Genomic DNA, 72,089 nt, shown 5'->3' with positions numbered 1-72,089 from the left:
AAGAGGGCACACACCACGTAATGAGGCTTCCACTTTTCCATGATGTGCATAGTATTGTAAGAGGGAACACAAAGAAAGAAAGTTATGAGATTGAAGGAAGGTCTTTAGACACTTTATTTACAGAAGAAGCTGAAAGATGAGTGATATCAGGCAAAGTGCTACTTCACTAGATGAAAGGCAGACACAGCATATTACAGTAGAACCTCAGAGTCATGGACATCTCAGGAAGGGAGGTTGTTGGTAACTCTAAAATGTTCGTAACTCTGAACAAAGTGCAGTTCGGGCTCTAGATCCAGCAGCTGACACTCCAGGCCAGACTCCAGCAGAAGCTGACTCCTTCCTCAGGGCTGGCAGCTTCCTTACAGGCAGCTTTTTTCCCTGGGTTGGACCGAGTTTGGAAGCTTGTCCCCGTCCCAGCCGGGGGGGAGAGGGGGAGAGATGAAAACAGCGCATCCCCCACCCGGCCGGAGGGAAGGAGGGGTGAAAGTGGCGCAAATCCCAGTTCTGCTCTTGCTCTGCTGGCTCCGGCTGCCTTGGGCTGGCAGACCCAGTGTCTTCACTTCCTAGCTGTAAGTGACTGCACCATGTATGGGCGTGGGGGTGGGGTGGGGACAGGCAGCCCAGATGCAGTACAGGCACAGTGCAGTATTTGCTTCCCCCTCCCCCCCCACCCCCCCCCCCTGCTGCTGCCTGATTGGTTACTTCCTGTTTCACAGGATGTCCAGTTGACCAGTCAATCCGTATCTCTGGTGTTCATTATCTTTGAGGTTCTACTGTACTTGGCATCTTTTAATAACACTATTCTCTCGGACAACATGGGTCACCTTGCCAAAGTTAAGTAAGTTTGTTGGCAATCGGTTACACCCCACTCCCAAATTATTCCTCTGAAGCCAGAATCAGTGCTGCCTACGGTTTTACAGCTAACAGATTGCCTTCTGGAAAACTCAGAGTTAAATCTCCCTCAGAGAAGTGTTTACAACAGTTACCAAGGAGATGTACTGCAAAAGATACTACGTTAATATTTCTCTTGATAATAAGGAACAGAGCACTGTAAATAATTGAGCAACAGGACATCACGGTGGCAAATGAAATTCGGTGTACAGAATAATTAATAAAAAGAATCTAGCTCTTATATACTATTTTGTATCTTCTGCAAAGTCCACATGCCGAACTGCCCTAAAAAAGGTATTAGAACTAATAGTTATAGACTACCTTGTTCACTTAAAACAGTGTGTGAATATTTTGCATGAACTCTTAACAAATTTACCTAATTTCAAAAATGAAATGTTGAACAACACTGTGATAAGAATTTTAACATATAGGCTTTCACACAAGGCATCAGGCATATGCAGAATCTGCAGCACAGTTAAATCATTTAATAATCAAATCTTTAATAGGACACCTTATTAGCCCTTCCCTTATGGGAATTGCCGGTTAAGCATTTTAAATATACTATATCATTTTAGATAAATATGTAATAAGAGTGGAGAGTTATTAATGTATCATAAAAAAGGCCATTACAGCAAGATCCGTTACCTTATTAGGCAGGAATATCAGTCTTGACGTTGCAGTTATTTATATGATTTTCATTTAGTTCCAATTTTAAATAAAAGTTAAAATATAATTCGATTTAATTCACCCAGAGGGTGAAATGGTTCATTTAACAAAGGACATTCTGGCTTTATTAAATGATAACGAAGGAAGCTAGGAATCGCTGGTATTTTACAATACTATTCCAAGTCCCAGGAGATTTAAGTCAAATATGTTACATACATTTAAAGGAGTCAGTTCTAGAACCCCAGTAAATGAAACCATAAATTACACTTTAATACCTGGAAGTGCTGCCTTACTCAAATGGAATTTGTCACTCTCAAGATCAAGACAGAGAAAGTGATACTAAAGGGGCTTTATGGACAGCAATTCACAAGATTGCATCATTATATTATGCTTTAATCTGTCACATTGGCATCACTATTTAAAATAAAGAGCTACACAATGTATTTCAGTCGAAGTGAAGTCTAGATATAAATAATTCGCTACACGTTAATCCTCAAATTCAGGGAAAATAATGTCAACTAAACTTGTCAAATACACGTGGAAAAGAAGCATCTACAAAAATTATTGAAACATTGAACACTCAGTGTTCAATGCACATAAAAATCAAAATGAATATTCCTTTTTATCATGATTCTACAGAAAAGATGTTTTAAAAGGCCTGCTCTCTAAGAACATTAGAAAAGTGAAACTGCTCTCAAGTAATGCCCAAATACCATAAACCAGTGGGTTGACTGGATAAATCACAAATAAAAGACGGTACCTGACAGCTCTCCATTTAACTACATAGGCAGCGAAAGCAGAGAGCCATGAAGAGTCTATTCTTATAAGTGTTGGGCTTTTGATAAGTGTTCCCTTATCTGGACTCCAGACATAAGTGCTTTACTTCAAAGTCATTTCACTCCAGTCCTTCTGTAGGGACTGAGGTGGCTTGCTAATATCCTTATGCTGAAGCACTGAAAGGTTAAAAGACCTGCAGCATAGGCCCACATACATTAGGTATAAAACTGATCTATTATATTGTACAGCCAAGTATTGCTGATACATCTATACTATTTTAAACATGAATTTTCATGACTTTTAAAAATAAAGGCTGCTAATATACTTGTACTAATATATGTGGGGCCTAGTTTTTAGAACTGGCCCCCAATTTTGTGCCTGAACTTCATTGTGGGCAGAAGAAATCTTAATGTAAATTCTAACACTGGAGTGTTTAGGGTGAGATTTTCAAAAGCACTCAGCAGCATTGGCCTAACTCTGCTCCCCTGACTTCAAATAACTACCCAGTTGTACCCACAAATCAGGTAATTAGATTATGTAATTTGTGCGTACAATTAATTTTGCCCATTTCCTCCCACAACCACATGGAATGTGTAAGGGTATTGTTTCTGACATTCCATAACTTGTTCACCCAAATACATTCATCTTTAATAAGGACAGAATTTCGAAGTGTATAGTTTGTGTCACATAGAAATGAAGGCAGCTTTGGCCAATGTAAAATCTGTCACTGAAAAATAAAATAAGGGGTGCTTTAATTCAAAATGTTTCCCTCCCTTTTTCCTAGTTGTCCTTTGATACTGTAAGACAGTAAACCTCCTTTAAAACATTGTTACAGTACCTATGGCTGACATCACTGTTCTGCTAGGTATGTTTCCATGGAAGAGGCATCCACAATTATTTATGTGCATTGAGTATAGTGTTTTAAATGGACTTGATTTTCAAGTGAGAATTGATTTTCAAGGGAAGGGGATTGGTTTGCTGGTTTCACTATGAAAACCTGGACAGAAGCAAGAGTGCTGGTAAACAGTCCTATCACGTGTCAAAATATTTGTTTATAACGTGATGGTTTCTCTTTTGGCCCTGGTGATTGTACTAGAACTGGCACGAGAAAAGCTATATTTTGTATCTTTAAAAAAACCCTGAGCTTTCCTTGTGCTTTTTCAGCCCCCGTAATCTTCAACTTGTTTGGTGTTAAATCAACAATCGAAGAGGTTATTAATCTCATGATCAGTCAATATTCTGAGCACTTCTGTCCATCCATCTCAAGGTGGTATCCTTCTATTCACCTTGTAAGCTGGTACATTACTACTAGCATGTCATTTTTCAATGCAACAGTTAACCTATATTTACAAAATAGTACATTTCAATTTGCGGTAGGATCAGAGAATGAAAATTCCTCATTATAAATAGATGCAAGTGGACAAGGTTTGAGTTGCTATGGGAAACATAAAGCTTAGCTCACTGACTTTTGAATTTAAAAGTCTTCTATGTACATCACTGCAGTTAAAATGGGTTTCCTTGTCTCCCACCACTCCAAGCCATGCACAGAGGAGACTTGCCATGCATGCATTTCACCTGGACTGCACAGAAATGAGGGGTGGAAAGGTATGTAAGTCACCTTCATGGTACTATTGTCCACAGAGGGACACTCCACGGGGGAACAAAAAGCTTCCCTGCATCAAAACAAGAAATTTATAGTGGGTTTTCTGAAGCAAGGGATTATTTCCCCATCCCCCACTAGTTTTTTACTTTATATTTCAAGCCTGTAATGATATCTATCCAGGTACTTATAAAGTCCTCATCATGTTCATATATGAGCGAGTATATTAGTAAGTACATTTTTCCTGAGAACAAGTGAAAACATGAAATAAAAGACCTCTGTGCTATGGAAGTGTCAGTTTCTGGAAAATACTGATTCCACATCCCCAAGTTTAGACACTCTTAATACCTTAGTAATTGGGGGAAATATCTGGTACTAGAGAGTCTATAGTTAGCAGACAATAAAAAAACCAATCTGGATCAGCATAAAATAAGGGCTGCTATACGCACTGAAGTACACCATCCTTGGGAAGCTATTCTTGGGAATTAAAAGTAGACACAAGTCAGGCTTGTGGGCAGCCAGCATCTCCATAAATCAGTTTCCAGGTATCTAAATCTGGGTACACAAAATTAGAGGCCACTTTTGAACCTATGAACCTTGGTGGAAAATCATGCCCCTGCACATAAGTAACAAGCATTTATAACAGTTTATTTCTAAGCCAACACTTCTTCACATATGTCAAAAGCACTTGTCCTCAGCAAGGACAAAATTCATGGGCTAGTCAGAGCTTTCACATTATGTTAAATGCAAAACCTAAACAAGAAGTGTCAGAACAATTTGTTGTTGCATTGAAAAAATACTTATATGCTAAGAGAACTCAAACAGGACTTCATCAAAAACTTCATCTTTGGCCCAGAAACAAGAAAGAAGAGCTTCAGTTTAATTGATATTTTCCTCCAGAAATGTTGAGCATCTGAAAGCGGGGCCTAGAGTGTTGGCTCAAGAATGAATTTCATTGTAACTGAAAGCTAGAGTCCAAAAGCCTTAACAAAACACTTCATTTTGATTTTTTTCTCCCTGAAAAGAAACTGACTTGTTCCCAACTGAACATCTTGATTGCCACAAATTTTCAATGGAGTTTTTTTTAAAACATGACTTTTTTTTCAGATCTAATTTTTATTTCCTGTCTCTCCATTGCCTTTATCCAGTTAATTCCCTTTTCCATTACAGCTAAGTGTCATTTTTTCCCTTTCATTTACTTTTCATTAGCTGATGTTCCACATCCACATAGCCTCTAAAAAACTAGCTTCTCCTTCAGAGTTAGCTTTCAAGCTGCCTTCCACTTTCTTCTGACCCCTACTCTAAAATGCACTTTTATAAATTATGAATATAGTCATCTCCCTGAGGAGTTAGCACTTGTCTCTTCTATACTGTCTGCCTGTCATGGGCTATTACTGAGTTACATCAGCTGGACAGCAGCTGCTAGTAATCAAAACTTGTCCATTCTTTGCCTTTGGTTTCTGCATCGCACAACACACACAAGCTGATATATTTTACAAGTTTTATTCCCTTGCCTGTGCTGAGGTTAAGACTGGATTGACTATTTATCAATTCAGTCCTGGTATGAAAGGCAAGCAATGAAAATTAGATAGCTTCTTCTGCTGATTGTAAGGGCTTGGATGGACGAATGCACATACCAAAACCAAAATCCCTCCCAGACAAAGACCTTAATAGCTTCATAGCTAACCATAACTATGATACTTCATGTCATGTAGACATTAATACATTCTCTTAGCTCAGCTGGGTTTTATTCAAACAGCATTCTAGGCAAGCCAAAATATTGTAGCCTCTTAAGCCCTACAATAAAAATAAAGTAATAGTGGGGTATAAATATTTATCTAATACCATTGATAAACCCTGGTTTTCATTTCTTAGGTCACCCATCCCTAGTCCTCTACTCCCCAGTGGCAGGTGTAGCAGAACAGATGATTATGGGAGAAGAAGATTCCATTTGTGGATTTTTGCTTTTTTACATTTGTAAATATCCTTCAAGATGTCAGCACAGTTAAGCATTTCTCACAAAAGGCATTATGGTTAAAACTTCTAACACTACTGAACAACAGTGAAATCTAAGCACAGTGTAATGCTTTTCATGTTTGATGCCTCTAAATTACATTTCCTTTTATATGTTAGGTTTTTTGTTTGTATATTTTATCTCCCAAAATTTATAAAAAAACAAGCTACAAGTAAATCTAAAATTGATTGGAAATATGTTTTTTTTTAAAAACCTCAAAACAAAACATACAATATTTTCATGAAATGTTTCCTCCAATTTTAAACTAGCTCTGTCCATAACACTTTCCTGTCCCCTCCCTCCACAGAATAACATTTTCTTAGTTAGCATGGAACATTGAAACAATTGTTTGTAGGTACGTTTTTTTTTTCATATTGAAGAGAAATGTGTGGAGAATCCAAACCTACTGTACTTTATTTTAAAATTTGCTGTACACCACAACAAAAAAGAAAAATTGTGGGATCTAATTGTGATAATTCCTTCTTGGTCATCAGTTACCTGGCACATGATTTTGTGAGAAATCTGCATGATTTTAAAATACAAAGTTCTGGGGAATATGTGGTACTGTTGCTCAATATACCAAGTATCACCCCTTTGGAGATGTGGTTTCAAATCCTGGACGGAAGTCACATATGAAAGCGAGACCTAATTTAGTTCATACGTGACCCAATGGCTCTCATAAACAATAACCTTTTCTTGAGTGGTTGAGCAGTGGGAGTGGGCAGAGCCAAGAGTGCCAGCTTGCATCGCATATTGCATGAATTTAGACATAAGCCCACACCATGAAGCTCAGCTTAGCTGTTCCCCCTCATAATCATTACAAACTAAATTCACCAACAATTTTTAAAACACTTCCTATTTTCCGCATCTAGTTTATTGTTCGCAGCTACAAGTTCTTTGGACTTATGTAAGAGTATAAATACTGTATTCCGCTGCTGAGTTCAGGGAAGTGGGGTGTAACATGGCCAGCTACAACCATAACAGGGAAAGACTGTGTGGTCTCTCTCCGTAGCAGAGGGATCAAACATTTGTGAATGAAACAAAGCAGGTGCAGGGCCTTAGAAAACCAGATGCAGATTCTCCTTACAACCCTCCTCCAGCGCACATGCTGCTTGGTGTCCTTTTGAAGACAGAGAACCCTTTCTCTTCACCCTGACTTTGTAGGGGGTACGCACACCTCAGCACAAACTCTGAAAAGTCTATCAAAGTTACAACGCCTGTAGAATTGATCATAAATCTTGTTTTTTAAAAGTCCACAGAGTGAGACATTCACTGAGCTGCAGTCATTGGGCACCAAGCTGTCACACTTGGTCAGTGTCGGGGGGGAAATAAATGTTGGTCTGAAAAATGTGTGATTTCAAGAAATGTAAAAATGCATTAGCATACCTTGCTGATGACACTGGCTAGATTTGTTTGCTGCAAGCAATTCTCACTGAATATGTGAAGAGTGCTGCTGTTAGTTAATTCCTAATTATGTCATTTCAAATCAAAATATAGCTCCTAAACTATGGAAGTGTGGATCACTTTATCTAAAGTACCTCACATGGAAAGAAAATGGAGCACTGCACCAGGACAAGGGTAGGGGAGAGAAGGCTGCAAAATCCCATGTGAGGTGAGATTTTTGCTGCACCTCAAAGGTGTGTCTACGTTGCACCAGTGAGCAAATCCACCAGCCTGGGTAGACAACTTGTGCTAGCAGGGCTCACACTAGCATGCTAAAAATAGCTCTGTGGACGTTGTGGCACCGTCAAAGACTCAGGCTAGTGTGGGTCCGTGCTCAGGTGTCTAGACCAAGCCTTCATCAGTGCTGAAATGTCCGCACAGATATTTTGAGCACTGCCAACTCAAGTCCATGTACCTAGGCTGGAAGGCTCCCTCCCAGCTGCAGTGTACACACACCTTAAGTGGCACAGGGCAAGGAGAGGTGGTGCTTAGTAGGCTTTGAGACACTGTTGCTTAATCCTGATTCTGGGATGCTGCTTGGGCCAGCGCAGACCCTGGAATAATTTAGATACCCCTGAAAGGTTAGTTAGGGTTTCCTGACCACAGCAGTTTATGGACAGAAATACTGCCCTAAATCCCAGCAGTCCTATGCATGGCAGCCCCTCTCCAGTTGAGTCCTGAAATGTCCCTCCCACTCCACCCTGACATGCCCCCTATGCAGGGCCCCAAGCTGATCTGTGTAGGTGGACGCCTGCACTGATAGGAAGCCCCAGAGAGATCAGTGGGGCTCCATGTGGGATGCTGGTCCGGCTGTGCAGGTCCTGTATTGTGTACGTACACACATACACACACACACGAGCCAATTGTTCCTGTTGGTATCGACAGGTTCTATGCTGGACAAAGCTGTGTACATTGATTTCTATAATTATATCTAAAGTTTTGGAGACTGTATGGATTGTTTACAAAAAATTAAATGATTTTATTTTCTGTATTGCAGATGGCCCGTTTTATCATGATGCTAAGACACAAATTTAGCTCTTAAAGGCCGTTTTGATTTTGAACCTGGGCTTTAAAAGCTCAGCACTGGCTTAGGTTATTGTTTCTTTGGTTAAAAAGTTTATAGACTCCTTTTGTATTCATGGACTCAGGCTTTAACCATTAAGGAGTCATTAGTTGCCAAGTGGAAGAAGCTATTATGGACAAAATCTTTTCCCCAGATGATTAACAAAATTAACATTGAGAAAATATTACCAATGATTACTGTTGTGAATACTTTGGCCTTATAATTTTGCCCTCCTAGTAACTAGACACACTCTCCTTAGTACTTGGGAAGCCAAACTAATGTCTGTTCCAACCGGTGTAGTTTTCTTTGGCATGCAGCATAAATGTAATGATACTGTACTTATTCTGAAATGTCAAGGTGTCCTGCAAAGGGAGGGGAGGAAAATGAGGTTGTGCTCATTTCTGCTTCAAGTGTTATAAAGAAAGCCTGTGGTTTTTTAAACAATAATAATACATTCTGCTTGCTTTTAGTGTTCATATTGTGTCTACCTGATTCCCCCCGCCCCAAACACACCCCACCTGGGAAGACACTCTGGATGATTGGAGAACTGGAAGGAATACGACATTAGAGCCAATGTGACTACTCACGTGAGACAAGCTAAGTACATGCACAAGAGTTTGCAGGATCAAGGCTTAAAGAGAAACCTCACATATTTTTATTTTTTAAAAGTGGTATTTCAATTTGGGTGGTTTACTTGCCATTTTTGCACATATTAGCTTGGGAAAATATTTTCTTGTTATTTTTGTCTTCTTATTCAAATTATTTGTTAAATAGACCCCAGGCCACTATGACTTCTTATCTTATGGTCAACAGCATCAATCAATAGAGATTTTCCAGATCTTCATTAGCGTACCTAAGGACAGACTTTGGCCCATAGCTTTTAGAATAAGGCTTGTTAACTGCTATGCTTTGTCTGTGGCATGGATACCTCTACCAGCCTGCAGCAAAATGTTTAGGGGTTAATGCTTCACACATAGGCCTTTGGGCCCCAATCCTACAATGCGTTGCACAAGGGCTGACTCCTGTGCCCACACTGAGCCCTCTTGATGTCAATGGAGCCCAGCATGGACTAAGAGGTTCACACATGCACAACACTTTATAGGAAAAGGGGACTTATTTTTATTTTTTTTAAAATCTCAGCAGGAGAATCATTAGTTTTCTTTAAGCCAACCTTATTAATAAAAAAAGCTCATACTCACCACTTACATTGCATCTTGAGATCATTTTACAATCAATCCATATAGCACTTCCATGCACCTCATACCTAATACAGTGGGTATTACTGTGCCTAGGTTACAGATAGGAAAGCCAAGGCAGAGTAGTTAAGGGACCTGCCTAAGATTACAAGGAAGCTAGTGTCAAAGCTGGCAGTAGTTCCTGACAGTCAGCTCTGTGGTCAGACTGTGAGACCCAACAGTTTATCAAAGGCACTTTTTACCATCACAGAGTGTATCCTGAACCTCCAGCAGGTGAGGTGATTTTGCCTTCCCTCATTTCAGTGGCCTCCACCTTTTCCCTCAAAGTTATAAATACATGCAGTCTCATAAACTGGTTCTTGGGCACCTCCTGCAGGGATCTGGACAGTGAAAGATGTGGCCCAGAGGTTGGATTTGAATTTCTCCAAAATTTGGAGCTGTTTAGATAGCAGATGTTAGTAATAACTTAGATATAGCCACCCATAAGGATCATCTTCTGTTTGTAGTCAGAGCAAAACATAATAAATATTATTTTTACAGTGCCCTCCATTCCGGATCTCAGAGTGCTTTAAATTCAGTGAAGACTCAAGCCTCACAATGTCCACACGAAGTCTGAAAGTATTTCTTAAAAACAACCCCTGCCCCCCATGTAAAGAGGGAAAATGGCACAAGGAATTTGAGTTTCCAAGAGTTACAGAAGAAGACTTTGATAGAGCTAGGAACAAAATCCAGATTTTCTGAATAAGTCCTGTGCTGAATCTCAAGATTTCCATTCCTCTCTACCATAGTCCCTATGAGACCTCGATTACACAGTACTTGAAACTAAAGGAATTATACTCTTCCTCCCGTAACTTCAAAATATTAAGCAGAAGATTGTGCTAACAGTATCATTACAGAAGTTGGTCCAATAAATATCTTACCTCACCCACCTTGTCTCTATCATGAATAACAATTACATTTTTAAAGGAAAGTTATAACAATGTTATGAAGTTTAGCATAAAAAAAATCACACACTTTAAGATTATCCTTTAATTATTAGCGTAGGATTTAAAATGTCAAGCCTCAAAAGCAGAGCAGTAATTATAATGTTAAAGACACTTTTAAACTGAAATAGTTTAGTCAGAAATCGTTTTCAAATATTTATCCTTATTTAAGGTTGATCCTATCTCAGCCCCATCTAGTAGTCTTACCTGATCCTGCAATGAAGCCATAAAGCGGAATTTGTTATACCACATTTATTTCCATAGGAAACACTGACCTCAAACACAACTGTCTGTTTTTCTCCTATCAATGTCTTTGTGCCTTTCCACACACCTCGCCCTCTGCACAGACAGCCCTCCCTGACCTGCTTGACCAGGCCATTAGCCTTTCTTGTCATGTTTTGAAATAGGATAAGGGACAACTTTAAGCTGATTTCGAATATTGAAAAAAGGTCTTAAAACTTAGAGCCAATGGAATTTAAAAGGAAAGCAGCAGCAGCACACATTGAGGAATGCTGTCCTGTAACATCATGAATATATGCTTCTTATATTCTTTATTTGGATCAATGTATTGGAAACCTAGAGAATTATAATCAGTACCAATAGTACACCACAGTTACCTGGCCACGGAAAGTATTGCAAAGAGAGACGCAGCCATAGGAAATACCTACGTGTAACTCAGCTGCTGAAGCGCCATGCACATTTATACAGCTATATAATGACATTTTCCCCTCCTGTTCTTGCGACTTTACTGCTTGTATTGAAAATGCTGTTTAATATGTAGTAACATATTACATGAATAAGCAGAAGTAGCAGATACAGAGAGGAGTTTGCATAGAAGGATACAGGGCTGGGGGAAGGAAGAATAAAGGAAAGGCAATGCATTTATGAGGAAAAGGGAATCCTTTAAAATGAAATACAGCATCTGTCCTGTAGCATGGAGATGGACCAAATGGTGAACTTCTACCTGTTATTTACAAAGAGTTATTTTTACTCTTATACTATAAAATTGTATTGGAATTGGTTATGTGAATTTGGGAATATACACTTAATTTAATTGGCATTTAGATTTCTATGCATTCATTGTCCTATTGCAGAAATTACTTTAATATGTTGCAGAAATACCCCAGCCACAGTGAGAAAAGGGTACTAAAAGTGCCATCCAATTCCACAGGCCCTCAATGTCAATTTATTCTCAGTTATACCAGTGTCTTTCTTCAATGAAGTTACCCTGGATATACAAAGGTGTAATTGAGAAGAGAATTTGGCCCATTAACTGTAATTGGGGACCCATATAATCTGGCATTGAAGAATAAAGTTATTCTGGATTCACACCAATTTAACTAAGAGCAGAATTTGGCCCCAAACGCACATTTAGCACTGAGGAATACATCGGTCTCTCTGAAAAGTCTGACAAATACACTCGTGCAGAGTCTCCAATAAAAGACTTATGACAATCACAGAAAACATTAAAATTAATTGTAAATAGTTTTTAAAAGCAACTAAAGACCAAGTCCTGCCTTCTTTATACAGGCAAAACTTTCATCAAAGGCATATTTTCTTTGGAGTGTGGCAACAACTTGACTTTAAAAATCATTTTAAAAATTATACTCCAGCTCCCGAGATGAGTATTAGAAATTTCAAGCCAAAAGCTGCCTTTGGACAATATTTAAGGGCTGTGAAAAAAACAACAAAAATCAGGCTCCATTAATGTGCAGATACTGTATATAGGTCCCACTAAGCATTTAGGCCCAGATCCTCAAAGGTATTAAGGTGCCTAACTCAATCAATGAGAGTTAGGCACCTAAATACCTTTGAGGATCTTGGCCTTAGGCCTTCTACTGCACTGCTGAAGATAAAGGGCACTTTGCCATTGACTTCAATGGGCACAGGAAGAGGCCTTTATTTGTCTAGGAAATGCCAGCATTCCAAGGGCTCCTTACGGTCAGACAAAACGCAAACTGCAGTAGAAAAAGGAAAAGTAGGACATAAAGTTTTATTCTGAAATGATCTCTGGCCACAACAATAAACTGTAACAAATATGCACTAAAATAATCTTACTCCTGTCATCAGCTGTACAATACATACAGTATCATAAAACTGGCCACTAGGATTAAAATCCACTACAACATATTTAATGTTAAGTGGCGACAGCAGCATCTCACAGAAAATTATACAAACATATATACACAGTCCACATTCAATCATTTTTCACGTTTTCAGTACACACAGTTGCAGCATATTACAGTCACGTGTCTAAGTCGTTGCTCAATACAAACCCAAGCTACTGCTTAGACGTAATTGTAGCAGTTGAGCCGAGTAATTACAATTTGTAGCAGAGATGTACAAGCCCCTACAAACAATAATTCACAAATGCTTTTTTTTTATTTAAATGCTACCGCAGCATCAAGTTGGGCAATATTAAAATCTTTACTGACAGCAAGAATTAAAAAAAAAAAAAAAAAAAAAGTCTCCTACTTGCCAGAAATATTCTTGATGGGGAAAAAAAAGTGTTACAAAAATGAAGAGTATCAAATAATGCACACACGTTCCTAAAGATTCAAATATAGCCCAATGCTACTTATGTCTAAAGTGTTTTAACATTCTTATGGAGTCCTTTATCGCTCCAAACCACCCACCAAGTTAAAAGTGGCTTAAGTGCCTTGCACCCAAATTGTAAAAATCCCTGGCCATCTTTATTAGAGCCAGGCACATATAAAAGGAATGCACTTTGGTTCATACCAAATGCCCTGGGATTAAATCACACTATAAAATTAAACAGTTTGAGGTAAATTTTTACAAATACAGTTGATTTCTGCTAGTGTTATCATAACAAAAACACATTAAAAAAACCAGTCTGATGTTAAGGTACAACTAACCATGAAGTGCCATCTTTAACCCCTTAAGCAACATAGAAGTTACTACAATAACAGAATGTTTTATCCAACATAGTGTGATTGCCTTGTGTTTTCTATTAAGGCCTTGAAAATGAACAGGATGTTTTAAGATAGATATAGCATTTAAAAATAGATTTCATCCTTATTATCTAGTATTCAAAGGGTTAAAGAGGCCAAGATGTCTGCCCTACAACATGGCATTTATAACAAAAGGCACATTGTTAACACCAAGAGCACAATTTATCCTGTGTTGTTAATCTACACATCTTGCATCACTCTGTTGTTCCAATACACTTAAGTGGTAATGAACACTCCAGTGGTGCATGAAACTGAGCCAAATGAGACTGCAACCAAAGACAAGACAACACTGTGCTATTACTAAATCTGAAAATAGCTCAGACATCTCTAGACAATGGTAACATGTGAGACTAAGCACTGTTTCCAAGCCACTTCTATCAGCCTAATTATCAGAGCCCTTCTCATTAAATCACATCAAAGCAAGAGGCAATATCAGTTTCTTCCCCCCCCCCTCCTTTTTACATTTATAAATAAGCTACAATAACAAGAGCTGTATCACTAAAATCCATAATATAGCTGCTCTTTTAAATGTAGAGGAAGTTTACTGTATTTGGGTTAAAAATAGCTCCGCACACTATATTTTGGCTTAAAAGTTTCCGGTAGCATTTATGAATAATGTCAATCACAAATGCATTATTGGCATTTAAAAAACCAGTTACATGAAAAATAAAATGTAATGGTTTTAGTCTACTAATGACCCATGAACATTATGTATATTTTCATCTTAAATTTACATTAAAGGCAAGTACAGGTTCCAATATTTAATTTAAAAAATATATGGGGGGAAATAATTTTTTCTAACATAATGGAATTCCTGTTTTATCCCTTGCTGATTTCCTAAACAGCTGGGGGTAGGAGCTTAACTGGTTTATTTTACATGTAAATAAATGTTTTTCCAGACCTAGAAATTACCAATTGTCAATCACCAGATATTTAGATTCCAGAAGCCACTGTTACCTATTTGTATTACATTTCATTTTTGAATATGATTCCATACATGTTTATATATTGCACTTCCACATATTGTATAAAATTGTTTACATTTAACACTTTCTAAATAATTTAAAATTTGACTAGAGGCAGGAAACTATAATTTTAAAAATATAGTAAGAAAAATTAGTTTATCAGTGTTCGAATGTTTAAAGTTATCAATCATCAATAAACACCATCCTTTATCAGAAATTAATTTTCAGAATTTCTTTGTGTACTGACTTTTTGGCAAATAGTTGTATTATATGTTTCCTGAGAATAGTGTCATTTCTTCTCCATACCCCGCCCCCAGAATCTTAAGTTAAATAAAACTTACGTTGCTTTCTTTTTAAATGAAAAATCTGAATGAATATGAACGAGAACTTAACCGGAAACTTTCTTGGCCTCTCTGGGGACCATGCTTTAAGTATTTTTAATAACTTTTACAAGTAATTTAATGCAATCGGTGCATATAAACATTGTTTATAATAAAGTTATTGAAGTTTTATGCAACCCACCCAAACTTCTCATTCTGACATCCGCAAATCCTTCTAGATTATGTTCTTTCTTCAAAATTTCCTTTTCATGTACTTTATACATCCAAGGTAGATCATGGTCATTGCTTGTTACATAATACTGATTTTACAAACTGTTACTAGTGAAAACATATTACATGTGTCACCATTCTCATCCTAACTCTAGCGATCACTCATTGAAAAAGACCATCTTCCTTCTCTGAGTGCAGTTTTAAAAACAAAACAAAAAAACACACACACACAAATCTACTTAAATTTCTACTGTTCCTTCAAAGTTCTCTTCAGCTACCATGCTAAAGATTAATTCAAACCACTTATCTTTTCCTTAATGTTTTTTCCCTTAGAGATGTAGTGCATCAGTTTATTTCACTGATTAAGTTTATGTCTTCCAATCATTCCATTGAGGAAACAATTAACACTTGCAGATGCTCAGAATTAACAATCTTCAGGTTAGTGGTTTTCTTGTCTGGTGTCTTGTTTTCTAAAAATGAATAGTTATCTTGAAGGAGCAAAACAACATTTGCCATTGTACACTGATTTGCTCTGAAGTTAAAATGTGCCAAAGAATTCATAATCCATCAGACAGATTATCTGGAAAAAAAATCTGTGAAATTTGTGTTGCATTAACAGTCTGAAAGATACAGTATGAAAATGACAGAGGAAACAACTCTGAATGTGTGATATAGGGAGGCCTAGCTGCACTTAAGCAGTGAGAGAAGAAAACATGAGAAAAAAAGGAAACCAAACATGAATATAGGTTGTACACCTAAAATTATGTGCAAAATATTTTGCTTTATATAACTTCATCTATAGAAAGTAGCTCATCTGTCATGTTAAGTTTTAGAGGAACACACGTATTCCCACCTTCATTTATCCTCCCACTGTCTGCTCATCTCTCTCTTTTATACATAGTATGAATGTCAATTTTAGTGCTGGATACGGCTTCTTCTTTTTCTTTTTTTTTGACTTACATTTGAGCATTTGTTTTAATCATTAATGTTGTTTTTTCTTTTCAAAAAATCTATAGGATGTAGCTATATCATTGTTACAAAATATCATTTTTTCCAAGCTACTATATGGAAAATGAAAACATGCTATGGCCCCAATTCTGCAAACACTTCCACAGGTGCTTGACTGTACTCATGTGACTAGACCCACCGGCATCAAATTAAGCACTTGTGTAAGTGTTTGTAGGATCAGGACCTATATCTGTAAATGAATTCAGAGAAGGAAGAGTATTGCAAATCTAACCCAAGGGCAGGGGTGAAAGTAAGAAAAAAGATTTACCAGTACAGGGGCCTGGCTCTGGGCCCCCAGAAGGGGCGGGGCCTCAGGTGGAAGGGGCGGGACTGGAGGGGTCAGCCTCCCACAGCCAGCCCTTCCACACTGCCTGGCCCACACCACCTGGGGCTCCAGTGGCAATTTAAAGGGCCTGGAGCTCCGGCCGCTGCTGCAGTAGCGGAAGCCAGGAGCCCCTGGCCCTTTTAAATCACCAGGCCCTGGGGCAGCTGCCCCTTTTGCTCCCCCGTTGGCGGCCCGGGGGGGGGGGGGCAAAATGGACAATGATGTTAAAGCGCTTTAATGTCAGCTGTGTACGGGCCGGTACCCCGTACTGGCCCACTTTCACCTCTGCCCAAGGGAAAACTAATATGGACCATGCAAAAAAAAATGGTTAACACCTTTGACACTAAGCTGTAATGCATGACAGTTGTGTTGTAACCAGTGGCCTGCCACTGATGTTTATTACTGTACCACACTAATTACAGTAAGGCTAATTGTACTTTAGAAAACAAACACTTTTAAAAATAAGTATAAAAACTTAAAGCATTGTCCCCATATTTTTATAAAAACAAAATCAACATTTCTTACATTTAAAATGAGTGCTGAAAAGATACAAATGAATAAAGTTATTGAGCAAATAAAAATCTGAGCTACTTTTTCTTACGAATAAGGCTCAGCAATGTAGAATTCTCGTATGACCAGCATTGGGTTATTCAAACTCAGCTAACGAGTTTTGGCAACACTGTTCTCTGCTGAATATTCCCATTGGCATCTGTCATCTGTGCCAAATTAGTCCTAAGTTTTGAAGCCGAGCTTGATGTTGGAGGTAACTTGGAAATTGACGTTATAGCACCAGTGCTTTCTGTTATTCGTTTTGCCGATGTCTTCTCTCCAGTTGGAGGCTTTGGCAAACGTCTCCTAAGCCAGGGATGCCGTAAAGCCTGGCTGGGTGTCATACGTATAGCAGGATCCCACTCTAAACACTGTTTTAAGAAGTCAAGGAAGAGGGGATCATCACATCCCTTTAATGCGTTCCCCCACTCTCGGCTCTCTGGTGGGCCACGCAATTTTCCCCTTCGGGAGCGGCCACCATTGAGTATTATAGAACCATCAGACAACGTGGTAATGGTACAATAACGGGGATAACCTTTAGAGCTCACAAAATTTTTGGCTCGTTTGGATGAATCCAGTAGTTTTTGGGAGGGCATGCCCAGTAGCTCTATCATACAAGCCAGTTGGTCCCCTTCATCTTCTCCAGGTAAGAGCGGGTAACCTGTTAAAAGCTCTGCTAGAATGCAGCCCAAGCTCCACATATCGATAGGCATCCCATAACGAGCACCCAGGATCACTTCCGGAGCACGGTAGAAACGTGACTGAATGTAAGTATAGACACGTTGATGCTCATAACAACTAGAGCCAAAATCAATAACTTTAATACCACTTCTACCCTGTTGCTTCAACAGAATGTTCTCCGGTTTAAGGTCACAGTGAATGATTCTATTTTTGTGCAAAGCATCTAAGCACTGTAAAATAGAGTGGGCAAACTTACGGACCAATGGCAGGCTGAAGCCCTGAAATTTGTTTTTCTTTATTAGTTCGTAAAGGTTCATGCTCAGCAACTCAAATGTCATGCAGATATGGCTGCGGAATGTAAAGTTTTCCAGCATGTGAATAACATTCATGTTGTTATCCTTATCCTGTTTCCTTAGGTGCTCCAGAATTCTAATTTCTTCTGCAGCTTGGCGGTGGAAACGTTTTTCATTTCTCACCATTTTTAATGCCACATGTTGATGGGTCTTGTGATCATAAGCCTTCACAACTTGCCCAAAACTTCCTTTCCCTATTACTTTCAGGACCTCATACCTGTATGCAATATGATCATGGGGTACTTGCACGTAAGACCCCTGGTCATCATCATAACCGGAATTGTTTGGACCTCCAATCACACCTGGCCGCTTCTTTGCATTTGGACCCAAAAAGTATATTTCAGGGTAATTGAAAATTTCATGATGCTCAAAGGTTGTTAGTTTTTGCATATATTGCTTCATTGCTTGCTCTGGTGTCATAAAGGAGGCTTTCACCTTCCCTGTTCCATCTGTCGATTTTAAAGAACTGGAGCTCCCCTGTCGTCTATGAGCACTGTCTATCTGTCTGTCCGGCACCACTGACAATCCAGATTTGCTTACTGCTGCAAGCCCATTTGGTTGTGTTGTTAGAACTGTCCTCTTGTTGCTATTATCTTCAAACAGCTGTTGAACCTGAATCTGTCCGTGGCTACCAACGTGCAGGTGCTCATTCATTGTGTGCTTATTGCCTCCAACCTAAAATTCAAAACAATATTTTTCCAATTAGAACATTCAGTTCTACACTTTTTTTAATGTTTCAAAATTCCTTCTTCTATCCCCAACCAGGCCGAATTTACTTCAATTAACCATTTTTCTAAAGCTGCTTACAGCTAGATTAAACATATGACCAATATCCCATGATATCTTTCGTTATTGGTCACATTTTAAAGCTCTTAGAATCTCTTATACTTCTAGACCAGGGGTAGGCAACCTATGGCATGCGTGCCGAAGGCAGCATGCGAGCTGATTTTCAGTGGCACTCAATCCGGGGGGCTCTGCATTTTATTTTAGTTTTAAATGAAGCTTCTTAAACATTTTTAAAACCTTATTTACTTTACATATAACAATAGTTTAGTTCTATATTATAGACTAATAGAAAGAGACCTTCTAAAAATGTTAAAACATATTACTGGCACGTGAAACCTTAAATTACAGTGAATAAATGGAGACTCGGCACACCACTTCTGAAAGGTTGCCGACCCCTGTTCTAGACTTTCCTCACTGTCATGACCATTTCAATAAGAGGTTTGCAACAAGGCAAACAAATAAGAGGTTTGCAACAAGGCAAACAAGGGTATGGTACTATCATGGGCTAATAATTTCTCCAGAGAATCTGTAAGGCAACAGCCCAGTAATATCAAAAAATATGCTGGAGGGAAATTAAACTTGACTTTAGAGAATACAAAGTAGCAGTTTCAGTTGTGCTTGAGATTCACATCATCTGGAGGAACTTCTATTGATAAGGCACCTTTAGTTCCCCCACCTCTACAAATTGTTAAAAATCAGGATTTTAACTCCTTCCAAAATTTGGTGCGGGACAAAAGCTGTCACGTACAATTTTAAACTGAAGGGAATGAGTTTTGACATTTCAAAAGAAAAAAAATCTGGATGTTATGAAAGTGCAAAAGACTGAGTTTAACATTTATAGAGTCTATAGCCACAATTCCGCAATGCACTTACATCAACAGGACTTAAAGCACATGCTTAAGCACTTTGCCGAACTGAGTACTGTATTTGTATTACTATAGCACCTATCAGGATTGAGTGCTGGATACTGTACAAACACTAAACCATAAAAAAAAATCCATGCCTCAAGGAGCGTACAATCAAAATCTATTTTCCACTCTCTGTAATTAAAAAAATTAGGACTGGTTTTAGAAATTACGTTTTGTTTTTTTATAGTTTGTATGATGGACTAAGCATGAATCTCAACCATTTTCAAACAATAAAATATGTGATCAGAGTTCTGAAAAGCAACTATTTACATAACAGAGAAACAAGAAATATATAAGCAAACCCTTGTTCCTAACACTGATATCTTTGTAATTTCTCATTTGCTCTATGTGGAGGATATTCTCTCTCGTAAAAAGGGCCTTTAACAATCTGTAAATACATTAATTTCAAGCTGTAAAGTAAAATGATTAAAATAAAAAATAACTTTCTGTAACTTTACAATTCAAATTCATCCTTAGTGTAACTCAACTGAAGTCAGTGGAAGAATAAATTTGAGTCTTAGAGTAAAAGGGTAACAAAACTAAGTTTTAATGTAACTAATTAATTCAAATTACAGTAATAAAAATGTAGTCAATGGAGTTACTTGTGGGATGAGCTTGGTTCTAAGGACCTGATTTTTAAGTGGTCTCAGAGCCCACAACTCCCAATGACTTCAAGTGAAGTTTTGGATGCTCAGTACTTCTGACAAAGAGGCCTTAAGAACTGAAATGCATCTTCTTCATTCCTGCCTGTAATGACCTTGGATATATCAGTTATAACAACGTGGGGTCTGATTTTTCTACATTAATTTATTGGAAAAACTTGCAAGGATAAAATAGTGAAGCTAATGATATGCAACCCTAAGTGTTTAAGATTCATTTACAAATACGGGTTCTAAATCATTAACACAACCATATCAATCTTTGAAGTCAATTTCACAACTCCAATATCAAGACATGGGCTGTGAATGATACTCATTGATTCATTTCAAAAATATTAGTCAAACCAGAATGCCAGACTACCACTGTGATATTACTCATGTGGGACATAAACAAAATAAAGGCATTGTCTTTGGTTAGTTTTCCATTAACGTAGTGGACAAAGATTACTGGGTGAATGTCTTGACAAAATCTTGTCAATAACAAACTTTCAGTTTTTACCAGTAACAGACACTAAAAGGTAGAACAGACAGGAAAGATGGTTTTGCAGCTAAAGCACTGGACTGGGACTTTGGAGATCTCCCGGCTCTACCACAGATTTCCTTTAATCTCTTTGACGCCTCAATTCCGTATCTGTAAAATAGGAAGGAAATACTTTCTTTCTTCCACTCTTTGACTGCTTGTCTATTTAGAGTGTAAGTTACTCAGAGCATGGACTGTCTTTTACCACGTGTTTGTACACTGCACCAATGGACAAAATGGAACACCACTCTTGGTTGAGGCCTCTAAATTTTACTGAAATAGAAATAACTCATCATTCTTTCAGCTTGGTCTTACACAAATGTGTGAAGAATTCTCCTGCCATCTCACCACCTGACTTATCGGCCTCAAAATTTATGCCAAATCACTAACCAAAAGTGCACTAATGTTAAAATGAAATTCAGAAATGACTAGAGTAAACTCTGATTTCAGGCAATGTTTTAACTGCAGAGGAAAGGGCTTCCCCAGGAGAAAATCCCCCATGTAGTGCAGCGTTAGCATATTACATTATTTTATTACGGGTTTTACTCTAATATGACAGACATTTCTTTTTAAAATCATTCGTTTCCCAAAGAGCAGACAACCTGGATGCAAGCTTTATGTTTTGATGATATTCTTTCAGTTTGCACATCTTAAATTTTCATAATATGAAAATCTCTAGAGTTCCTGGGGATTCTTTCTGCTGAGTTTATTGTTTTTCTACATACATTGTGACTCAGATCTAATAACAGGTCTATTTATCTAATAACAGGTCTATTTTATTTCAAGATTGTAACTTGACTGCACATGTTTATTTGCGAAGCCATTTGGGCCTGGGCAATCAAATCTGACTGATCTTAAATGAAGTTTTACAACACACTGGCATTCAGAGCAAAGGAGCTTGTATCATGCAAGCATAGTGGAGAGATATAGAATATTGAACTAACTGCCTCCCTTGCTTAAATTCTCAGAAACACCATGAATTAAACCACCAAGAAGACTTAACTGCCCTGTGACCCCTCCGGACAATTCCTCCAGGTCATGTTTGAAGAATATTGGTGTGGCAGGGTCTGGAATGCTGCTCTGTTCCTGAGCGTGCTATACTTCTTTGGTGGGTAAAGAGAGGACTTCAGTCCACAGAGCTATCAGGAAGGCATATTTCACAAGCACCAAATTACTTAGAAGGTTTCTTGGGTTTGGGAGAGGGCTGCGGGGAAGGGTTCAGTATATGTAGAATTAAAAGACTGTGTAAATAAGAATCACATAAAAATGTGGCATTAGTGCAAAGTGCAGGTTGCAAATACTAAAGCCAAGAAATCGGAGAAGTAAAGATTTCTTCTGCAACATTAATTCAACTACATTTTATGATACACATTAACAACAAAACTAGAACATACTTAAGACAGGAGTAGAAAATACTACTTATGAGCAATGAGACTGAGATGGTGTTGAGGAAGAAACCATCTCTCTCAGAATTTCTTTAAGTGCTCAATGCCACAATCTAAACCTTGAATTCATTTTAGTTTTTTAATTTGATTCTCCTGGTTTTAAGGACTATTTGGCTTATGCATTTTACAACTACTGTAGGTTTCACTACAGGATGTACATTCCTTGAACTGTAGTTATTTGTCTTATACCAGGAGTTAAAAAAACAAATCAATTTATCCACTCACCACCAGTAGTGAGTAGGAATTGTTTCCTAATGAAGCTTTCAGATAAGCTTTCCAAATCTTAAACAATATAGTTCTGCCTTCCTGAGCCTTCAGACAGTTTCAGTGTTTCTCCTGCTGCACATAGGTTTTCTAAGCAGATGAATGAAACTACCAAGACTGCTCAGTTTTTTTACTGCTTTTCACTGGATTCTAGATAGTACTTCAGCTGCTGCTGGGCAGTCATTCAGTTTTCACTCAGCTGCTTCTTGAGAATTTCAAAATGATTGGACTGAATCTTACGCTTTTATAGCGAGTTCAGCTGAACTCCCGTTGTGCTCCATTTTCAACAAAAAACTATCCAACAATAAGAAATCAAACCTACAAAGACATTTTGAAAAGAAACATTGGACGTTTGCTGAAACTTATCCAGCTGGTGATGAGAGGAAAAAAGCAGTAGAGGAGCTCCGACGCAAAGCAGAGCAAACAAGATGTACGTTAGCTAAATGGATGAAGGAGCCAAGTGGAACCACTACTGCTAGTTTCACGGCAGCTCAAGAAATTGTAAAACGAGGGAAACCATTCACAGATGGAGAATATGTAAAAGAATGTTTCATTAAAACAATCACTTTGGCGATTTTAGAAACAAAGATGAAATAGTTAAGAAAATTAGAGAAATGCCATTATCTGCGAAGACTGTAAAGGACAGAACTATTAAGATGGCCATAGACGTAATCAGCCAGTAGGTTAGTGACATTAGATCAGCACCAGGTTTTTCTATTGCCTGCGATGAGACAAGCGATGTGAATGATATCACTCAGGTTGCCTTACTCGGCAGATATGTTAATGATCAAGGTCCTCAAGAAGAGTTGATCACGTTATTGCCACTCAAAGAACAAACTCAGGACGAAGATATTGCATCTGCTGTCACTGAATGTACGAAACAAAAAGATATTGACATCAACAGAATAATTGCTATTGCTACAGATGGAGCACCAAGCATGAAGGGGGCACACAAAGATTTGTTTTTTTTACTTAAAAAAAGTATGGAGCACGATGTAATTTCATTTCACTGCATAATCCACCAGGAGGCACTGTGTGCACAAACCTTTCCATAGGAAATCTCAAAAGTAATGGAAATGGTCGTGCAGATTGTTAACAAAATAATGGCAAGCGCTCTCAATCATTGGCAGTTTTGCGAGCTTCTTCAAGAAGTTAACAGCCAATATTCTGATCTTCTCATGTGTAACAAGATAAGATGGCTTTCCAGAGGTGCAGTCCTGATGAGGTTTGCATCATGTCTTGAGGAAATTAGGGTGTTCCTCCAAGAAAAGGGCCTTAAATATGCAGTGCTAACGGATCCTCACTGGCTGCAGAAATTCAATTTCAAGGTGGATTTAACTTCTCATTTAAACATGTTGAATCGGAAGCTACGGGGAAAAGGAAATACTGCAAACTCGGTTTTGGAAGAAGTTCTTCCATTTGAACGAAAACTGCCTTTGTTTGTAAGGGACATTTTGACGGCCATGTTAGTGCATTTCCCAACACTGAAGCAATACAAACAAATGACTGTGACACTGACGTTAGGTTCCTTGCAGAAACAGTCATCAAAATGCAGGCTGCATTTGCTGACCAATTTCACGAGTTCAGAAGGGAAAAGTCCACTTTGTCATTTCTGTTGAAACCGCTTGAAGCTGACACTTCTGCATTGAATTTTTCAGCATTTGCAGCAATCGACTGAGCGCAATTTGAACTTGAATTAGCGGACTTGCAAGACAAGGATTTATGGAATTCAAAATTGAAAGATCTTGTCCCTGAACTTGAAAATCTGGAAAGGCAGAAATCCACCCTGGGGCTACAACACAAGTGGTCTGAAATGGACGACCTTAAATGGCAAGACAGATTATATTCAACGTTTGGAATTGTCTACCGGATACATACAGTTAGCTGAAGAAGTACGAATTTGGGCTTCTCTCAATGTTCAGCTCAACGTACGTCTGTGAACAAGAGTTTTCCAACATGAATTTCATCAAAAACAAACTGAGGAACCAACTGCAAGATGTTAGTCTTGAGTTCTGCTTGAAAATGAAAATCACGGCATATTCACCGAACACTGAGCAACGCTCTAAAGATGTCCAACAGCAGAAGTCGCATTAAAAGTATTGGTGACTAGTAATAGCTTTAATATGTTCAATTATTATTAGTTGATAAATTCTAACTCTACAAGTAGCTTTGTGTGTGATGCGGCTCTCGAAATATTTTGGTCAAAGACAAAAACAAAAAAATGGCTCTTCTTCTTTGAAAGATTGCCGACCCCTGGCCTAGCAGGTATAATCCTCTGGATAGTAGGTGCTGGATATTTTTTTCAAGATCAGACTTGTAGAACTTACAAGCTTCCCCAGTGAAGCTTGTAAGTTCCATGAACCACACTTAATGGGCCTGTGGAGCTATAAGGGGCTATACGCTTCGTAGTCCAGCAGTGAACTGCTTGTTGCACTCACAATCGTTTCATCTGACAGTGTAAGCCTGAGAGGTTTATAAACTCCTTCTGCTTCTGCAGATGAGTTTGTAAATTCCTGTAACCAAACAGCTACCGAGCTATACATCTGCATATACCTGTGCAGCATATACATCTTAATAGGATGTTTTCCTACACACATTTTCAAAGTCATAACTTTTTTTATAGGACATTTCTTCTCACACTTATCAAAGCACACAGTGTTCACTAAAAATTTATCTACATATCATGTCTGAAGTTGAAAAATTCCTCTGCTTGAGTTATTTGGGAATATAAATTACAAAAGAGAAAAAAATAAAAGTAAAAATGTTTTCTCTCTTTACCATTTCATAATTCTAAATTGGCTGCTGCAAACCTTTATTTGTTCATGTTATGGAAATGGGTAGGATGGGGTACAAAACATCCACATATCCCCTTCAAATAGAGACCCATCACGGAAAAATTCAGCCCAAAATAAATGTATGTTTCTGAAATGTATCAATGTGTGAGGACAAGAGGTTTGGACAAGAGGTTTCAAGGGAAACTGTTCTACCACATGCTGTTCTACCACAACTATACTAGTTGTAAAATACTTTAATAGTATAAATTGCGTCCAGTGTTTAAAACCAAATGGGACTGATTAGCAATCAGTTATACATGTGTGGACGATACCCAGTCAATACATAAATCTATTTTAGGATTTTCTATTCGGCCCATCACTGTAGGATCAGGTATAAGCCTTCTCCATAGTAGTCCATAAATCTTCCTGGCATTTTCACTTGCTAATTGCATTTCCTAGTAGCAATGTGGTGCTCTATGTAGTCAACACAGAGGGAATTATTTTTCATCTTCAGTTGTTAATCTCACTTGGTCTCAGGCGCTGTACCCTATAAAACCATGCAAAGGAAATAGTTGTGCTATAATTATTTACAATGAATTAATTCCACCAAAGCCCAAACAACAGTTTATGTTGTCATCAGAACCCCAAAATGATAAAGTGAATCATATTAAACAAGCAATATGATGGGCTGACAAAGGCTCTGATTGTAGAGATGATATCAAGTAGAACCAGGATTTGTCAATCTGATGTTACAAAAATAGGTGTGTGTGTGGGGGGAAACATTTTGTAAAAGCAATAAAATACTTTTAGAAAGACTGTTACACAACATACTCTTCTCTCTAGGTTAGGTCAAGGCACTTGGCTTTCAGCCTTTTTGCTCATAACACACCAGAGACATATGGGTATCAAGTGTAGCACACTTCAGTGCTCATTTAGCTGCTTGCAACAGAAGTACGCATATGTATGAATGCCTTTTTTTTTTTTTTTGATAGATGGATTCAAGTGCTTCTGTGCTTCATAACTTCTAAAAATATCTCCTTATTAGCCAATATTATACCAATTTAGCAGCATTATTGAAATGCTTTTGATTATTATCATGTGTTTTACAGATCTAAGACAAAGTGTCTGCCCTGAAGAGCTTGCACTCAGTATTAGATATATTTAAAGCACACACAATTTTCATAGCATGGACCCATCTTAATAAAGAGACTGTCTTACGAATGTCTCTCTTCTCATTCATGATTGTATAGACATTTCCACTCAAATTCACATAACATGAGCAATTGTGGCAATGAGAGTAACTGATTATATGGAAAAGTAACAGTAGGAAAGTAATGTATTTTCAGCTGTCTTAATGAGATTTAGCAAGGACAATTAGCAGCATGTGACCAATCAGCTCTTCATGGACCACAGTTTGGGAACCTCTGTTATACTGTGATTTAAGTTAAATGTTAGGATTATGAGTTGAGGCAAAAGAATAGGGCGTAGATGGAAGATGTTCAGTAATGGAAAGCTAACTAGAAAGAGGGAAATTTGAGGAGAGTCATGAAGAAGGAGAACAAAGTTGCTTGATGCATTGTAGAAGGAAGGTCAATCCAGTCCTAGGTACTGGGAGAAGGAGACGTAGAATTGCAGTAATACAGGAGAAGCTGGCAGAGTGGAGTGTACAAGAGCGGGTGCAACAGGTAATAAAAGCACAGATGTAGATGGGGGCAGAGGGCAGAGATAAGAAGCTGGTAGATGGACCCTGTAGGACACAAAGGGTTGAATTAGTTCGAAATGAACATATAAGGTCATGTAAGGTTCAGTCTGTTGGCAGTAATAGGAAGGCCTTGAAAGAATATAGCCTAATTGGAAAAACTGGACCTGAAAGGTAACTGATAAGATAATTGTGGCCTTTTCTTCCTTCTATGAGGCATAGTAAATAATACGGAAGGATTGTGTGTGTTGAACCAGCAATAACTCCAAACTGGCCAAAACCTGGTTTTTAGCTAAGTTAGAAACAATGACATCACTTGTTTGATAAAGGGTATAAAATGGTGAACTCTTTAAGGGTTCATTGCTAATAGCAGCCTGATCAAGTTGGAGCTGACCAGCATGGGTTCAAGCACCCCTAAGGTTAGCCCTTTTGTGAGTATTATGATCAAATGCTCATAAATGCTTGTTATTGTATGGATGTATTAAACTGCATTTAATTTAGGCTTTTTAGACATGTTTAGAGCAATTGTAGAACCACTATTCAGCCGTTAGATTTAATAAAGGAATTTATGGTGAAACTGGCATTGTGGCAGTATTCTATATTAATAATAATAATTCCAACAGACTCACAGAGGGGTGGGGATTTACATGATGCGGGCAGCAGGTAAGGAAGATTATCTTTGTTGCAGCATGTTGATTGGATACAACAGTGGAGAGATGAGAGACTGAAGAGAAAAAGTTACAGTAGTTTAGGCAAGAAAGGAAGGATTTTGAAAGTAAGGAATAGAGAGGAAAGGGCAGATTTTGGAGAAGAGAAGGACAAAGAGGAATCAGTGATGCTCCCATGTTTTTGAGCCTGACTGACCAGAAAGACAGTGGCAGTATCAGTGGAAAGGGAGAAGGAAAGAATTAGGAGGAAGCCACACACTCTTTATAAACAAAACAAAACAAAAAACAAAAAAAACCCACCTCTACCTGGTGCATACACAGCAGCCTGTCTGGTTAGCAACACAGATTGCCATGATTACACAATCTCTGTCCTCATCTTCACACCTCTACTCTCTGACCATGATCCCCCATGAAGCTATACTACAGCAACAATTAAATTGTTGACCAACAAGGTGGGAGACAGAATTTTGACAGGAGTTGGACCTAGACTACTTAACTCACTCCTGTAAGAGGTAAGAATGACAATGGACCTCTTCACTTTCAGAATTAAATGCAAAACTCATTTCTTCCTTCGATAAAGTCTTCATATACACAACACACTCAAACCCAGTAAACTAGCCAAGCTATTTCTCCTACAGTCTGGGAAGGCAAAAGGGAGAGATTGTTATTTTTATTTTTAGTTACTTGGGAGGCACTCACACACTGTTGTGATGGGGGCCATTTAAGTAAACGGATAGAGGGAGGGAGAACAGTTCAGATAGAAAGATGAGAAGTTCCATTTTAGACATGACAGATTTGAGGAAACAGTGGGACATAAAATTAAAGGGATTTTAGTCAGTCAGTGTTAACTGAGGTCACTGGGACTACAGTTCCTAGAATGATCATTTAACAGACATATCCAAATGGGTTTTAAAGTTACAATCCACTATTCTAATGTCACATTTGATTCTTACTATAAAAAGTTATGTTAGCATCTTCTACCAACCACAAAATAACAACCTACAAAATTCAGAGAGACAGCCTGCAATATTTCTAAAACAGTATTCAAGGCTAAATATGTTGTGTGTGGTAGAACATATATCCCAAAAGTACAGATTCTAACAATCAGAAGTTATAAGGACCCGAAAGCTAACAATACCGGTGCTTGGCCACCCTTGTGCATTAAAAACCCCCACCAGATTGGGGGTCTGTACTGTCAAGACTATGTCCCAACTCTGTAAGTAGAACTATGCAAGTGGATCACTATATGCTCATGCAGAGCCCCAATTAAGTCCAGGGAGCGCCACAAGAATGGACACATGAGTCTTCACAATCATTACTTATGTTTTTTGTTATTATATCTTATATTCTGTTCTTAAAAGGAAATTTTAAAAACTGCCTCTAATTCTTTTTAACTCAATCAGCACTTCAACTCATTCACATATGTGTAACTCAGAACAAAATTTGGCATTTGTATTTGTGGACACATACTGTATTTTATGTGTATAGTGATATTGATTTTGCGTATGCAGACACAATTTGTAGATGATCACATTCTTTTTCAGTGCACCCTAAATGTATTATTTCATTAAAAAAGACTATTCTTATTGTAAATGGCCGATGCTTTTAACACAAAAGCATAGAAAGTCAGTGCAACAGTAATATCCAAATGCAGTTTCACCTTCCATCAGCCCATAATCACATTACAGTTTAAAGCTCTGCCATATGTTTACCAAGATAGCATGTGAGCATCCAATAAAGTAATCATTAGCTCAAAGCAAAATATTCTAGCAATGTTTTTTAAATAATACATTTTTCACCCATTTAAAATCTATGCAATAAAAACATGAGATATTCAGTGCGAATATATAATCATATAGACCTGCCTATCCACTCAGTCACACATTAAGGAGAGATATGCCCTCTTGCATCCATAAATAGTGCTACACTTGTGAATTTCCATTCCAACGGGATTAGCTAGAACTGGAAGATAAGGTGAGATATCACAGACCTGAAAAATAAAAATCTCCTTCAGGTCAGGCAGCACATGCTTCTTTAGGTACACGGTGCTGCAGCAGCAGTGTCAGTCTTTCATCCACTTACTGCCCCTGAATACGGTAATAGTTGTTACCCTGGGAAAGAGCTATCAGTCTGAGCTAATCAGACAAATGAGGAAAGAGCAGCTTTCATTTCCCACCATAGGTAAAGGCCGTCCTCTAATGACAGTGACTAACCTCATTTTCAAAACAATGTCATTTCATGGGAACACATGTACCAGCACAGGCCTTCCATGCAAGGTGCCAGCTTCAAAACCAGTCATGCAACATTTAACCAGACCCTTTAAAATGAAATGAGCAGTGTTTATGCATTATTCATTTTACAGATAACAACCTGGTAAACCCTCCTCCTCCTCACCTCCCCCAGCCTTACCCCTTCACACAGGACACATGGAGGCCAGGGATTCTATCCCAACCATGCAAACTTCCAAGTGACTCAAAAAAGTACCCTCAGCCCCATTAGAATACCTGTTGAAACCAGGCTGGTAATAGGAATAATGAGACATGATGAGACAGGCAGGATAATTAATAGGGATCCTACTGGCTTCTGTTCTTTCTAGCCTCATTCACAGCTATCTGGCAGACGGGCTGGCTGGCAGCCTGACTGCACCTAGCACATTTATTTCTATTAATACGAAGGGGGGGCGGCTGGTGGGAGGTTATTGTATTTTGAGAATGAACATGCTCTGGCGCTGCAGAGCCCCAGGCGTCACGGGGAGGATGGGGAGGGTCCTATGGCCTGCACAGGGTCGCTGCAAATAGATCAAGCCAGGCCTTTGCCCCCTGCCCCCACCATTCCCGGCTCTCACCGTGTGGGCGGTGTTGCTGGACCTAAGCGGCGGCAAGGCGATGGGTGATGGCGGGCCGGTCCCAGCTCCCGTCCGGGATCCCCCGGCTCCGATGCCCGGGGAAGACTGCAGCTGGCGGCCACTTTCCCCTCCCCTGCCTGCAGAGGAAGGGAGAGCAGACGGTGAGCGGGGAGAGGAGCCCGGTGGGGCGGACCTGGCTGACAGCACGGAGGCTGGGGGAGGAGGGGAAGCCTCCTGCCGCCGCCAGACTCTGTTTTGCAGACGCTGAAAGCCCTGGGAAGCGGCCCGCAAACGTGGCACAGCGGAGGGAGCAGGAAGGACCGGGATCGGGCCCCGCGTGTGCTCGGAGCTTGTCAGCCAAGCGCAGCCCTGCGGCCACGATGGACCCCGCCGCCGGGCACATGCCAAGGGGCAGCGCAGCCTGGATGGGCGCCGCCCGCGCCGTCTGGCCGAGAACCCCCCCCCCCCACTCAGCCAATCCGATTTCCGCCGCTTCCCTTCTTCCAGATCTCCCCTCCCCACCCCGGGGATCCCGAGCCTGCGGGGGGAAGGAGGAGGGCGGCGAGACGGGCTCGGATCCGCGCCCCTCCGGGGGTGAGCGGCAGCCTCTGGGCGAAGAGGTAACACTGCCCAGCGCTGGCTTCCCTCCGTGCCCCGGCCCAGGGCAAATCATTGTTCCGCCGCCCCGCGCCGCTGGGGCTGGGAGGGCAGCGGGCTGAGCCCTTTCCCCCGGCTCCCGAGCAAAGGCCGCGTGTCCCGGCTGGCCGGGCGGGCTGCTCCCGGGCTCTGCGCCCTGCCTTCTCCTTACCCGCCGGGTAGGCAGCTCCCGCAGCCGCGCTCGCCGAGGCTTTCCTGGCTAACATGGCCGCTGGAGAGGTGGCAGAGGGAAAGGCATGTCACGGCTGCTCCGCTCCGCTCCTCCTCGGCCTCTTCGGGCGGCGGCGGCGGCTGCTGCCTTCCTTCTCCGATCAGCTCCCCCCCGGCCCACGCTCCGCTGCATCCCCCCGGCCCGGGCCCGCCGGACAGCCCGCAGCCCCGCTAGCCTCCTTCTCCTCCGCCAGCAGCGGCGCCGCCGCCGCCGCTCGTGCCCAGGCACATCAGCTCCCCGATCCCCTCACATAGAGCACAGCGAGATCGGGGGAAGGCGGCCAGCCAGGACCCTCCTCCCCCTGCACACACAGAGCAATAGGAACAAACAGCTCCGGAGGGGCAATCTCCGCCCCCAGCCGCTTCCCCTCCCCGCCCTCCAATCCCCCGCTCCCCCTTCGCCCGCCTGGCCCCAAACACCACCACTTTCACTTTCAGAAGCTAAGAGCCACACGGGCACGCCCCGAAATTCCCAGCAACCCCAAAGGGGAACCACTCCCCTCCCCCATCCCTGCCTCCCTCCGCTCCTTCCCTTGCTCCCCAAGGGCCTGGGCTGGGCGGCTGCGGTGACCATCTCCTGCCTCCTAGTCTGTGCAGGTCTCCCCGGGGGAGGCAGAGCTCTCCTGACATGAGCTGCAAGCCAGCGGCTGTTGGCCGCAGCTCGCCAGGCAAAAATTAGCAACCCTTTCCCCAATGCCAGAGAGAGACTTCCTGCCTGGGGCAATAAAGGAAAGGTCTGGCTCCCTCCCTTCCTCTTCTCTATCTGGCAGTGGAGGAAGGGGTGTCCCTGTTCCAAAGAAATAATTTCCTTCCCCCTTTCTCCACTTGCCTGGCTGAGGGCAGTCAATTCTGTGACACTCACAAAGGGTGACAGCTACAAACTATTTCCCCCTCCCCCCCCCCAAAAAAAACATTCTCAGTCACCTGCATTTGGATGATGAGCAGAACCCATCATCTGGGCTCAAACCTTGAGAGCATCAAGGTGGTCAGGGCACCAATGGGGAGAGGACAGAGATGGGAAATAGAAGTGGATGGGGTTGGGAAGAACTGAAACAATGTTGGGATGAGAGTGGTACCAACTATGATTAGGAGGTTTATGTCATGGAGGTCATGGAAGTCACAGAATCAGGAATCTGTGACTTCCAGAGACCTCCATGACATTCTCTGCTTCAGCCACAGGGGCTGCAGGACTCTGGAGCTGACAGCCAGTGGAGCCCTGGCAGGGTTCCAGCGACAGGTGACAGCAGTGACAAGCGACAGGAGGCCCCCTGCAAAGTTCCAGCAACAGGTGATAGACTTCTGAGGGGGCCCTCCTCACATTTCCAGAGATGTGCAACAGCCCCAGATGGGGGGGGGGGGGCGGGAGCCTGGGGCAAGCAGCTGGGTTATCCCGTTTTCTCTTTGGTAAATATGGTCACCCTGCAGCTCCCAGACACTGTGGGTGTAGGGGGGGGGGCCTGCAGCTTCCAGCTGCTGCAGGCAGAGGGGGATCCCCACAGCTCCCCGCCACCACTCTGGTGGGGGAAACCATGGAGTTGCAGCAGCAAAAGTCACAGACAGGTCACGGCTTTCGTGAATTTTTGTTTATTGCCCGTGACCTGTTCATGACTTTTACTAAAAATCATGACAAAATCTTAGCCTTAACTATGAGACCTCAGAAAACACTGAAGCAAAACTAGAAGAACAAAGGAGAAGGGTCTGGAGGAAAAATAAACTGAAACAGAGTCCTGCTTCTATGGCAGTTATATTTTAAAAAAAAAACCTAAATAAAGTTGTATAAATGCTGGTGTCTAACTACCATTTAGGACTCCAATTGTGCCAAAAAGTGGAAACATTTATACAAGCAATGAAACTGCACATCAGCAGCACCCAAGATGACAGTCACCATGGGAACATTATCATTTCTCATAAAACGCACTGATAGCACAGCAGTTCAAGGAATGGTCACGAGAAGTGCAGGATTACTATATATGGAGAGAGAGAAGTGTGAGCAAGATAAATATTGAGGTGAAAAAGTAGCTAGTTTAAATTCAATCCAGATAAGAAAGAAATTATGCTGATATGAGGAAAACAAGGAACTAGCAGGAGCTCTGGTCTTACCTTTATGGAAGATGTCTGCCCTGATTGCCATGATGAGATACAGTCTTGTGCTCCTTCTGGGCTCATTGGATCTCCAAAACACCCAAATAGCAGAAATATGGCTTTTTCCAGTTTCAGCAAGCTAGGAGCCTGCACTCTTTCCTATCAGGTGATCAATACCAGTGCCACTTTAAGGCTTGCCTACTGCAATTTGTTCAGCATTGGACTACTATGAAGGCTACACAGAAAAGTCAGCTGGTTCCTTATGCAGTGAACAGCCATTTAGATAAGTCCGACCAACAAGAGCACATGACATTGGTGCTTGATCCTCCCATCTGGCTCCCTATGCAATTCTACATCCATTTCAAGGTTTTAGTGCTAATCTTCAAATATTTCAATGGGCTGGGGCCTAGTTATCTCAAAGATTCTGTGCAACCCAGCTTGACAGCTGAGATCAATGGGCACACTGTGGCTGATGGTGTCTTCAGTGAAACTGGAGATCAGGACAAGCCTGTCATAGAACACGGTGCCAAACACTTCTACATATGCCTTACTGCAATGATGATTAACGAATGGCTGACAGCTTTTTTTCCAGGAAAAGAAACAAGAAAGAACATTCCCCTTAGAAAAATGGTGGTGAGATCACGGAGAGCAGGAGTGTGTTATCTTTGTGGACGAAATTTTGCATGTCTTGTGTACTTGATGGCTGCATGCTAGGCTATGGTGATGGTACTTTAGGAATGACAGGTAGAGAGACAGTTCTTCAGAGGTGCCGAGCACCTGTAATTTACATTAACTGCAACTGAGAGCATCTCTGCGGATTTGGCCTATAGAGAGGGAGAAGGAGGATGAAACAGTTACAAATGACACTGTAAGTGGCAACACTCAACAACAACCTCCACAAGCATAGGCACACATATTTGGAAGGAAATGTGAAGCATAAAAGAAGTCAATAAAAGGGCCAAGCTGAGGCTTTTGAACAGCACACAAGAGAGCGTGGGGGGACAGCATAACCCAGTGATGAGGGTCACAGCTAAAAGGCAAAGCAAGGACCTCTCTTCATTCCTTATATATAAATACCTGGATATCCATCCAGCTGTGTGGCCACATTTCCCCCTTTCTGTTGCCGGGCAGCTGCTTTTGCTATCGAGTTCTGTGGACACTGCAGTGCAGCAAACATTTGCTGTTCCTTCCAAACCAATGTTGAAAATGCTGGCATGGACAGGATCAGCCAAGTTCAACACCCATCGTAGTAAAGTATACTAGACCCCGGCTGGAAGAGACTGATACAATACTGAGAGATTAGAAGGAAAAGCTAATCAGAGTTTTCTTAACCCTGTCTCCTGTTCCCATACAGTCCATTGCCTTAATAATGAAAGAGTAATGTTCCCGTCATCCCATGTACACTAGTGTGTTATTGTGTGGTCATGAGCAGTAAATTATTTACAAGGGATTTAGGAAAAATAGCATTGAAGCATTTGTTTTTAAAACAGATATATGAAGATCCCGGTCTCAGATGATCTTGCCACTTTGGGACTTACAGTGCTCAAGCTCCACTGCAGATGAGAATGCAGACAGCTGAATGGGAGGCAGACACTATTGGCGCACAAGGGCTCAGCACAAGGGGTGGCCCCAGATTCATTATTAAGGGAAGTAGGAGCAAAAGTCACTGACTGGGAGGGAAGTGGGGCCAGAAGGCCACTGGCTGCAGAAGAAGAGGAGAAAGTTAGCTGGCTGCCTGGGAAGTTGGGTAAATTGACCACTGGCTGTTACAGTTAAAGTCTTAATCTGGTAAACACAATCTCTCCAAATGCTTGGCCACTATTAGTCTAAATCACAAATGATTATAAAATACAGCTAAAATTCTATCTTAAAACCACAAAACCAAGATAAGCTAGAATCAGGAAAGTCAGCCTCTTGTATATGGTTATTGCCGATTAGATGGTACATAAAAAATGCCATTATAGAATTCTCCACCAATGTCCCAGTACAGCAGGGAGAGATACAGAGCCTGATTGTCTGTTACATTATAGACCATGTGATCCTCTCCTGTGGCACTATGGGGTTATAAAACTTGTTGATCTGACTATTGAGGAATTCCCTCCTAACAAGAGAATCTGCCTGTGGCACAAAGGTGGAGTGATAGCGCTCTGTCACCCGCAGTGTAGGCTGCTTGGGTGGGGAGCAGGGACATTGCTGTGTTCTGACTATTCTCAGCTGTCATAACAGTCCATTCTGGCCATAGCCAGCCAAGCATAAAGTAAGGCTACTCTAACTTATACTGGGGGCTGAGCCCAGAACTGGGGAAGTACAAAGGTGGCTCAAATCTTCCTTTACTACTAACCCTGCCCTCCCTGCGCATGCCGAGCAGAGCTTGGGGAGAACAGAGAATCTGGACTGAATTTCAACGCTAGATCTGAATTGCCTTAAGACCCACTCCTGATGCCATTGAAATGTCTGGGAATTTTCTTTGGAAGCAGGATCAGGCCCATCCTTTCTGAGTCGTGTACATTCAAATCCATAATCAACCTTTCTTCCCAACATCTTATTTTCCCAACACAACATCCATTGCAGCCAGGGTTAAGATTATATTTCAACACAATTTTGAAAAATGTGGTTGTTTTTTGTTGATATAGAGGGGAATGTATAGCATCAGACAGGAAAGTATTGTATTTGGAGAGCCATTGCCAGAGAACTGTAGAAAGTGTGTTAGCAAGCCCCAGAGGGAATATAGTACCAAGCTGAAGTCATTTGCAAGGTTCAAATATCTGCTGGCACTCATAAACTACTCCAGCTACGCTCCACTCCAGCTACACTACATTCTCACAGTTTATGGTGTTTTCAGCTTGCACTCTGAACACATAAGCTGCCACTTTTATTATAGCATTAAGATACAAGGGTTTTTTTTTTATTGGTCTATGAATATACCCCTAAAGGCATGCTCTGAGGTACTGTATGAGACTGCAGGCCGAATGGTAATTTCATCCTTATATTATTAAAGCTATTTTGTGAAGCAATTAAGCTTCCAGTATACTTGCATCTTAGGACAGGTCCACCATCCATTACTGGAAATGCTTTGCCTCCTCCCTAGGTTACTCCAACATTTCTAAGTCTCTGTTTGCAGATTTGCTGTATCTTTTCTGGAGTCTTATAGCATTAATGTTCAGTTTCACAGGATATGTCTACACTGCATCTAAGAGCAAGCCTCCCAGTGTGGGTCCACAGACTTGTGTTAGCAGGGCTCCTGCTAGCATGCTAAAATTAGCTCTGTAGACACTGGTGCTTGGGCTCTGCAAGCACAAAAGGAGGGGGTTTCAGAGCCCCAGTTCCAGACTGAGTCCCAATGTCAAAGCACCATCTACACAGCTATTTTTAGCATACTAGCATGAGCCCTGCTAGCACAGGTCTGTGGACCCAGGCTGGGAGGTTTGCTCCCAGACTCAGTGTAGACATACCCTGTGTTCATTCTCATTTGGTTTTGTACAGATTGTTGAGGAAACTGCTCTGCCCCAAATCTCCCTCCATTGCTCTTTGTCATTTCTTTTTCCATGTTGTCTTCTCAAACAATTTTAGATTTATCCTTTTAACATCTGTTATTGCCTAAATTCTCAGCATGGGTAATTTGGAGACAACGGCTCCTGTTTCCTTCTCAGTTACACCCCTGTAAATGAGGATCAACTTCACTGGAGTCAAGGAAGTAGCACTGGTGTAAAACTAGTGTCAGTGAGAGCGGAAGAGAATCAGGTCCAAATATTTTTTAACACTTGTAATGAATTAATGTGTTATATAAGGTCAGTCCATTGCCTTTCTCAACCCACCAAACATGGAAAATGCAGCAGAGTCCTGGTCAATCATGAAGTAGGAATAGGAACAACTTGGTTGCTTTTCATCATTCTTTCCCCATCTTCCTTTCCCCCAGCATGAGTTTTGTTTTCTTAGTTGCCATCTGTATGTGATTTATATTAATATGTATCAATATGCATGAACAAGCAACTTCTCTGGATCAAATGTAGGGAAGAGGAATGGAAGAGCGAGCAGAAGGAGGTGAAGGATAACAAATAGAAGCAGAGGAAGGGGCAAAGGGAAAATGAAGGGAAAGAAGGGATGGAGGAAGAAAGAGTGAGTGAAAAGGATAAAGCTTTAAGGAGATGATAAAAGGAATGAAGAGAGGGAACAGGTAAAGGAGATGGAGAGATTTTATTTTCTCACCCTGCAGGTCCTATTGTGGAAAATAGGACCTGCCTTCTTGTGGAAAAAATTTTTTATTTGTATGAGGAGAAAAATCCATAAATTTCTCCTTATAGAGCTTCCTCCAAATTCTTCTGTCAGAAAGGGCAGAAGGGGGTTGCTTCCCTGCAGAAGAAGAGGGATTACAAACTCCAGGGATCTGCCAGGGTCCAAAGGAAGCCATGGAAATCCATACAGAGCTCAGCCTCTATGCTGGCTGTCTCCTGCCACTATTGCTGTCCCCCGCTCCTCTGAAGCAATGCTGAAACAGTGACTTCTAGCCACAGCTGCCTCTTTACCTCCTCTTAAAATAACATTCCACAGCATAAAGTCTGTTGGTTCTTCTCAATAGTTGATACAGCCTTCATCTGCATGAACTCCTGAGATGTACTGCAGGACTGAAGGGAATGATACCCATCCTCCTGGTCCTTCTTCTTGTGCCCCATTCCCATGCATGGACACTGGATCCACAACACTTCCTCTACATGCCCAGGGGCAGAGATGGCCTTATAAAGTGGCTCTCTTTCATTCCCAGTCATGTAGACAAGGGCAGAGCTCAGGGGTATGCTCAGGCTCTTAGGTGTGGTTGAAAATGACTGGTTCTTAATCTCACCCTCATATTGACTTTTACTAAAACTTGAATCTGAAATAATCTAAGTAGGATAATAATCAGTTGGTATAGTCAGAGTTTTTAACAGATTCTTTCAGTGAAAAATCACCAGCTTGTTATAGCCTGTTTTCCCCTGCACTAGTTTCCTCTCTTCAACCATATTGAAAGCCAATTTAGAAACTCTGTGCAATCTCTCTTGCAACTGATGTGTGGGCGAATCAGTTTCTAGGGCTTTGTTTCCAAACCAGCTGTTCACACAAAGGTAGGGCTCCTCCCAGCAAAAGAAACTCTTGTAATCTTTACTCCTCCCACCTTATGTGTAAGTATGACAATCCTTCACAGGGAAGGAGAGGGAGAGGGGAGCTCTCTTCCACTGCAATATTTTGTAGAGATTGGGGCTTAATTCTGTATGGTGCTGCATGTCCTCAGCTCCCTTTGAAGTCCCTGAGGGAACTCATTACCTCACAGGATGCACTAAAACTGTTAAATTACAAATCTAGGCCACTTATGATAAACCTCATTTAAATGATCATTCTACAAGTAAGACATAATTAAATTGTGTCAGAGACCCGCAGTATCCAAAAGGAACTCACTCCAACCAAATTCTTTCCTCAGACAGGATGTCTCTGGGGAGAATTTATTAATCATAAAAGGAAAATGATTCATTACAACTAAGGAATGAACTGTGTGTCCCAAGGCCCGCTATCATTCACTGATGTGATCTGCTGCCAGGATTTACATGCAGGCTTCTGAGTTAAGCTGTGAACTAAGCGCTGAAAATCAAAATTAACGGTTCATGCTAGGAAACACCTTTTTCATTAAAATATATTCAGGGCTCATGTTAGGGCAACAGGAAAGGAATCATCCTGATGTATTGGGCTAAATTATGCCTCCCTCTGGTATATCTGAAGGGGAGAAAGAGTATTGGGAACTCCTCAAACCTCTACTTTGTGCACTTGCCAGCGTGCAATGCATATCTGGAATGGTTCTAAGCACTGTTAGGGTGGCTGGCTCAGAAACACTAGAGGGCATTTCTCACTGAAGCAAGATCATGGTCCTGGCTCCACCCCCTGTGTAGTCATGCTGTAGGAAATGCTGGCTAAACCTGTTGTATGGGTGTAGCAAGGGGATCTCTTAGCCATGTTCCTCCAGAGCTCTGAATGTATTATGCCATTCAGAGGCATAAAATCTTTATTTGGCAATATGCCGTTTTACCCTCTTCAGTGCAGCTCAGGATTGTAAGAGCCATAAATAAGGCCACTGTTTTAAGTGAAGAGGGTCAGACCGAGATTTGGGTGAGAAGAAAGGTGTGTGTGTGTGCAGGTGTCTGTGTGTTAAACTGCAGGTACAATTTTTTTGTGACAGAGTGAAAATTAAAGTAGAAGGTTTTAGTTCACTATAATTTGTACTCATTTTCCTAAGTTGATGTGTACACCTACATGCTCAAACAAACTGTTTGCAATCAATCCATAGAGGAGGGGAAATTGCAAAAATAAATACATGAAATTTAAAAATCACTGAATAATAAATTAATGCAAGGGGATTCTTCTCACAGACATTCTGCAAACAGAAAAAGAGAATAAGGTTCTCATCCAAGAAACACAAGCATGTGTGTGCAACTGTACAATTCCATTGATTTCAACAGAACTAGAGTTTACAAGATCTGGACCTTGGTTCATTGAACAAATTATTTGCTCAGTTCTAATTTTAACTTTGCTTTCTAAACTGTAGAAAGGAGGAAGCATTGGCTAGTGATCAGAACCTATTAGCTGGGATTTAGACGATATCAGAAGAAAATGGGTTCTATCTGCCATTCTGCCATTGACTTGCTTTGTCATCTTAGGCACTTATGGCCTAATTTTCAGAGGTGCTGAAGTCAATGGGAGTTGTGAGTACACAGCGCTTCTGAAAATCAGGCCAATAACCTGGCTGCACCTCAGTTTACCCAGCTGCAAAATAAGTATAAAAATATTATCTACCTACTCGCCAGAGATATTGCGAGGCTTATTAATATATGTCTTTAGAATATTTTGAGGCCCTAAGTTGAAAGGCACAATATGAGCATTATATTTATTGTTCCTTTTTGTTTGAAATGGTCTATCATGTGGTGTACAACCCATGAATTCTTGTCTTTTATTCCCCTTGTAAAGAACTGTATTAAGAATACTGCCTCACACAAGCAATGTGTAATGTCTCTGTCAGTCAAAGGTGTTGGAATGTGATAAGTATATTTATATATAGTTTAACTTTAGTACATGGAGGTTAATGATCCTTTATCTATCTCTCTGATTAGAAAGCACAATGATGACTAGGTGGTAAATAGCTCAGACAGCAGGAAAGGCACACAATAGGCACTAGGAATGCTAAGAAAAAGGAAATTATGGAGAGCCAGGTAGAAAGAGGGAGGAAGAAGGGGTGAAAAGATAGTCACCTTTTATCTGCTGGCATGAGCTTTCCTTTTACCTGTGACCCCTGTCTCTTTCTCTCTTCCTTCAGTAGGTATTATCTCCACCTGTGCTCTCCTGTTTTGTGTAAATTCGTTGTCTCTCTCTCTCTCCTGGTGCTTTCTATTCTATATTTTCTCTCTTTGCCTTGTCTCTTGGCCCTTTTGAGTCCTTTGTCTTTCTGCATATCTCTCAGTGCCCACATAACAATGTGGGAGTTTAATAGAATGCACAAAGAATATCTTCTCTACCTTGTGTTTTATGACACAGCATTTCCAATATCAGTAACTTACAGCAATAAAAGGAAGATAACAAGGACTCAGTGAACCTTGCAAGATCTGGTTTATATGGGTTCATGAATTGGAATGTGGGGGTTCCCTGGCATGGGTTAGCTGCTGCTAATATGCTGAGAAGTTTGGACGTTTTTCTTGAGCCTGTCCTAGTTCACCTGGAGGTATGTGTTCTAGAGGACCTGAATCTCCAGGAAACTGCATCCCACAGGGATGAGTGGAGAGCTCACTACCACCCAGGAGGTCCCTCATCCAGGCCTTGGGACTCCCAAGTCTTACCTTTGCCGTCGTCTGGTGAGGCCGATGGCCTGATCCCCTCCATCTCTTGATGGGCTGTTCCTAGCCCGCCATGCCTTATGCCTGGGGACACCATGATGTATCAGGTGACTGATTTCTCCATTTTCTAGCTTTGGGGACCTTCTAGCATTAGTCACTTTCCTTCAGAATCCACACAGCCTTCAGAGCCATCAGGAAGCAGCCTGTCTTCCCTGTACAGACAGTCGAAAACAGGAAGCACTCCCTCTCCTGCAGCAGTCAGCTCCTAAACTAACTGTAAGAGCAATGCAGCACCATATGAGGCTGAGCAGATAACTCTAAGGGAAGCCCTAGTAGGTAGCTCTACTTGCAGCTCCAGTTCATCTAGGGAGTAACAGCAGTTGGAGGAGTGTTACCTCTCTCTCTTGCTCACTACTGGAGGAGGGTCAGTCTGATTTCTAACACCCCAGAAGGGTCTCTGGATGTGAGGGAACAATGGACCATACTAGACAACCGCCATCAAATCTAGAGAAAGCAGCTACCTGATGCCCTCTGAAGATTCAGGAGAGGGGGCTTAGGAATGAGCAGAGGAATCAAGACACTAGTGCCTTGAAGATAACAAAACTATGGTTTGGAATGAGGGCCCAGGACCTCGGGTGGGTGGTAGGGTGTTGTACTGTGTAAATATCATAAGGCAGCTCCACCAAATGTTCATGGAGGGTAGGACTAGCATTCAAACCCATTCTGGATTCCAGGTGTATTCAGGGTTCTGATGAGAATAATTTAAACATTATGTAGGATAATATAAAAGTGCTTCCCTGACAAGATGCTTGGGACATTGTATGGCACAATCAGGGTTGGCCCTAGGTGTTCTGCCACCCAGGGCTGAAAACTGTGCCCCCCTCACCCCTACCTGAAGTGGTGACTGTGAAAACAAAACAAAACAAAATGGCCGTCCCCTCTCCTCATGTTGATTTGGCACCCTTCCCAGAATTTAGTGCCCAGAGCGACTGCTCTGTTCACCCATTCCTAAGGCCAGCCCTGGGCATAACAAAATGTAGGTAACAATGTAAAAACTGAGCAGACCGGTCTAAAACAAAATGCTGGGACTTCAGAAAGTTTTGATTCAAAATGTAAGGCATCACTGGTGAAAAAGAACTTCTTATTGGACTGTCTTTCTCAGCTGTAATTCTCTTTTTTTGGTGTTAAGTGTCTCTCCCAACCCCTCCATCCCAGTCTCCCCTCCAATTCCCGCTTTGCCTTCCCTGGCTGCTCCACTCTGTTTGCTGGAATCAGTCTGCATATGTTGTGTTGGTTCTGCAGCGATCAGTATTCTGGTAAATTTCACTCTGCAGCTACTTCCCAGGGAATGAAGCATCAAAGGAGAGCAATGCAGGAAGCAGAGATGTGTCGAGAACTGCATCATAGAGTGGACAAGTTGTATATGAATCAGTCTCTCCATGTGGTTCGCATCTAGTATGGTGGAATGCTGACTGATTTTTACAGTATAACTATTGAGAGTGACATAATCGGGCCTACCCGGCCATGTGCATATGATACCAGTGCTCCATAATCTGAAGTGGCTGCCTCTGGGTTTCTGGGTGATGTCTGAAGTATTATCTTTGTCTTTGAAAAGGGGCTGCTAGTAGGGAATTGTCTGAGGGGAGCCCCATGGCTTTGCAACTCATTTTCCTGCCTGATCTCAAAGTGTTTACAAAGGAGGTCAGTATCATTATCCCCATTCTACAGATGGGGAAACTGAGGCATGGAGCAGGGATGTGATTTACACAAAGTCACTCAGCAAACCAGTGGGCTTCGGGGCATGCTGAAAACCACATTGTTTCCCCTCAACATTTGATGATGTCAGGAAAGTATAATTGCTGAAGAGGAAGACTGTTTTTAACTTTGAATTTGAACGGCTCATTAGTTAGGGGTTATATGGGCCAGAGCTGAATCATTTATAATGGAGTTGCTTTTTTATATGTATTCACGGGCACCTAAAGCTCTTTTTAGTGTGTATAAATCAAAACAAATAAATGCATACTGTTTGGAGCCAAATTCAGGGCTGAGATGTGAGGTGATGTACATTAGACTTCCTTCTAGTCAGTTTGACCCATTTACCAATGTGTGAGTGAGTGTAAAGGAGCCTACGCTGGTGAAACGTACACCCTGAGGAAAAGGAGAGAGCTGAGAATGTGTACGGTAAAGAAGGGGCTGGCCTGCTTTAACTTATACTGCCTCACACCCTCACATTAGCCACTTTTCTTGCTGTATTCCTTTTGCTGGTGTCCTGGCATTATACCAGCTTAAACTCTGCTGCACTAAGTGAGCCAAATTCAGAGGTGATCTGTGAGAGGGGGGTGCACATGACATGTCTGGGAGAGTAAGTTGGGGTACCACACTGGGGAGACTAGGAGAAGGTATCTGTTTCACCTAGACTCACCCCACCCCGTCTCTAAAAACCCTACCGAAGTACAAAAATAAAACCAATCCCAACCCCCCATACAAATTCCCCTTGCCTCTGAAATGTGTATCTTCACTTCAACAAAGATAGTGAAAACCCTGCCAGAGCTTCTGTGCAGGTTCCTGGCTTTCCAAATGAGTGTCAACGACAAACAAAGGAAACAACTCTGAAGTTCAGAGCAGCAACATTTGTTATTGTAGTAGTGCTTGGTAATGGCATGGTAGCTAAGAGTCCGCAGCCCATGTTACTAACTCTTTGTTTTGGAACTCACAATAGAGCTAGTTGATACTGTATCATGTAGAAAGCTACGGCCTGTAAATTTCGTACATCTGCACATATTGTAATTATATATGATAACTTATTTATAGACACCTGTGCAGTGCTTATCACTGTAGCATCTGAGTGGCTCACACACATGCCTGGGTGGCGGGTAACTAATGCTACATGTTGTGACCTAGGAACAAGGCCCTGATCGTTGGCTTCACCACAGCTGTGCTCAGGGCAGGATCTGAGAGGTCCTGATTAGAGGCAGCTTTATGCTGCTTTTACACACCTGCTCTCGCTGCCCAATTCCAGGGCTGGCCAGGCAATACTTGACTTCAGCAAAAATGAGAACAACTCTAAGGCCATGTCTGTACTAGCGAACTTACAGCGGCACAGCTGTACTGATGCAGCTGCGCCACTGTAAGATCGCTCATGTAGCTGCTCTTTGCCAGCGGGAGAGAGCTCTCCCGTCGACATAATAAAACCACCTCCACGAGCAGCGATAGTGATGTCAGCGGGAGAAGCCCTCCCGCCAAGATGGCGCTGTCCACTCCGGCACTTCTGTCAGTGTAACTTATGTCGCTCAGGTGGAGTGTTTTTTCACACTCCTGAGCAACGTAGGTTATACTGACAAAAGTGGTAGTGTATACATGGCCTAAGCTGCTCTCACTATAAAGGCCCCTATGCTGGCATTATACCACAATGGGAATCCCCTGTTGGCTCTTTAAGCTAGTTGTACAAGAGAAAAAAAGGAAGGTAGTGTGGTCTAGTGGATAAAGAAATGGCGTAGTAGTCGGGAACTTGGGTTCTAGGCCTGTCTCTGATACTGATATGACCTTGCCTAAGCCACTTCATTTTCTCTCTCTGCCTTTGGATTCTGGTGATGAGCATAGTATAAGAACCAATAGAGAATATAATAGCTATGGGCAAGGATTAAGGTGATACTGCTGAACGTGAAATCTTATATTTTTTAAACCTCTCATTGAAAAACTCTAAAATATGTAGCCCGGTAGCATCACCCATTTACTTGTATGTAACACAGACAGGACAAAATACCATACTCCAAATCAAACTAAGGCTGCGCTAGTAAAAAATAAAATAAAGGGAGGACGAGACAATTCTGTGAAAATGTTAAGTTATTTCTATTTTGAAATGGAGCAATTTTTAGATTTCTTAATATTTTTCATGAACTACATTTATGAAGAGTTTTGAACTGTCAAATTTTCAGGGTTTCCCCCTTTTTCCCACTTACTCATTTTCTTTCTTTCTTTCTTTTAATTTTTCTTTCTGCTATCCAATTTTTGCAAAGTTAGAGCATCTGCTCTATGATGTTTCATGCTTCCTTTGCCAACCTGAAACTCTTCCAAAGTTGAGGAGTTTTGAAAAGTTAGTTGGGGTCAGGGGGAGCACAAAACAAAACCCAGATATCATTCATTCTGTTGCATTCAGTGGCAATAAGCAATAAAGGAGAAAAGAAATGGAAAAACAAAACAGAAAAACCACAAATGAACAAACAAACAAAAAACACATATAGTTAAAGCAATACAAAAACTGCATGTAGACCAGTCCTATTAGTTTTAGATTATTTTTTCTCCAGGTATAACTTGCATTTTTTAAAACCAGATTTATTTCTTCTCCTTTGGCCTGATTCCACACAATTTTACAGCGCTTCTATTCTGATGCAATTCCACTGACATCAGAGGAGCTACACCAACATAAACCCAATGTACTGCAGTGGCGGATCTGGCTCTGTACTTGCTGTAATGAGAGCTGGAATTCTGTTTAATGGAAAATGTCAGGTGCCAATAGTTCAGAGCTTACGTTGTACATAGTATGTTGTACAGGGTACAGAGACAAGTAGTGCCATCTCTCAGGGCTCGACTATGTACAGAGTTATCCTGGTTTCAATTAAGATATGATTATAAATGGATTTAGTTAAGCTAGTGCAAAACACTGCGAGGGCACTCTCACTTTAGTTTCAACCACACTTATTTGGGTTTAATTTGAGGCCATGTCTACACTACCAGCTGCGGTTGACGCAAGTAACGTCAGCATAAAGCCACCCCAGTAGTATGTTGCTCATGTGTGTGCACACTCGGCTGCTGACATCCGCACTACACGTACTCATGAGGAAAGTTTGTGTCAATTCACACAGTGGTGCACACTGGGTAGGTATCCCAGTGTGCCACTTGCTACCTTCTGGCGCACTGTCCTTTGGGAAATTTTGGCAATGCATGGTGGGGCAGAAATGGGTGGCACAAGGGTGACTGGGAGCATGGGGTCAAGTTCCCATCATGCAACTTTCTCCATCCCATAATGCCATCCATATCCCATAATTTTCTTTTTTTTAAATCCCACAAAATCACACGGCACTTTTCACTGTCCGCCATCTCTGACAGAAGCATGAAGCCCACAGAGCTCTGCGCTATTCTGATGAACACTGCAAACACAGGTTGAAAAATCCTCTGATATTTGCAGAGCTGCAGGAAGCACCACGACAACTGGGGGCATGACAATTTCACCAAGGCCAGGCTGCTGAGGGTCATAGCTTAAACCCATTCAAGGTTGTTGGTGGCATTCATGGAGTAGCTGCCGATGATGGAGCACCACTTCTAGGCCCAAGAAACAAGCACTGACTGGTGGGATCACATCATAGGCAGACATGCCAAACCTGTGGGGGGAAAAAATGCAGAAATTGGGCTTTTTTTTGGCTTAAGAGTTGCTTGTTGGCTAGTTTTTGGCTTGTAGCTTGTTGCTTGTTGTAGCTTGTTGCTTCTTTTTTTTCGATTGGCTCCCAGCAAGCAGGGGTAGGGGGGGCAAGCTCGGGCAAGCAGGGGCAAGGGGAGGAGAGAGTCAGGGGTGCACAGAGGGCCCACCGCAGTCCCAGACTGCACACTGGGGGGATCTAGTCACATAGAGAGTTGGGGTTCTTAGGGATTGGCTTGTTTTGGCCTTGTTTTGAGATGGGATTAGCTTGATTTTTGGCTTATTCTGAAAGTTGGGGGTGCTTATTTACCGCGTGAAAGTTGGCAACTGTGATCATAACAAAGGTTAGGGATGACAAGCGGTGGCTGCAGAACTTTTGGATGTGAAAGGCCATGTTCCTGGATCTGTGTGATGTGCTCATTCCAGCCATCCAGTGCAAGGACCGCAGAATGAGAGCTGGACTGACAGTGGAGAACTGAGTGGCAATTGCACCATGGAAACTTGCATCTCTGGTTTGCTACTGGTCAGTGGCCAATCATTTTGGAGTTGGAAAGTCCACAGTGGGGGCCTTTACATAAGAACAACATCAGAACGGCCATACTGGGTCAGACCAAAGGTCCATCAAGCCCAGTATCCTGTCCAGGTGGTGTTCACCTCAGGCGCCTCCCCACAAGTGGCAACATGTCCCTGCTGCTCCTCGGCGGAGGCACAGCCCCGCGGCTCTGCACACTGCCTCCGCCCGCAGGCACCACCCCTGCAGCTCCCATTGGCCATGGTTCCCAGCCAATGGGAGCTGCAGAGCCAGTGCTTGGGGCGGGGACAGCGCACGGAGCCCCCGTGGCCATTCCTCTGCCTTGGAGCAGCAGGGACATGTCGCCGCTTCCGGGAAGCCAGGTAGGGAGCCTGCCAGCCCTGCGCCAACTGGACTATAAACTGGACTTTCAATGAAGATCAGAAATGCCGGTTCATAGAGCTTTTCGGCTGGTAAAGTGCCGGATAACACAGTATGACGGGTTGGATCACAGAAACCCCCTTGGGAACTGCCAACTGATGTGCCAAGACTACTTCTGCCCCTGCTTTCCTTGCCAGCCTGGGACTCCAGCACCCTGTCTTGTTGAGCCAGACACGCCAGTCGGCTCCAGCACAGACCCAGGGTCTGAACCACATGCCCCAAACCTGCAGACTTAACTGAAAGCAGCTTACAGAAGTGTTCCTGTCTTTAACACTCAGATGCCCAACTCCCAATGGGGTCCAAACCCCAAATAAATCTGTTTTACCCTGTATAAAGCTTATATAGGGTAAACTCATAAATTGTTCGCCCTCCATAACACTGATAGAAAGGTATGTACAGCTGTTTGCCCCCTCCCCCCAGGTATTAATACATACTCTGGGTTAATTAATAAGTAAAAAGTGATTTTATTAAATACAGAAAGTAGGATTTAAGTAGTTCCAAGTAGTAACAGACAGAACAAAGTGAATTACCAAGCAAAATAAAATAGAACACGCAAGCCTATGTCTAAGAAAACTGAATACAGATAAAAATCTCACCCAGTAAGCTTCCTTTTACAGACAAGTCTCCCTCTAGTCTGAGTCCAGCAATCACTCACACACACCCTGTAGTTACTGTCCTTTGTTCCAGTTTCTTTCAGGTATCCTTGGGGGTGGAGAGGCTATCTCTTTAGCCAGCTGAAGACAAAATGGAGGGGTCTCCTAGGGGTTTAAGTAGACTTTCTCTTCTGGGTGGAGACCCCCTCCTCTCTCCTATGCAAAGTCCAGCTCCAAGATGGAGTTTTGGAGTCACAGGGGCAAGTCACATGTCCATGCATGACTCAGTTTTTACAGGCAGCAGCCATTGCTTACCTGCTACCTTGAACATCCTCATGTAGATTTCTTATGTGGATTAGAGCCAGGGCCGGCTCTGGCTTTCTGGCCGCCCCAAGAAAAAAAAAAAAAAAAAAAAAACACGGCGGGAGGGAGTGGGGGGAGAGAGAAAAGGGGGGCGGCCAGGGCTTCAGTGGGTCGGCAGGGAGGGAAGGACGCGGGCTGCCCTGCCGGGCTTGCTGCAGGGCGCTCCCGTCCTCCACGCCGCTGCCCCCTACAGGGCGGCCGGAGCGGAACAACAACAACAACAAAAGCGGCCGTGCCGCCCTAGGATTGGGCGGAATGCCGCCTCCTACAAGCTGCCGCCCCAAGCACCAGCTTGCTTGGCTAGTGCCTGGAGCCGGCCCTGATTAGAGCCTCCCAAGATCCATTGTCCCTTAAGTGCTTCTTGATTGGGCACTTAATTTGCACATTCCTTTCTCAAGAAGCTGACCAAATGCTTTACAAAGGCTACTTAGAAATCAAGCAAGTATACAGTCAATATTTCTAACTTCAAGTACAAAAATGATACATGCATACAAATAGGAGGAATGTATTCAGTAGATCATAACCTTTACATAGATATGTTACATGGAATATGTAGCATAAAACATATTCCAGTTATATCATATATATACATTCATAAGCATATTCCCATGAAGCCTTATGGGGTGCACCGTCACACACAGCTTTTACTGTAGTTAAAGTCCAAAGCTGACTGCGAAGAGTTACAAAGGGATCTCACAAAACTGGGTGACTGGGCAAGAAAATAGCAGATGAAATTCAATGTTGATAAATGCAAAGTAATGCACATTGGAAAACATAATCCCAACTATACATACAAAATGATGAGGTGTAAACTAGCTGTTACCGCTCAAGAAAGATCTTACAGTCATGGTGATAGTTCTCTGAAAACATCTTCTCAATGTACAGCCGCAGTTCAAAAAGTGAACAGAATGTAAGGAACCATTAGGAAAGGGATAGATAATAAGATAGAAAATATGATAATGCCTCTATATAAATCCATTGTAAGCCCACAACTCGAATGCTGCATGCAGTTCTGTTCACCTCATCTCAAAAAAGATATATTAGAATTGGAAAAGATACAGAGAAGGGCAACAAAAGTGATTAGGGCTATGGAACAGCTTCAGTACAAGGAAAGATTAAAATGACTTGGACTTTTCAGCTTAGAAAAGAGACGACTAAGGAGGGATATGATAGAGGTCTATAAAATCATGACTGGTGTGGAGAAATGAATACGGAAGTGTTATTTACTCCTTCACATAACACAAGAGCCAGGTGTCATCCAATTACATTAATAGGCAGCAGGTTTTCAATAAACAAAACGAAACACTTCTTCACACAACACACAGTCAACCTGTGGAACTTGTTGCCAGGGGATGTTGTGAAAGCCAAAACTGTAACTGGGTTCAAAAAAGAACTAGATAAGTCCATAGAGGATAGGTCCATCAGTTGCTATTAGCCAAAACGGTCAAGGATGCAACCCCATGCTCTGAGTGTCCTAGCCTCTGTTTGCCAGAAGCTGGGAGTGGACGACAAGGGATGGATCACTTGATGATTACCTGTCCTGTCCCTCTGAAGCATCCGGTATTGGCCACTGTCAGAAGACAGGATACTGGGCTAGATGGACCATTGGTCTGACCCAGTATGGCCGTTCTTATGTTCTTAGGAGCCATTGTTTGGTTTTATGCAATAAATAAAATTTCAGCCCCTATTTCCATGAATATGATTGCAGGGCAATGGCACTGAGTACTGGTACTATTTGTGATAGCCATGGTGATTTTAGCTGATATCTCACTCCTAAGGGTCATAAAGGCTCAGAGAACACAGCTCCTGCTGGTGTCCCAAAGCCACCGGGGCCATATGCCCCTAACCTATTTACTGCAGTGGTGCCTGTTGAAGTCATAACAGAGTGGTGTGGGAGTGTCCTACCGCGAAGGAAGAAATAAGGCTGCCATCATCAGAAACTGTTGAGAGAGGATTGCAGAGTACCTCCATGAAAGTTTCATCAAGATCTCTCAGGAAGATACAAGGGACATCCCAAAGTACATTAACAAACTGCTCCACATGGCTCTCCTCTCCCCTGGCCAGCTCCTGAGAAGGAATGCCTCCGTTTGTTGCACCACTACCTCTTCTAATACAAGTAAAACAATGAAAAGTCAGTATCTGTATCCTGATAACTTAGGGTTAAGTTGGGCACCATCTTTGCATTTAAGCACTGTAAGGAAAAATGCATGCACACGCTTACCCAAGGTTCCTTCCCCTTCATCGGCCAAGTCCATGCTCAGCTGCCAGGAATGGCTAGACTGCGATGGAGTCTCAAAAATATATTGGCTCGCAACGTAGCTGGACCCCCCACCACATTCCCCCCCCCCCTCCTCCTCCTTGCTGTTCAGGGCAGGGGGCTGTGTCTCAGGGTGCGTCCACACTTCAAAAAAAAAAAAAAAAAACAGCAGCAAATCTCAGAGTCAGTGTCAACTGACTTGGCCCCACACTAACAGGCTATAAATAGCAGTGTAGATGTTCCCACTTGGGCTGGACCCCGGGCTCTGAGACTCATCCCCCGCACTGGGTTTCAAAGCCTGGGCTCCAGCCCAACCAGGAATGTCTACACTGCTATTTTTATCCAGGTAGCTATTTTTATCCCACAAGTCCAAGTCAGTTGACCTGGGCTTTGAAACTCACTGCCACGGAGTGTTCTTTTTTCCAATGTAGACATACCCTCTGGCTCCTTGGAGGTATCTTCGGTCGTCTGTGGCATGCTGGTGAGGTCTCCGCCAAGTATGGCATGCATAGGGTTGCCAACCCTCCTGGTTTCGCCGGGCATCTCCTAGAATCAGGCTCTATCTCCTGGAGGCTACTGAAGCCAAACCAGGAGATTTTAGGCCGTTAAACATCCGGCGGCACAATGGGGCTAAAGCAGGCTTCCTGCCTGCTCTGGCTCTGCGCTCCTCCTGGAAGAGGACAGTACGTCCCTGCGGCCCTGAGAGGGAGAGGCAGGAGCGCCATCAGCTTTTTTGCCGCCCTAGGTGGCGGAAGGTCCCGCCCCCGAAATGCTGCCCCCGACAGAGGCGGCGGAAGGTCCTGCCCCTGAAATACCGACGATGACCGGGGCGGCCGAAGATCCGGCCGCCGCGGTCGCCGCCCCCCAAATGTTAGTGCTCTAGGCGACCACCTAGGTCACGTAATGGGTTTCGCTGGCCCTGGGGAGAGATCAAGGGGTCTCCGTACGCTGCCCCCACCCCGAGTCCCGACTCCGCAGCTCCCATTGGCCAGGAACTGTGGCCACTGGGAACTGCGGGGGCTGTGCAGACAAGGGCAGTATGCGGAGCTCCCTGGCCCACCCCCAGGGGCCATAGGGATGTGCCAGCCGCTTCCGGGAGCGGCAGGGGGCCAGGGCATGCAGGGTGCCTACCTTAGCCCCACTGCACCGCCACCTGGGAGCTGCCCAAGGTAAGCACTGCCCTGCCAGAGCCTGCACCCCTCACTCCTTCCCTCACCCCAACCCCCTACCCCAGCCCATAACCCCCTCCTGGAGCCAGAACCCCAAACCCTCTCCCGCACCCCAACCTCCTGCCCCAGCCCTGAGCCCCCTCCCGCACTCAAACTCCCTCCCAGAGCCCGTACCCCGCACCCCAACCCCTTGCCCCAGCCCTACCCCCTCTGGCACCCAAACTCCCTCCCAGAGCTTGCACCCCACACCCCCTCCTGCACCCCTCCCACACCCCAACTCCCTGCCCCAGCCCAATGAAAGTGAGTGAGGGTGGGGGAGAGTGAGCGACGGAGGGAGGGGGGACGGATTGAGCGGGGCAGGGCCTTGGAGAAGGGGGAGCACGGGGCCTCGGGGCAGGGGCGGGGCAAGGGTGTTTGGGTTTGTGTGATTAGACAGCTGGCACCCAGAGGCATGCAGCTCTTTGTAAAAGCAGGAGGTTTGCAGCTCAGCACCAGCTCAATTGTTGGTCTCCCTGGTCTTGTGGTATGCCTGCTGCAGGTCTGTGTTTTCATGCCGCACTGCTACTGCTCCCTGTCATACCCTTTTGCCTGCATCCCCTGTGCAATCATTTCACAGATGTTCATGTTTCTACAGCTGGTCTGTAGCTGTGCCTGCTCAGCTTCTTCTCCCCACAGGCCCCGGAGATCCAATACCCCCCACCTACTCCAGGCAGGAGCACGTCTAGTGTGTGGAACTGGTATGGTCAGTTGGCCAGTTGCACATAACAAGGGAGAGCTGCCAGGCGTGCTCGCTAAGCTGGGCAATCAGGAAAAGACATTTCAAAAATACACAAGGGTTTTAAAGTGGGGCGGGGTTGGCTTTTGGTGTCCGTGATCCCTGGGTGGTGGCGCTCACACTTGAGACCAGAGAGGGCATAGTGGGATAGCTGCTGGAGGACTATTGGGATCAACATAGGTCTTGCAGTATCTACACTCTCACTGTGTCACTCTCAGTAGGTTGACCACGGCTCAGTTCCATTCGGGAAGGTGATATTACTGCGTTGCCACGACAGGGTGCTTATGTCAGCCGCAGACAAATTTGAGTGTAGACATATGCACAAATAGGTCGACGCAAGACGACTTACGTCAGCCTAACTTTGTAGTGTACACCAGGCCTAAGTTGACTGAGAACAGACTGAAACTAAGTTGAGATAAAGTACTCTTAAACCAAAATGAAGAGTGTCCACTCAGGGGTTTTGCACTGGCTTAACTAAAACAGTTTAATTAAATCAGGAAAGGTTTGCATGTAGACAAGGCCTTGGACAATTTGCTCTTTAGGGCAGTACGTACCTGAAGTTTTCCCTGAAAAACAGTTCACCACAATTTCAACTCAGTTGAGCTGTGAATGAAAGGGACTCAGAAGCCCATCACACCAGATTGCCAATTCTGTTGAGTGCTCAGGCTTTTGTGTTACACAAGATAGTTCTAGAAGATGAGAGAGGCACTGGGGAAAAAGCAAGAAAAGCATTAGAAGAGGCTCTGCTTTTGGCCCCACACACGGGCTCCCAGCCCCATGCCCAGGGCTCCACTGCCGGCCCAGTGCCTGGGGTCCCAGCTGCTGGCCACACGCCAGCCCCAGCTGTGGCCCCAGCCTCAGCCCCCTTATCCCTGTCCGGGTCCCCCCCTCCTGGAGACATGGCCCTGTTCCTGGCCCCAGCTCGGGGCCAGGGGGAGGCGCAGACAGGGGGAAGGGGGCTGGTTTTCAGCACCTCCGCTATTAAAAGTGTTCCAGTGCCACTGTGCTTTGCAGAGAATACTGAAGAGTCTCGGAGAGAATACTGAAGCCAGAGAAGAAGATTGATGCTTATGTTTACAATCTAGAGTGGGTCCTGAGTTGTTCTGTTCCTGGCCAGGACAGAGTGATCCGAGATGTGATAGCACAAAATCATTTTGTGCAAAACCTCTGTTGTGCAACTGAAGGTGATATAGGTGAAGGAACTGCAGAGAATACAAATTTCCTGAGTTTAGCAAATCTGGCCAAATGGTTGTTGTGCTAATATGTCATTTTTATACAGTACTCTTCATCCATAGATCTCTCTGTAGTTTACAAGTTCTCTCCATTTTACATATGGGGAAACTGAGGCAGAGATCTGAAGTGACAAAGCCAGTCAGTGGCAGAGCCAAGAACAGAACCTATGGCTCTGAATTACAGTCCAGTACCATATCCACTGGCCCGTGTTGTTATAATGTAACCTATATTAAGTGCAAGAATTAACCCAGCAAATATAGCACTGGTGGCATAAGCAGATCGGCTATCTGCACTGGTGAAATAATTATGTGTCTTTGGCAATCCTAAAGGCTGATTACAGGACAACCAGAGGGTGAAGAATAGGTCTAAGTTACACATATGGGAGAATGGTCACTCTACAGGGCTTTGCACTAAACTTCCTCATTAAATCTTTATAAATCAAAAATAAATATTGTTCTCCTACAAAAGATTCAGTAATTATATCAGGTAATTAATAAAAAGTACATGAGTAGAGCTTTGGATGAAGACATTCGTATAAAATGACATTTATGTGCTCTTGGGTATGATGACATCATCACCAATTAGCTTCCTTGATAAGATTTTCATCCTTATGTTTAAGTTTCAATCAGACACACGCGGCTCATGTCACTGTGAGATAACATATCACCTGACATTCTCCACACGCCTTCATTGCGGGGGAAGTGCTTTATCTCACATTAACACAAATCTTTGAGTATCTGACTGAGATGGCAACTAAAGTGTAACCAAAACAGTTCTTTTCATAACCACTATGCTGCTGCTGGACATTTTAAGTGCATGCAGGTGGAAAAAACATTGTTATGCTGCTAAAATAAAAATGGAGTTCACAGTCTTAGCAGTGTGTGTTGAATGGCACCAATTTCAAGAAGTCTCAGGGCAATCCATGTTATCAGTGATGCGATTTCATAGCACAATGATTTCTGGGAAGTCCTCAGCAAACTAGGAAATGCCAGTGAATTTAACAGAAAGGAAATCTATTTTTTAAAAAGGTTAGTTAAACCTTTTATTTCTGTGCTGAATGTCCCTCAGAGCCTGGTTAGTGGGATCATTCAGCATATAAATCTGTGATTAACTCATTTTTCATTGTCGCTATGCAGGTCACTACCAGTGAAATGCCAGTTTCACACCAGATGGAGTTTAATGAAGAATGGAGTAAACTTCCTCTCGAGAGAGTTTTAATTCCCCCCCCCCCCCGAAACCTATGCTTTAAAATGGAAAGGCTGCACTCTTCTTCTCCACACCTTTCCAAATTCTCCAAGAATGGAACTCTTCTGGGGTGGTTTACAGAAATTGTCCATGGCATCCTTTAAAAAAATTGCATCATTTCTGCAGTGCAGAAGCCTGAATGCAAGGATGTGAATGCAAAGTGTCCCTATAAACAGTACCCTCAGGCACATGGATGCACTCCCATTAGCCATGGATCTGAACTGGATCCAGAGAGACCAACTCCTAAGGAGAAACATGATCTTCTCCATATATTTTGTTCTTTAAAAATGGAGATGTGAATTATCAGGACACATTGATCATTTGGGAAGACACAGGGGAGGAGACATTCATGTATCATGACAATAGGCATGGTATAAGAATGATAGCTGAATACGACAGACCCTGCCTATTTTCAAATATCCATGAGAAGAAGCTCTATGAAAGAATGATCAGTCCTTTTTGGGGGTATGAATACTAGCTATTTTCTACACAGAAAGATCATTATAAGTTTTTCAGAGGAACTAATGTGCGGATGTGAGAGAGCCTTCCCCACATGCTTCACCCCACATGCCATACACAGTAATTCACGCACCTTCTTTACTGCTGTGAAAAAAAGTTCCCCAACATCTATGTGAGTGGATAAAGATCACCATCTGCAAGTGCAAACAGAACACCTCAGCCCATGAAATATGACAATCTTTGAACAGACATCCAGTCAAGAGTGTACATTTGTTTAAGGAAAAAAATCTAACCTCAAGCAATCTAATCTTTCATGAGGAGGCCTTTTCATCTCCTGTCTCCCCCGTGCACTGTGATGTGAAGTCCTTGAAGTGACAGTAATTGCAGAATAGTACAGAACTGGTACAAGGGCTTAGCCAGAACGATTGTGCCCTGGGGCATGCCGTTGTGTGAGCTGTAAAGAAGATATTGGATTTACAGGACAGCACCCAATGCGGCAGCTCTGCCATGAGAATCACATGGGAAAAAAAAACAAAATGCAGGTGATTATTCTGCATTTTTGCAAACATGAACAACCAGCAACTTGTGAACAGCACAGTTGCCAGTTACATATTCAAAGACATCAATCACTTGCATACAAGAAGCTTGCATGATTCACGTATTAAATTAAGATGGTTGTAGCCATTTATCCATGAACGCTAAGCACACATACATATGTTCTCATGGTTTTGGTTTTCTCTATTGTATTTTTATCAAGAAAAACTGAGGTTCACTTTTCTTTAAGAACCTATTCAGAAATATGACAACTTTTACTTTTGCGACTAGATTGCTTTGGACACCTTTGGGCCTTGCTCTCTATAAAAATCACCCATGCAGTATGCCTGTCAACTTAGCCCAGACATGTCATACAAGGTTGTTGTTTTTTACCTAGACATGAACAAACCCTTAAAAAAAACTGTAGAAGCCTGAAAAACAACCAGAACGCTATTGGTTTTGCTTGAGAAAAGGAAACACAGAAATATTTTGCTTGAATGTGTCTTTTCCTTAGGGCTTGTAAATTGTCAGTTTCACCACTTTCTCCTCCTAAATAGATTTCTGTACCTGATATTGATCCCAGTGAAGTGAATGGGCATCTTGCTATGACTTCAATAAGAAGAGAAGCAAGGCCTCTGAGACTGATTAATAAATATTAGCCATCAGAGCAAATACCAAACACACAATTCTTAGCACAGTTCTCAAAAACTGGAGAAGCAACACTGAAAAAATACAAAATAGGGTGACCAGCCAGCAAGTGTGAAAAATCGAAACGGGGGGTGGGGGGTAATAGGTGCCTATATAAGAAAAAGCCCCCAAAATCGGGACTGTCCCTATAAAATTGGGACATCTGGTCACCCTAATACAAAATATGTTAGATATCATTTAACAAATGGTGAATTTCATCTAAGCCTCAGTCCAGCGTTACTACACATCACAAAACCCTCCATCATGTATTGCCACCCTTTGATGGCAGCATCAGCAGAGAGGCTAGGGTATGGGACCTGATCCAAAGCCCATTGAAGTCAATGGGAATCTTTCCATTGACTTCAGTGGGTTTTGGACTCAACCTGTGGAAACTGCAGTACCCTCAGATCTCATTGCAGTGGTCTTTCCAGGCTGGAGCAGGGACACATTAGTGTGGGAGTGTGGGGAAAGTTTATGCTAGCACTGCCTATGATGTATCTATTCTCTGGTGAAACAAAGGACTTTTATCTCCAGGGCTGTCAATACAATGCCTTTAACAACATTCAATTACTCAACAAGATAAGCGGGAAGGTCCTCTTATGGATTGGTAACTGGTTAAAAGGTAGGAAACAAAGGGTAGGAATAAATGGTCAGTTTACAGAATGGAGAGAGGTAAATAGTGGTGTCCCCCGGGGTCTGTACTGGGACCAGTCCTATTCAACATATTCATAAATGATCTGGAAAAAGGGTTAAACTGTGAGGTGGCAAAATTTGCAGACAATACAAAACTGCTCAAGATAGTTAAGTCCCAAGCAGACTGGGAAGAGCTACAAAAGGCTCGCACAAAACTGGGTGACTGGGCAACAAAATGGCAGATGAAATTCAATGTTGATAAACGCAAAGTAATGAACATTGGAAAGCATAATCCCAACTATACATATAAAATGAGGGGTCAAAATTAGCCATTACCACTCAAGAAAGAGATCTTGGAGTCATTGTGGATAGTTCTCTGAAAACATCCACTCAATGTGCAGTGGCAGTCAAAAAAGTGAACAGAATGTTGGGAATCATTAAGAAAGGGATAGATAATAAGACAAAAAATATCATATTGCCTCTATATAAATCCATGGTACACCCACATCTTGAATACTGCGTGCAAATGTGGTCTCCCCATCTAGAAAAAGCTATATTGGAATTGGAAAAGGTTCAGAAAAGGGCAACAAAAATTATTAGGGGTATGGAATGGCTTCCATATGAGGAGAGATTAACAAGACTGGGACTTTTCAGCTTGGAAAAGAGACTACTAAGGGGGGGATATGATAGAGGTCTATAAAATCATGACTGGTGTGGAGAAAGTAAATAAGGGAGTGTTATTTACTCCTTCTCATAACACAAGAACTAGGGGTCACCAAATGAAATTAGGCAGCAAGTTTAAAAGAAACAAAAGGAAATATTTTTTCACACAATGCACAGTCAGCCTGTGGAACTCCTTGCCAGAGGATGTTGTGAAGGGCGCAACTATAACAGGGTTCAGAAAAGAACTAGATAAGTTAATGGAGGATAGGTCCATCAATGGCTATTAACCAGGATGGGCAGGGATGGTGTCCCTAGCCTTTGTTTGCTAGAAGATGGGAATGGGAGATGGGATGGATCACTTGATAATTACCTGTTCTGTTCATTCCCTCTGGGTACCTGGCATTTGCCAATGTCGGAAGACAGGATACTGGGCTAGATGGACCTTTGGTCTGACCCAGTATGGCCGTTCTTATGTTCTTAACAATATATAGACAAAATGTAAAGAGAAAAGCAAAGAAAAAGACACTGTAAAGGCTTTTTACAATCACAGGTTAAATGACCACCAGCTTCAAGAGTTACCAAATCTTTGTACAAATGTGCCCTCCATCCAACTCTGACTAGGAAGTACATTAAAATAGAGCTACCGCAGTGGTATTCCATCTTTCTTTTGTATTTCTCTGTTGGCACTAAGAGCAACAGAGTAGCCTTTGAATCTGCAGTTTTAAAATATGTTTCAATTCTAGGACATGATGCCCACTCTTTAGTCAACAGTTCATAGTATGGACTTCCTCAGTTGTAAAAAATACAGCATTGTTCTTTTAGGGGTTGTATGCTTCTTACAGGACTGAAACTGAGTTCTGTAGCACCCTAGGCAAGATACTATGAGCACTGCAAGGCTCCATCCAGCTCACTCCCTCACTTCTGCATCCCCACAACAAATCATACCATCCCTCCAACCCTCTCCCACCTGTGATCCTGTTCCGTCAGTCTGTGGCAACCCAACCTTCCATTTTTATGAGACTTTGCAGCCTTTGGTGCTCACATAAGTACATCAGGAAGTCAGGAATTGGAGTGAGCAGGGGAAGGATGAGGCAAGGAGATGAATGTGATGAGCCTGCCAGTGTCAGAGTGAGAACAAAGCCTGGATGGGGAACTAGGGACTGGAGAGATAGATGTCCATATGCCTGTGAAGAAGGGCCCATGGGAGAGGAGGGCTCTTTGTGGCTAAATAGATAGCATGCTAGGTCTAAGGTCATCACTGATCTGTTATTCCAGCAGGCTCTAGTTAGTTGCAAGAAGCACATACAAACAAGCCTTCAGTTAGAAACCCAGACCAAGATTTTCAAAAGCAACGAGTGATTTTGGGTGCCCAAGCAGAGACACTTTAAAGATTTTTCAGAGAGTGGGTGCTCAGTGCTTTCTGAAAATCAGGCCCCTTTAGGGTCTTTCCAGTTGGACACCCAAAAACTTAGGCACCCAAAGTTATGAATTGTTGGTCCCAAAGTGCACCTCCAAGGGATTTCAATACTGCACAGGGATCTTTGTTTTTATAGTAATTCTCAGCACAGCTCTTGCGTCTTCTGCTCTTTGCACAACATAGGTAACATGAAGGAACTACACAGGCACAAAAGCTCAATGAAAGTGACAAAAAGAAATGAAAACCCCTATTGCCTAAGAACTGATGAGCATCACAAATACTGTAAACGGTGCAAATGGGACTTCAGGACTCATTCTTGCTTTTGGCATGAAGGAAATGAGTAATTTGGATCAAAGGGAAATCCTGTGATGGTGACAGTTCCATTTTGTAATGTGAACTTCCTATGGGTTTTGTCTTTCAAACCTGTCAATCAAAAAGTAACAAAGCAAAAACCTCTAGGCAACTAGCAGTATTGACGGAGACACAAAGTAGCTGCAGTAGACAAGAGCAAGGAGGCGTGCACTACATGGTTGTGACCCACAATATCTGTTACCATTTCTTTCATCATGCAGGCTTTTCTAAAAAATATCCTTTTTATCAGAGTCTTTTCCTAGTTCAGTATTTGAAGATCAGATGAGATATTATCAGTGTATCCAATCTATCAAGTGGATCTAGATTAATCATTCCATTTTCAGCCCACAGGCATTTTTCTTGTTAGACAAATGAAGGACAGCCTCCAAATCTAGTCTCTCTCTTCAAAGTTCACCTTGTTCAACAGGATCTCAACCTCAGGCAAGAGAAAGAGATGTAAGAAAGTTCATCTATTATAGAAAATGGAGATGATTCCACAAGTGCAACAAGAGGATTACTACAGCTGCAGTTCCAAATCTGAAAGTTTTCAGGATCAAAGTTAAAACTAATCCACAGCTTCCACTGTGTTGATTGGACAACCAAACTTTTGAGGCCAAATTTTCAAACAGCTTCAATTCAGGCTCTATATGCGTGCATGTAGCTTTGCATGCACCTATCACTTGCACACGATCATTTTTCCTCAACAAATCTGAAATAAACTGTATAATAGTCAATAAATATAAATATTTCAAGCTCAATTTATGAAATATTCTATAAAAATAACAGGAAAACAATTTGCCTTATCCACTACTGTAGATTAGCATTATTAGATACTGGAGTCCACTTGTCAAACTTTGCTTAAGTTACTACTATCCTGTGGCTTACACTGATTGCCATTGAATTGCAGAACCCTTTGAATGGATGGTGCACAAAAATCTGGGTTGTTTTGATGATGTAGAAAAAAAATGACAAACTCGAGACAAGACTCATAAAAAATATCTGAACACTCCATTGCATTTCATCACCTGTAAAAGAGAGTAAATATGGTAAATCAGAAAGGAGCAAATCATTGTAATTCCTTCCACTACTAGATCAACTAAATTGAACTTGTAAAGTTAATTTCAGAGTATAACCATAATTATCCTTACACTCTTACCTTGATTTAGGTAAACCTCCAGATCTCCTTTCAAAAGAATTTTACAAAAACAACAACCAGCTTCATCCTGCAATTACCTCTGATCTCTCTAGCCTTGACATTCAGTATCTTTTAGCAGGAAACCCTTTTTTGTCATATAATCACAACATATTCAGTAATAATATTTTAGATTTATATTAGATTCCGCCCTCCACCCCAGAGTTCAGCTGGATTCCATTCTGTGCTTTTGTTTGTTTTGTTTTTACATCTAGTGATCCCAATTAACTCAGTTGACTTGGTTTTATGCCTTTTTAGTGAGGATAAAATGCTACTAAATCAGAAGCATGGTGTTTTATATCTACAATCCACAGACAGAAACAGCTACACAAAGAGCAAGACAGTGCAGAACCAGACCCAGTGTGATTACTCAGGTAACAAATGTTGATAGAACTGGACCTTGAGTTCGTGAAATGGTTTGGGATCCTTTGGGAGAAGTGCATTAGAACCTTAGGAATATATGGCCTAGATGATGTATCTTCAAGAAACCCCAGAGAGAGAGTTCATTGAGCAAATCCTGCCAAAATTCATAGGACCCACCCATCAAACTGAAATTAAAAAGTATATCAGTAGAGTGGAATGTCTGCTGTTTTCATCTCTCAGAGAAATCTGTATATAACTCTAAAAAGTGAGATCCCTTAAGGGATTTTTGGAAGTACATCTTTGACAAATATAAATACTGAAAAATATTACCAGAAGAAACATGTTAACACAATATCTACCAGTTCTATAGCTTTATTGAATTAAACAATTCAAAGGAAAAACAACAACAAGCAAATGTTTAATCTTTTGCCTTTCCAGCAGCACTTCTTTGTGCAAAATAGAAGAGGGGAAAAATACAAAGCCTCATTCTTAGGAAACAAAAATATATAAACACACATTAGTGGGTCTGATTCTCATTTACACTAAGGCCACCTTACACCACTTTGGCAGTGAAAAGGGGCCTTATAGTGCATGTAAACATAATTTATTCTCACTTTAAGACCCCTTCACACTGCCAGAATGGTATAAAGGGGGGGTTAGTATAAATGAGAATCAAGCCTGCTAATATCAATAAACACATAAAGAAAATGAGTTGAAATAAATAGTATGGAAAAAAAAGAAAAGAAAGGGTATAATATTAAAATGTATAAGTGCAGTTTGCAGCAGGTGGCTATAAAATAGTAACAGAGTCCATGTTCCTAAGCAAGTAGTGAGAAATAAAAGAGAAAAGTGACATAATAGTTAGAAAAACAAAACCCCTTGAGGCTGGATTGTTCCATTTACCTACAGGCCTGTTTAAGGGGTGGTGCAGAGCTGTGTTGCTCCATGTGGAGTTCTGTGAAGCATCCTACCCAGCTTAAGTGACTCAGAGTTGGGCTGCCTCCATTTTGGGGTGCCCAAATTATAACCTCGAAGGGCCTGCATTTGCAAGGGTAGCTGCTCCGCTCTTTCGGAAAATCAGGTGTCTCACGCTGGATACCCAAAAATGAAGGCACCCAAAACAACTAGTCACTTCTGAAAATAAGTGCACAGAAGTTGCATGCCTGCTACTACACCCTTTATTGGGGCATGACTGATTCCCCTCCACTGCATAGTGGACCAGCTCTGATAGCTGGAGTTGGGAGGCCAAGCCATTGCACCTCTTCCTCCACCCCCCCTTTTGGAGCATCATGCAGGGGCTGCAATTCAACTTAGCACTTAAGTGGACTGTGCAAGGGGTTCACATCCTCACACCTCAACACGAGGAACAATCTGGCCCTAAACTAGGGAAGAACAGGATAAAATTCTGAGTCTCACACGTCAAAGTGGAGAGAAAATTGAAGACACACTGGCATTAAAAGTTAGTATGTAGGGACTGATTCTCACTGTAACCATTAATAACACTGACCAATAAGATAAACTAAGCAAACAAAACAGTTTACAAATTTAAAACATCACCTGATTTATGGCGCTATCACAGCTACCACTACAGCAATCGAGGTACCTCCTCAAGGTATGGATGTAAAACCCCTTACAGCCCAATTCTTCTTTCCTTGTGCACCTAAAAGTGCTGATTGTGTGTCTCATTCTTCCTGGATTTTCTAGGGCCTGGTCCTTCCTCTCTTCCCTGCTGTGCCAGGATGAGACACTAGAAAAATGCCTGGCTCTAAAGCACCAGCAAGAATGATCCTGGAACATGACTTCTCTGCTGGAGCAAACATTATTTCACTGAAAAAAAGCAATTTGGATTGGAAATGAATCTAATGGTGTAAAATTAATATGCTTGGTGATCTTAACTAGGTGACTAGGAAACAAAATGGCAGATGACATTCAATGTTAATCAATTCAAAGTAATGCATATTGGAAAACATACTCCCAGCTATACATACAAAATGATGGTCTCTAAATTAGCTGTTAACACTGAAGAAAGAGATCTTGGAGTCACTGTGGATAATTCTCTGAAAATATCCACTCAGTGTGCAACAGCAGTAAAGAAAGCAAACAGAATGTTAGGAACCATTAGGAAAGGGGTGGATAATAAGACAGAAAATATCAAAATGCCATTATGTTAATCCATGGTATGCCAATATTTTGAATATTGCATGCAGTGCTGGTCACCACATTCTCCCCCCTCCCTGCCTCCCCCAGCCAAAAAAAGATATTTTAGAATTGGAAAAAGTAGAGAGAAGGGCAACAAAAATTATTAGCGGTATGGAACAGCTTCCATATAAGGAGGTATTAAAAAGACTGGGACTGATCATCCTTGAAAAGAGATGAAGGCGGGGAGGCGGGATATGATAGTGGTCTATAAAATCATGAATGGTTTGGAGAAAGTGAATAAGAAAGTGTTAATTACCTCTTCACATAACACACGAACCAGGGGTCACCCAATGAAATTAATATGCAGGCAGTTTAAAATAAACATAAGGAAGTACTTCTTCACACATCACACAGCCAACCTGTGGAACTTGTTGCCAGGGGATGTTGTGAAGGCCAAAAGTATGACTAGGTTCACAAAAGAATTAGATAAGTTCATGAAGAATAGGTCTATCATGGCTATTAGCCAAGATGGTCAAGGATTAACCTCATTGGGTGTCCCTAAACCTCTGACTGCTTGAAGCTGGGACAGGACAACATGTTTTGTTCAATCCCTCTGAAGCATCTGGCACTGGCCATTGTTGGAAGACAGGATACTAGGCTAGATGGACCATTGGGCTGGCCCTGTATGGCCATTCTTCTGTTCTTAGATAAATAATATAATAGAATGTGTCCTTTTTTAAAAGTTAACAGTTCTGAACCAAATTAAATAACAAATATTCAGACATATTTGGCAACCTCTTTTTTCTTTATGGGGAGAAACAGAGTTTGAGGATTAATTTTCAAGTGTAATAACTTGGCAAAGTTGTACTTCATTAAAGCTCAATGCTCAAGGAATGTCTTCTTTAGTGAAGCCTGGATAGCTGATATCATAGGTGCCAACTCCGTAGGTGCTCCAGGGCTGGAGCACCGCCAGAAAAAAATTAGCGGGTGCTTAGCACTCACCAGCAACCAAGCTTCCCTTCTTCCCCCCCACTCCTGCCCACCCAATCAATTCCTCCCCCTCCCTTCCAGCACCTCCCACCCACCGCGGATCAGCTGTTCCATGGCGTGCAGGAGGCACTTGGAGGGCGGGGGAGGAGCAGGGAGGAGGTGTATAAATGAGAATGTGCTTGGGAGAGGGGGAGGAAAGAGGCAGGGATGGGGCAGAGTGGGGGCAGGAAGAGGCAGGGTGAGGGTGAGGGTGAGGGCTTGGGAGAAGGGGTGAAGTGGGGGCAGGGCCTGGGGCTGAGCATCCCCGGGGAAAATTAGAAGCCGGTGCCCGTGGGTGCTATTATCATGTATGCAGAGCTGCGTGTGAATTGTTTCATTGGCACTGCCAATATGATAAGAATCAGCTGTGTTTTGTACTAGCAGTCCATTCCCAAACCAGCAGTGCTTTGTTAGAACTTTCCTTTAGGCCTGCAAATGCTCCACTAGAGCTTTTTGAAAATTGTTTGGATTTATTTTGGCCTCTGCATTTTTTGGCCTCTTGCATCCGACGAAGTGGGCATTCACCCACGAAAGCTCATGCTCCAGTACGTCTGTTAGTCTATAAGATGCCACAGGACTCTTTGCTGCTTTTACAGATCCAGACTAACACGGCTACCCCTTTGATACTCTGCATTTTTTGAGGCTGTTCATGTTGTAGTTGGAGTTTGAGCTTGATTTGCTGGGACTGGACCCACAGGACAGATGATCTCACTTTCACCTATTCCTTATATTCTCATTTTCTGTGTTTTGTAAGGTGCCATGTAAATGATTAATGATAAACAATAGCAGTGATACATGCATAGGTATAATATCATTAGCCATTTCCCTTTTTTTATAATCTCCACTTCATAATAGCCTTGAGACACTCTAGGCTGGGTAGTGTGTAATCAATTTTTAACGTGCTCCAATCATTCATTGCTGTACAAATTCATCAGTTCCGCACATTGAATCCGTTACCAAACGTGTTACTGCTTCACAGAGGCCAATACTGCATGACTGCAAGCAATGTAATTCTACTTTCGTCACATCTACAGCGCTGAGGTATTTGTCCACTAGTGAAGCTGAGTTTTGCAGCTTCTTGACAACTGTGTCATCACACTGTGCTAGCAGGGCATTCACAGCACTTATGTAAGGGACATGTTGACATGTCGATTGCAACCACCCTATCAGAGATGTAGGGCTTGATTCTCCTCTCACTAGGGCTGGTCTACACTAGAAAATTAGGTCGACCCAGATACATCGCTCAGGGGTGTGAAAAATCCACGGCCCGGAGTGACATAGTTAAGCTGATCTAAGTTGCCATTTAGACAGGGCTAGGTTGATGGAAGAATTCTTTTGGTGACCTAGCTACCGCCTCTCAAGGAGGTGGATTACCTGTGCCAACAGGTGAACCCCTCCTATCAGCATATGTAGTATTTATACTGAGTGTCACTTCACCACAAAGTCTGTCCCTTAACCCCCAACATCTGCCACCTCTACTCTGCATCTCTACTACTGAATGCCTCTGGAGAAAAACCCATGACCACATGGACTTCATCCATTACCAGTTTGTTCTCTCCTCCCTCAGTTCTGTCGTAGCCCTTGCCAAACAACACTATTTTTCCAGTCTCATCAGATAGGTCTACACAGCCTGCAGCATTGAGCCTCCCAACCCAGGTTGACAGACTTGGGATAGCAGGGCTCATGTTAGCACTCTAAAAATAGCTGTGTAGACAGCGTTTTGAATTTACACCTTGGGCTCTGAAACCTAGTGGGGGGGGTGGCTTCAGAGCCTAAACTCCAGTGTGAGCCGCAACTTCCAAGTGCTGTCTACACCGTTATTTTTAGAGCACTAGTGCAAGTCCCACTGGCCCAAGTCTGTCAGCCTGGATTAGGAGCCTCGCTGTTGCAGGCTGTGTAAACATCCCCCTTGCTTCCCCCAAGTACAGCCCCATTGACTCCCTCTTAAAAATTCTCCCCACTCCCACGTCCTCATTTCTCTGCACAAGATCTTATTGATTTTTCAATTAGACTGACAAGATGTGTTGTCTGTCCAACTAACCAGACCATGAAAACTCTAGTCCAGGCCATCATCTCCTCTTGCCTTGATTACTGTGACCTCCTCTCCTCTGTCCTATAATACCCACAACACTCTCATTGGGTTCATACAAAATACAGCTGCTAAGATGGTCTTCTTTGCCCATCATACTGACCTCACCCCCGCTCCTCTGAGTCCCTCTGCTGGCTCCCCCCTTTCATTACATTGGGTTAAAGTATCTCAACTTCACGTTCAATGCCCTTCACAACTCTGCCCCTTCTTATTTATCCCATCTCATCTCTTATCTCATCACCCATGCCCCCCACTTTCCAGCTACAGGGCCAGCCCCGTTCACCTGTTTGTCAGCTTCTCATACAAACATCTCTGTGCCTTCTTCTGTGCTCCCACATGGAATGATCTCCCCACATTGATTCATAAGCCCTCTTGTCCTTTAAGCCTCCCAAAACCCACCTTTGCCACAATGCCTACTAGGAATCAACAAATCAGTGATGGCTCAAGGGGCACAGAGTTGGTATTTATATCTCTATAAGGAGAAAACCCCGATCTGGGATGCCACCTGATGTACTGGGATTTCACTGAGCCTGCCTGCTCCACTAGCCTGGGCTCCCTTTCTCTGTGTCTTGCTGAATCAGGCTCTCTGGCCTCGTGCAGCACACACACACAGGTAGGGATGCACCAGCTGTAGAATTGCACAGACTGTAAGCAGCTCTCTATGGGAAGATTTAGCTAGGAAATTGTCCAGCACTCAAGTGCAGCTCACCTCTGGAAAGTACAACCAAATTAATATTGTCTTGTGCTGTAGATACATCTATACAACGTAAGATCATAAATTTGCCCCCTCCCTGAATGTGGAGGAAGATATGCACAACTTCTTGCCACCCCCGAGTTATAAATTGCACAAACTGGGTTTTATAACAAACAAAAACAAGTTTTTAAGTATAAAAGGTAGATTTTAAGTGATTACAAGGGGTAGCAAACAGAACAAAGCAGATCACCAAGCAAATAAAACAAAACACACATACTAACCTTAAGATCTTAAGTAGACTGGTTTCAAGAAGTAATTTCTCACCCTAAATGTTGTTTCAGGCATGTTGCAGAGTTTCTGTAGCTTAGAGTTCCACTTATTTCTCTTTACAGACTAGACTCCTGTCTTAGTCTGGACTCAGCCCTTGCCTTTCCCTCAGCTCAGTTCCTTTATCTCTTCAGGTACTTTCAGCAGTCTTTCTTCTTGGGCAGGAAGGCAATGGAGAAGAGTCCTGTTTGCCTTACTCCCCAGCCTTAAATAAGATTTACATAAGGCGGGAATCTTTTGTTTCCCAGTCTTGACCTCTCCCACCTTTTAGTGGAAAATTACTAGAAGTCCAAGATGGTGTTTAGTACCATGTGACAGGACCATCTGACCTAGTAGTGTCACAGCTACGTCCTAGGAGGCCTCTCAGGAAGGAGAGAGATTATATCTTCAATGTCTTATTGTTTCTTCCTAATGGCCCATCAAGGCTGGTGGCCTGTTGTCTGGTGGGTGCCTCCCAAATACACACACATTTGTAATTGTTACATAGTCAATAGTCCTAATGTTAGATACAGAAGTAATACATGCATACAAATTTAATAATCACTTTCAGTAAATTATAACCTTTCTGATTATACCTTACAAGACTCATCTTGCCTAAAATATATCTCAGTTATGTCATATCTATATCATAAGCTTACCTCCATAAAGAATATGGGGTGTAGCATCACAGTATGTAAAAATTGTATATAATTGATTGTAATCCCCCTCCTCTCACACTTTGCATGTCACGTCTTCTCAGCCTGTAAGGTCTCTAAGGTATGCACTGCATCTTCATAGGTGAATGTGCAGTGGCTGGTATAAGGCGCTCCAGCCTCCGGCGCTAGGGTAATATCAATAGTTTAATAATAAAATGCTTCTAATAATTCAAACCTCAAGCACAAATAATGCCTCTGACTTCCTAGGTGCCTGGCATTTTAAAAACATTTACTCCCAAGTAGAGAAAGTCCGGTCAAATGTATCCCAAGTGTGTTAAGTGCAGCTTTGAAACTGTGCCATTGCACATAAGCTGTAATTTGTTGCAGGCAGTGCTCTGCTGTGGGAACAGAGGGATGCAGATGAATATTGTTATTAGTGCAGGAGACTGGGTGTTTCTCAGTGGCTTTATCCTTCAGGCTGCTCACAAGCTTGTCACCTTGCCTCAGGCCACAAGTGCTTTCTCTTCCAGCTCTAATAACACAGTGAGGGACTCCACCCCAGCATTCTCACGCTACTTAGTGGTGCCATAAACAGCACCTTGCTCTCTGCCAAGGAAAGGCATTCTGCACAGCTCATTTCAGCATCATCCCATTTTAATTCAGTTCTGGACAGCAGTCACAATTGGAACACTGGCAGCAACCATCATTTATTCTTAACTGTCCAGGTTTCTTCTGGAACGATTTCCTATTTTTATTTGTTTGTTAGTGTCTTGATAGTGTTCCTGCAACCAATCACATATTTCAAAAACGAGAAGGGAAATAATACAACAGGATCAAGAGAGCACAAGGATTACTACTGTGCAAAATCCTTGCACACTGTAGGGGTAGGGCAATTGATTCATAGATTCTAGGACTGGAAGGGACCTCGAGAGGTCATCGAGACCAGTCCCCTGCCCTCATGGCAGGACCAAATACTGTCTAGACCATCCCCAACTTGTGCAGGGGCTGAGCACAATTTTAGGCCTGGTCTACACGTAAAGCTTAGGTCGACATAGCTACAGCATTCAGGGATGTGAAGCTATGTCAATCTAAACCCCCACAGTGTAGACATGGGTCAAGAAAAGAATTCTTCTATCGATTTATCTACCATCACTAGGGGAGGTGGAGTTCCTACGGTGATAGAAAAAGCCCCTTCTGTTGCTGTGGTCTGCTCACGTGCCATAGGTTGCCGACCCCTGCGTTAAGGCATAGACATATACCATAGTCCAGGGATTGGAGCCCCATGAAGAAATCAGAATCTAATTTTTCATTTAAAAAAATGGTTCCTGCCCTCGTGGATACAATCAAAAGTTTGCCAACATGAGCCAAGTGTAACTTGTCTGGTTGAGTCTTCATACAGCATAAGTCACCAGCTCCAAGAAGTGTAAACTATTCCGTTCATCTTAATGCAACCACCCCAAGGTGGTAAATTCCCCCACTCCCTTCTGGAGTGACCTACCGTATTATTTTTGCTTTGTGTTTGGTCCCAAATTCAGTCCCTATTAACATGGAGCTACAAGAGAAGCAAATGGGAGCAGGTAATTGTATACTTGAGTCCTAACCTGGTACATTTATTGGGCAGAGAGCTACACATATGAATACTTACATTTCAGTGCTTAGATTCAAGCTTCTTATCCTCATCCTGAAGGCCCTTCACAATTCTGCCCTCTGTACTTATCTGCTCTTGCCTGTTATTACCTTCTCCCCTGCCCCCTCTCCTTCAACAGTGGTGTCAGCCTTGAATGCCCATTCTCCTGCTTCTCCTACAAAGGTCTCAGTGCTGTTTCCACACAATCTTATGCATACGGCACACCTTCCCTGAACAAATCCGATAGGCTACTACCCTCTCCTTCTTGACCCAGCTCTGATGTGCCACCTTTCGGAAATCAGCTAACGGCAGCCAGGGATTGTTTGGAACCATCAAGTTGAGCATGCAGCTAACTCGTGTCCTTTGCTACCATTACCCTTGTCCTCCTTCCCCACTTTCCTCCTATTGCTCCTTACACTCTCTCATGGCATCCTGTGTCAAATCAGAATGTAGGTTCTTTGGGACTAGGACCATATTTGTTCAGTACCCAGAACAATGGGGCCCTCATCCTTACTGAGGCCCCACAATACAAATAAATCATAGTATTAAATAAATAAATAATCATTGTGTTGGAAAGCCAGAAGTGGTCTTTGAGCTACACTTTGGTCATCTCTGATGCAGAGTATAAACCCACTTTATTATTGACGTTCAGGGTACCAACAGGAGAAGAAAGAGTTTAAGAAGTAATAACAGAAGGACATAAAGGGAGAGTTCCCTGAGACCTCTAAGATGGCACTGGTCTTTTCATGGGTAGCTACATCCTTTAGGAGTTTGTATGACAGAGAGAGCACAGGGATCAAGGACACAGAGGACCCTGCCTGGGAATGAGACTATAGGAATACTGAGACATTTCCTATACAGCAGACAGGGAAACACTGCACATTGCCTGCAGGATGTTGTTGCCATGGGGAAGGTCAGAAGAGAGAGTCAAAGAATATACATAGAATGAGAATGAGAAGAAAAGGAATTGCTGATGATGCTTATACATTTGGGGACTAAAGATGGAAAAGCTGGATATATGTAGTGTTGGATTCTGACAGACTGCTTCAGATACAAATGGCTGGTACAATCTTTTTGATCTCATTGTCCAGATGCTAAGATTGCTCTGTGTGGTTTCTTGGAACTATTTTGGATATGATACACACACACACACACACACACATCTAATACATCAAGCAATCTCAGGTCCTGCCTATCCCAAACTCTCAAAGGATGGACAAATAGATATTTTTCAGGACCCAGTAACAATAACAAAAAATGTAACGCTCTTTCCTACCCTTTGGATTAGACACCACCATGATAGATGCTTTAGAAATACTCTCAAATAGAATTGAAACTAAGAAGTCAAAATGGCTGTCTTCAGCACTGATGAAATAAACAAAACCACCCATAGACAGAGCTTAATGTGAGTGTTCCAAAAGGTATAGTGCAGCCCAGGTTTGATGCTAGTAGAAAGAGGGTTTTTCCAGCTAATATTTTCTTGCTTCTGCCCCTCAAGGAGGGTCTGGCTCCTAGTGCCAACCAGGTCAACCCCAGAGCTTTCCATTTTCTTCTCTTCAGTATATAGGGGTAATTATTGAATTTGTGACAGTTAGCAGACCCATGCTATCCCAGCAATCCCTTCACAGAGGACATGTTACTGTGGTCTTTGTATTATGATGAGTGGGACTGGAGAAAGAGGGACAGGCTTCAGGAGGGACCTCATTTGGCAGGACACCTGGCACACAGGAATGGAAGATGGTGGCTAGGCTCCTTGCAGACAAGCACTAGCCTCTCAGGGAATGTCTACAAGGGATAAAAGACCCACAGCATGGCCATGGCTGGTGCAGATCAGCTGACTCCGGCTTGCGGG

General features: G+C 42.4%; 1 protein-coding gene across 1 annotated transcript; it reads right to left on the bottom strand.

Moving 5' to 3' along the window:
* Positions 1 to 16,934: 16,934 nt before the first annotated feature.
* Positions 16,935 to 31,468, bottom strand: DYRK2 (dual specificity tyrosine phosphorylation regulated kinase 2). Its single transcript, XM_065419102.1, has 3 exons — positions 31,414 to 31,468; positions 30,606 to 30,742; positions 16,935 to 18,712 (listed from the first exon to the last, which is right to left on the bottom strand). Exons 1-3 carry the CDS (start codon positions 31,466 to 31,468, stop codon positions 17,111 to 17,113), a joined length of 1,794 nt encoding a protein of 597 aa, XP_065275174.1. The 3' UTR covers positions 16,935 to 17,110.
* Positions 31,469 to 72,089: the final 40,621 nt, after the last annotated feature.

Source organism: Emys orbicularis, chromosome 1 (assembly GCF_028017835.1).
Source record: "Emys orbicularis isolate rEmyOrb1 chromosome 1, rEmyOrb1.hap1, whole genome shotgun sequence".
NCBI classification, from domain to species: Eukaryota; Metazoa; Chordata; order Testudines; family Emydidae; genus Emys; species Emys orbicularis.
The sequence above is the reverse complement of the archived record's forward strand: the minus strand, read 5'-3'. Positions and strand labels throughout refer to the sequence as shown.

Bases quoted from the DNA above. Each gene is read 5' to 3' on its own strand.
- DYRK2 (XM_065419102.1), bottom strand. From the start codon at position 31,468: ATGTTAGCCAGGAAAGCCTCGGCGAGCGCGGCTGCGGGAGCTGCCTAC. The intron at 30,743-31,413 runs GTAAGGAGAAGG...CTTCCTCTGCAG, and splicing joins GGGAGCTGCCTACCCGGCGG to GCAGGGGAGGGGAAAGTGGC. The intron at 18,713-30,605 runs GTGAGAGCCGGG...TTTGAATTTTAG, and splicing joins CCAGCAACACCGCCCACACG to GTTGGAGGCAATAAGCACAC.